General features: G+C 39.2%; 1 long non-coding RNA gene and 2 pseudogenes across 1 annotated transcript; 1 reads left to right on the top strand and 2 right to left on the bottom strand.

Moving 5' to 3' along the window:
- The window catches only part of LOC138837108 (histone-lysine N-methyltransferase PRDM7-like), a 2,901-nt pseudogene extending 2,483 nt beyond the window's left edge, over positions 1–418 (top strand).
- A 48,771-nt stretch (positions 419–49,189) lies between these two features.
- On the bottom strand, positions 49,190–49,289 carry LOC138837120 (U6 spliceosomal RNA; annotated as a pseudogene).
- Positions 49,290–51,689: 2,400 nt separating this feature from the next.
- On the bottom strand, positions 51,690–63,017 carry LOC138837112 (uncharacterized). The gene is made up of 3 exons (XR_011375184.1): positions 62,749–63,017; positions 56,693–56,743; positions 51,690–51,868 (listed from the first exon to the last, which is right to left on the bottom strand). It is a non-coding gene; the product is annotated as an uncharacterized lncRNA (long non-coding RNA).
- Between the last annotated feature and the right edge of the window lie 9,072 nt (positions 63,018–72,089).

Genomic DNA, 72,089 nt, shown 5'->3' with positions numbered 1-72,089 from the left:
TTTGAAAACAGTGCACTTAGAGTTCTAGAGTGGATGAGTATTAGGAGTAGATCCAAAGGGAGCAGAAACTTACCCTCTTATGTTTCCTTCCTGTGCCTGCTTCAACTTTAGGTATATGAACTGTGGCAGGTGTGCTGAGAATCAGAATCCGAGGGCCTTTCAGTATCAGAGGTAGATCTTCTACCAAACCTGTCATGTCATCAAGGCAGGATGTGAGCTGCTTGTCTCGTATGGGGATGAGTATTGACAGCAACTGGGCAGTAAGTGGAAGAAAGAGCTCACAGCAGAAACAGGTGGACCTTACTATGGTTCCTTAAAAAGGAAGAAAAGAAAAAAAATAATTCTCTTTAGGAATTTTCGAATATCAACTCTTCGGTGGAACAAAAGGCAATTTAACGTGAGAAAAATTTCAAGTTAAGTACCTCTGAATTTAAAGATGCAGTTTGTATACTTTATTAGGAAAATTTCCTTATTTTTAACTATTTGTCCTGATTTTACATTTTAAGAACTTCATATGTTTGAATGCAATACAAAATACCGTGCTAAAAGGCGTAGAGACCAAACAAAGAACCTACCAGCTCTCTTTCAAAGAACCAGTTACTTCTGGCCATTGCAGTTTTTTCTTAATTCCCTCCATATTCGCAAATATTATGCATATGTCATTGTTCATTCATTACATAGTCTACATATTCTGTGAATATATTACTAGGAAGAAAATCAGTTAGAATGAGAGTTCCTATAGAGACTTGTGTCTTTGACAAAAATGAATCCATCTTTTCTCAGGGCATTTTGCTCTAGCCATGGCCCTCAATTCTTGGTTCCATGGCTGCAACTAGGCCTTACTTTTCTTCCTCACTAGAAACAACTAAAAAGTTTTTAGTAAGGATGTTCTTTCAGAAGAAAGGCCTGAGATAGAGGAGGAAACATAGCCCTGTGAATATCTCCGAGATGGCCTGTCATCGGCGTGGAGAAGTTGACTCCTGTAGTTGGATGTGTCAGTGAGAGGACAAATAGGTTGGCAGTGATTTCAGAAACTCTAAGGAAAATATCTGTTATCTGCTACTGGAAAAAGAGTGTCAGTTCATGTTCTAAGAAAATGTAACAGTAAAAATAACTAAGAAACCAGACAGCCCTGATCTGTCCAGGAATCTCAGACTGCCCTGACCGATTATCTCCCAACTCTATCAGGAAGCAATTTAGGTCGGGAAATAATCCAGGAATAGTGCCCTCAGCATTCCTGTGATTGGCCCCACCTACCCCAACTTATAATATGCTTGCTATGTATGATTTAACCTATCCTGTAACTGCTAAGCTAGAAAGTCCCTGCCCTTACTGGAAATGATCATTCCCCAACCAATAAATTTAAGACTAGATTTACTACGAACCACCGGCCTATCACAAAATCAGTGTTGTAATGATCCTTCCACCTGCTTCATACAAAATAAAAAAAACCTTGCTGACCAAGAGATTGGGACTGACAATTATTGACCTGCTGTGTCAGGGAAGATTTGTGAGTCCAGCTCGAGCTGTAATAAAAGACCCCCTGCATTTACATTGGCAAGGGCTCTCTGCTGGCCTTTGGGGGCGGTCTATGGCCTAGTACTTCAGCAGGAAGCAGGAGGACAGCGAGAGTCCAGAAGACAGGAGAGGCACAGGAGTGAATGCACCTTTCCGTGGAGACGCCTGGGCCATGCTTATGAAATTCCCAGCATGCACGTGTTGGCCTCCACGCAAGTCCCTGGAAGTCCCACTGGTCTGGGGCACACTGCCTGCTCTAGATCTACAGTCTGAACTTCCCCGTTGGCCCTGGACCTGGCTGGGCTGGAGCTGCACCCACCAGCCATGCTTCCTCCACCCTGTTGCGCATAGCTTCCCAGCCACTGCTTGGTCTTCAGCATCTATGCCAGTCTGGCTCTCTGGGGCAGGCTGAGGCTGAGGTGACCATTCCGGGTGCCCGTTCAAGTCGAGTGAGGCCAAAGCTGTGGTGGAGCCAGTCCTCACACACTTCCAGGTATGTCCAGAAAGGATTGAACTCCACTGGCCCAGTGCTGCCGTCCTCTCATCCCCAGAGTTTACCTCCATGTCCTCACCTTTGTTGTTGAAATTGTTCAGCCACTGTGATCTTAATTTTCATTGTCCTCCTTTGCAGTACTTGAGATTCCTTCCTCTTCTCACCAGGCCACCAGGCCCCATGGGATCCGCCCCAACAACCCCATCTCACAGACACTCTCCAGAACCAGGCAGCCTTTGGGCATGCTGCTTCCTGAGCCTCCGGCTTCCTGCCTCTTTCCTTGCTTCACCAGCTTCTGCCAAGGCCTCCTCTCCCCTCCACACTGCCCCAAACCTCAACCCCAGTGTGGCCTCCCATGTGGCCAAACTCATCTCCCTACCACGCCCAATCCAACCCCAGTGTGGCCACTGCACTGGAGAAGACAACTAAGGTCCAGCAGCAGCAAAGATGACACAGTGTACAGCTGGTTGAGAACTGGAGGCAGCATAGGTCTCTCTGATCATCTTTCTCTTCACTTACTCAGGTATTAATTGAATTTAGTATTTAATTTTTGGTACACAAAATCTCATAAGTATCTTCTTATTAAGCCTTTGCAGAATAGCTGGTAGAAATGCAGTCCCGGATTGTGTGTTGTTTAATTTTTTTGAGATTCAGAGATGTTTAAAGTAGTTATAATCATCATGAATTCTCACTTTCACAGTAGAGCGCTATTCAGAAAATAATTACTTATGCATCTATTATCAATTATTTACATGACTTGAAACTTAAAGTTTCAAATATTACAGGAAGATCTTTGATTCATGTTGAGTGGATGTGAGTAGGTTGAGCTGTTGCATACATTCATTGTGTGTGTGTGTGTGTGTGTGTGTGTGTGTGTGTGTGTGTGTGTGTGTGTGTGTGTGTGTAGGGGGTGTATATGTATTATTGAAATCAGGGATAAGGATGAGCACTGGTCTGAACTTGTTTCCTTTTTCTGAGAGATATGGTATTTCTGTGTTGGTGGTAAGCTCTGACTGCTTGCCTTTGCCTGATGTGCACTTTGCAGTTTTTTTGTTCAAATAAGCTTCTTATTTCTTATTGAGCAGATAGGGCTCTGATATTGCTTTGCCTTTAATCTGCCATCTAGGATCTTATTTTCCTCTTTAAAAATTAACATACAATATAAATTTTATCCCCTGTCTGATTTTCCCTTTAATTTGCATTTTGAAATAAGTAGTATAAGAAGTTTGAGCTCTGTATTCATGAAGTTTGAATTTTCTTTTTAATGTAATAACTGGACACATTTGTTAGCACAAAGATCTTAAATTTCTTTTGTAGTTTTAGTTTAAAATACCCTCCTCCATGTGTTTAGCGTGGGAAGACAAACAATTCCTAGTAAAAATGATAACAATTTATCCTTTAACTATCAGATAATTCATAATTAATGTGTAGTGGCAAATGAATACATTTCTGAATAGATTTCCTTGATAGACCCGTGCACAAAAATACCCCTCATAGGTGCTGAGAAGGTAGATTAGTGGTACACAGATTACCTTGCATGCATGAGGCCCTGGGTTTGATTCCTCCTCACCACGTAAGCAGAAAAAGGCAGAAGTGGTGCTGTGGCTCGAGTGGTAGAGCACTAGCCTTGAGCTGAAGAGCTGAGGGCAGCGACCAGGCCCAGATTTCACCACCAGCGACAAAAATAAATAAATAAACAAATAAATATATAAATGAATAAAGAAATAAAACAAACTCATACACAAGTAAATTAATTTCAAAGGTTGATTACTATTTTAGTTAGGGGCAGGGTGCCAAGATATAGCAGACCTCTGTCCCAAAGCTTCAAGAAGGATTTCAACAGTTGACAAATACTGAAAACAAAAAGTAAAAAACATAGCTCTGCCAATAACATATAGAATCTCCATTCAAACAGAAAGAAGTACTACGAATGAAATACTTTTTATAACATTTGTTAAGAGATTTTGGCTCTATATTAATTATCATATCAATTGACCTTCGAAAACTCTATAGGTGGGCCTGAGTCTCAAGGTCCTCTAACTAAAACTGGAGGAGAGAATCATCAACCTGGACTTTAAAAAATTGTTATTGTTAATGTAGTGGACATACGGGTCACCATTTTGTAATTTAGATAATGAGTTCATTTCATTTTCGAAAATCTAATCACTTCTTTGCTCTCTCTCTGTTTTTCCCTCCTTTCCCTGCCCACAAGTGGTATAGTTGATTGTCAACATAATATCTACAGAGTATCACTGCTGCATTTGTTTCCTTGTTCTCCTTGAATTTCTGTGGCTCCCTCACTGCCCAGAAATGGATAAACAAAAAAAAGAAAAATCCATCGTTTTCAATTCCTTTAATTCATTTCAATATAAACATCAGTAGTTTTATGAGATTGTCAGGCTCTGTCTGCACATCCCGAACACTTATACTTCCTATACCTAGTCATAACTCCCACCAGATTCTAAGATACACAAAATAATTCTGTTCACTTTCCACACAAGAAGAAGCTGAGATTCAGAAAGATTAAGTAACTTACTGGAAATACTGGGCTGAGCATAGTGGCTCACTCTTATATCCTTACCTACTCCAGAGAATGAGATCTGAAGATCATAATTTGAAACCAACCAAGGTTGACATATACCTTACATGTTTATCTCGTTAACCAGCAGAAGTCAAGAATTGTGTGATTCAAGTGGTACAGCTAGAATGCCACCAGACTTGAATGGGAAACCTAAAGATAGTGCCAATAGGATGATTTTTAAGAACCAATGCTGCCCCATACAAAATCTCAGACACCACACACACACCTTTAAAAAGATGTTAGTACGGAAACCCAAATAGTTTTTTTTTTAATTTTTATGTTTAGTTATTACCTTTATTGATGTATGACTTGATAGTCTTTACTGATGAGCCACAATTTAGAACTTTGTTGTAATTATATCCATGTCTGTGCCAGAGAAACATTCTCCTAGTTGTCTTCCCCCGTTTCTAGCAACGATAAGTTGTCTCGTCTTGGCCCAGTTTCAAGTTTATTGTTCTAGTAGATCACAACCATCCTAATAACAAGGGTTATAGGTGGTAACTACTGTACTGGACAATACCTGCCTTGGGAAAATTGTTCAAATTTATCCATTCAGTGGAGGTTGTTAGGATACACCCATGATCACTTTGTGCTTAGAATTGGGAACTTTTTAGGTCCAGGAATTCAGGACAAGCACTGTGTGCTACTTCATACTTGTTAACTTTAATTTCAGCTTCCTATTATCTACTTTAAGCATTGTGTGAAGAGAAAAATTGCCCCTAGGAGAGAGAAACACAGTACTAACTGTTGTTTTCAAAATACAGGAGGAGGAAAAGAAGTTCTGAAAGAGGCATATAGCCTAGACAATGAGTTCTTAGAAACTTGGGCTGCCTGTTAATCTTAACTTCAACATAGAAAGTCAGAGCCTGCAGTGGCTTGTAAGCTCCATTTATATTCCTGAGCATGCGGCTCCCTTCCCCTCAGCCCTCTGATCCTTTACATCAGGGTTTCTTAGTGTGTCTTAATGTGTTCCTGTTAGTTCAGTGCACAGGTTAAAAATTAAGCATGCCCAACTATGGGTTTCCATTGCCCTAGTAGACGTTTTGCATTTTAGGACATTCCTTCCAGGGAAGTCTCTTCTTGGGCCCTCATGTGCATATGATCACAGAAGCGAATGTCTCACAAACCATGGAACGCAGTTGTTCAATGATGATTAACTCACACAGAGGCACAGACAGGTTGGGTTAGGAGACTTTGTGAGAGGCCGTGGATGGGCACATGGCAACATTGACAGTAATTCCTCAGAGAAATACCACTGATTAGAGGGCTATGGAGAGGTAAAAGGAGAATGAATTTAACCAAGTTCTTATCTCAGAGAGAGAAATAGATTAGACAGAATGATAGGAGAGTGATTTAAAAGAAAAGAAGAAAAATGGAAATAAAAATTTAAATTTAAACAGTGAAACACTTAAAAATTATGTAAGTTTAAAGAAATGGTATTGAGAGAAGGATAGAATGAGAGGAGGTGAGGGATAGGAGACATGAAAAACTAAAAAATAAAAGTGCTTAAAATTAGTTATTAAAAATTAGGGTTGGGAAAGTGGCTCAGTGGTAGAGTGCTTGCCTTGCATGAATGAGACTCTGGGTTCGATTCCTCAGCACCACATAAGCAGAAAAAGCTGGAAGTGGTGCTGTGGCTCAAAGTGGTAGAGCACTAGTCTTGAGCTGAAGAGCTGAGGGACAGTGCCCAGGACCAGAGTTCAGGCCCCATGACTAGCAAAAAACAGACAAACAGGAAATTATATAGGTATAAAGATATAATATTGCTACTAAAGAATTTAAGCCTAAGAGCTTATGAATTGAGTAATAAATTTCTGGATTAAGTGTATATACCATAGGGTATAAGGTCTAATAATTGACGACGGGTATATATATATATGGGGATGGGCATAATATCAATTAAGTCACTCAAAAAAGAAAGAAAGAGAAAAAACAGAAAATAAAAAAGTACCAAAAGATCAGAAGATATAAAAAAGCACACACCCACATACACCTAAAATAAACATTATGAGAGGAAAATAAAAAGATTAATAGAAAACAATTAAAAAATAAAACTTAAAAAAAGCTACAAAAAGAGTTATTTTTTGGAGAGGTGATGAGAAGATCCTTTATCTCCACTGTGTCCATAACCACTCTCTTGGTGCAGTCTCAGGTCTGCTTGTGGTGTTTGGTTTTCCTGTGGCTTGATTGGATTCTTAAGTCAGTTTGTTTGAGCAGGCAGAATAATGCTCTGCTTTACCCAGGATTTTGTGATCCTCTTCCCAGGCTAGTTCAATGGGAGGGAGATCTGCTTTGAGTATCACAAAAGAGGGAGATGGCTGTTTCCTCTACTTTCAAGATGCTGTGATGAGGATAGGTTCTGGGTAGGGTTGAGGCTTTTCAGCAAACTAGCTTTTCCCTGAGGGGGTAGCTCCAGAGACACTCACAGGGCCCAGCCTGGATCCATTCTCAGGGTTTGTGTTTACTGAATTTTAGTTGATTTTCTAGGCTGCTGTAGGGAGGGGCAGCCTCTGGTTCTGTTTACACAGTGAAGAAAGTCTCTCCTGAGGTGGGAGGCGGATCTTCCTCTGTCTGGGCTGGGTGATTTTCCCCTGGGTGTAGCTGAGCCTGGCAGGTTAGCTAAGGTTCTTGTGACCTGCTAAATGACTCTTTTCTTTTCTTCCAAGGCCTGAGTTGGAGCTAGTTGCTCACAGGGGCCTTTGTCAGTATGGAAGATGGAGATCTCCGGTGGTTGGGGAGGGATGGCTTTCCCTTCTCTGCTCCCAGATAAGGAATGAGGATGTCAGCGTTCTACTCATGCCAGAGTGTTGGTTCCTGAGTTGTCTCTGGTGTGTGATCTGCAGGATGAAGATATCTGCTCTTTGTCAGTTCTTGCTGGTGATGAGTAGAATCTGCTCACCCGCTGTGTCTGGTGCTGTTTTCCTGAATTCTCTCTGCTATAGGTATGGCCACTACAGCCACTGTCACTGCCGCTGCATCCGTTGCAGCCTTGCCTACTGGCAATTGCTCAGTTTTGCCTCCTTGTGTGGATTTTCCCTCTCTGGCCAAACTCTCTGTACCTGATGGCACACTTGGAGTGATTCTGTAGTGTAGGACTGTTTACTAAATAAATTATTCCTTTAAAAAATCAAAATGGCTACAGTATGGTTTAACAGAGAGCTTGAATCCTTATCAGTTTTGCTCCTGAGCTGCTATTCTAATAGGACCCACAAAATTTACATTCAATTCTCCACTGAAGTAGAGGGTATCCATTGCATGCTCTGCAGCATCATAAATCACTTGCTGGTGAGGAAAAATACCTCTTTTTCATAGGAAATGCTCAATAAATTCTGATTATTGAATAATCATAAACCTAGGAGATGGAAAATACCACTATCCAATCACATTTTTTTGTTGTTCATTGTCGTATTTGAACTCAGGGTCTGGGTGCAGTCCATGATCCATTTTTTAGCACTCTACCACTTGAGCCACAACCCCATTTCTGTGTTGATTTTTTGCTGTTGTTGTTCAGGGGGCCTGATATCTGGGTCTGGGTGCTGTCTCTCAGCACTTCAGCTTATGGCTAGCACTCTACCAATTGAGCCTTTGCACAACTTCCAGCTTTTTCCGCTTATGTGGTGCTGAGGAATTGAACTCAGGGCCTCATGCTTGCAAAGCAAGCACTCTACCACTGAGCCAAATTCTTAGCCCCCACTTCCGGTTTTTGAGTGATTCACTGGACCTAAGTATCTCATAGGGACTTTTCTGCCCGGGTTGGGTTTAAAACATAATCTTTCCATCTCAACTTCCTGAGTAAGATTATAGGCATGAGCCATCTGTCCATGGCTCCATCCACATTTTTATACAAGTGAATAAAGCTCAGTGATAAAGTGTCTTCCTCTTTAACCAAAAGCAGGTAAATAACCAAAATTGAATTTGAAATTCAGTTGAGTCTGAGGCTATATTTTTAACAACTGGGTTGTAAGTTATTTGATCATTGCACAATTTTGTTAGTAGATACAGCAGAAATGTCATAAATTTTCTATTTCTTTTTTTTTGAACATTCTTTTTTTTGGGGGGGGGTCCGGTGGTGGGGCCTGAACTCTGGGTCTGAGCGCTGTCCCTCAGCTCTTCCGCTCAAGGCTAGTGCTCTATCACTTGAACCACAGCTCCACTTCCGGCTTTTTTCTTTTTGCTTATGTGGTGCTGAGGAATCGAACCCAGGGCTTGAGCATGCAAGGCAAGCGCTCTACCACTGAGCCACCTTCCCAGCCCCATGAATTTTCTATTTCAAATGGCCCATGACACATAGTTGGGTGTGGTATGGTAAGCCTGTAATTCCATCACTTGGCAGGCTTAAGCAGAAGCCTGGTAAGTTCAAGACCATTTTGGCAATGGAGTAAGATGCCATCTCAGAAGAGCAGAAAGTAAATGGCTCCTGAATATATAAGCCTTGGAAGTTACTTTCCCATCTTCTGGGTCTACAATGAGAAGCTTAAGACTCTCCACGGCCAAACAGAAAGCATGACCCAAAAGACTAACCCAAAACACCTGGATACAAGCTGGGTCGACTCATTCTTGGGCCAATATAGTGTCACCCAAAGGCACTATTGAATAGTTGGGTCCATGTGCCCTCTTCTTCTCTCCAGAAGGGCCATTTCAAAATCATCATTCCTAGAAATGAAAAGACAGCAGTGATAGTAGGATTTCCATTCCAGCATATTTACACGTCAGTGAGCACTTAGACATTGGCAACTATAATATTAAGAGACTAGCAAGTGGCGCGCAGTACCTGAACAAACTTATAGTTCATAACATATGTTTTGTGAATTAGAACCAATTAAGTTTGCTACCATAGCTGAGCAGGTGCAGTACCAGTTGGGGGATGGCAGCAGCATCCTTAGCTCCAGTCCCTTGACCTCTGGAGTGCATCATGAAACCCAGCCACCCTTCACAAAGGCCGAAAGAGAAGGGGGCCACCATAGAATGCTAGGCTCTTATGGTGTGTCATGAGACCCTCACCTCACTTCTGTTTCCTGGCTGGATAAGTTGGGGCTTTGTGCCTGTATCACTTCACTCCTGATTCTAGTCTGGGTCGGTAGTTGCCGTGTGCCTGTACAACCTCACTCTGGCTTCTGGTCTGGCTGCGTGGGGGCCCATGCCCATGTCACCTCACTCCTACTTCCAGTCTAGGTGAGTGTGGGGTTGTGTGCTTGTGTCACCTCACTCCTGCTTCTGGTGTGCATGTGTAGGGGAGTAGGGGTCATGGTGCCTGTGTCACCTCACTGCTGATACTGGTAGGGGTAGGTAGGAGCAATGTGCCTGCACCACCTCACGACTGCGTCCTGGCTGGATAAGTCTGGGCTAATGCCCTTTTGACCTCACTCCCGCTTCATTTCTGGATGAGTGGGGGCCATGTACCCATGTTTCCTCACTCCTGCTTCAGGTCTGGGTGAGTGGAGGTTGCATGCCTGTGTCACCATACTCCTGCTTTTGGTCTGGGTGAACAGGGGAGTAGGGGCCATGTGTCTACACCACCTCACTTGTACTTCCAGTCTGGATCGGTCCGATTGGCTCTAAGGTAATTACTCTATCCAGATGATGTTTACCAGCATGGACTGCAGCCCATGCCAGAGGTTAGACTTTTCCAGTTCTCATAACAAAGCATGACATTAAGGGATTAAGATGGAACCTTGCTGGGTTTGAGAACTATGTTATAAAATTGTGCACGCATGTGCGCATGTGCACTGGTCTTGGGCCTTGAACTCAGGGTCTGAAGTGATTCTGAGATATTTGATTAAGGTAGAGCTCTACTGCTTCAGCCACAGCTCAACATATAGCATTTCGGTGGTTAATTGGGACTAAAATTCTCCCAGATTTTCCTGTCTGGACTGGCTTTGAACACTATCCTCGGATCTCAGACTTTTCAGTAGCTAGGATTTACAGGTGTGAACTATGGGCGCCTCTATATTTGCTTGATTGCCATCCAGAGAAAACTGTGCTTGTTAAGTATTCTGGAGTAAAAAGATTTGAACTCTTTCAATGAGCAGTGGTGAAAATACTCAGGTTCTAGCCTGGCATTGGTGGATCAGGCCTCTAATTCTACCGATTCAGGAATGTGAAATCTGAGAATTGCAGTTTGAAATCAGTGTGTGGAGGACAGAGTTCTTGAGACTCTTTATCTCCAACGAACTACCACAAACCTGGGAAGTGGCACAGTAACTAAGTGGTAGAGCACCAACCTTGAACAAAAACGCTCAGGCACAGCACTTAGGCTGTGAGTTCAAGTCCAATGAGCACAAAAATGAAACAAATCAAGAAAAAAAACCTGGGTTCTTCAGTAAGAGTTTATCATTATAAATATCACTTTCCCATTATATTAAGCTTTGTCATAGGTACATGAATTTTAGGGTATTAAGAAACTTACTAAAAATATAGGAAGCATTTTGTGTGTGTGTGTGTGTGTGTGTTTGTGTGTGTGTGTGTGTGTTTGTGTGTGTGTGTGTGTGTGTGTGTGTGTGTGTGTGTGTGTGTGTTTGCCAGTCCTGAGGCTTGAACCTGGGGCCTTAATCTCTTGATTGGATTTTTTCCATTAAAGTTGGTACTATGCCAATTGGTCCACAGCTCTACTCCCAGATCTTTTTAATTTTTATTTGGAGATAACAGTTTTAAACACTTTTCTACCTGTGGAGGCCGATTCTGGAATATGATTCTTTGAATCCTGCTATAAAATATGTGTGTGCAGATAGCTCTACTATAAGGCTGACTTACATTTCTTCAGGTGTATATGTAGGATTAAAAGGCATTCTGCTTAGGCAGACATGAAACCTCAACATAGATATGATTTGCATTGCCTTGATTATTAAAGATGTTGTATATTTTCATGTATTTCTTAGACACCTATATCTGTTTTGGGGAATGATGTAGTCAATTCACTTGCCTATTTATTGATAAGATTGTTCTTAGGTTGTTTCATTTTTTTGAGTCTATACATCTAGATATTAGGATTTCTTCTGTTACTCAAAAGGCAGGAGTTTAGGCTTATTTTACTTAATCTTAGCAAAAGATGACTTGTGAGCTTCAAATTATTTAATTGATGATCGATTAAAAATGATCTGAAGAATGTGGCTCACACAGGAGAGTGCCTGCCAACAAGTACAAGTTCTGAACTCAAACTTCAGTGTCTACAAAAAAAGAGATATATTTAAGTATTTTAAAACAATAAAATTTAATCAGTTATATACTCTCAAAATATGTAATTCTAAATATTTCACTATTATTCATGGTAAAGCTATTGGAAATTTTAGCATAAGCTAACAATTTTAGTTTCTATTTTTTCCTTGGTAATCATTCAAGCCAACAAAACTGATAAAATACAGCTACTGCCAGGTGCTGGTAGCTCATGTCTGTATTTCTAGCTACTCAGGAGGCTGACATCTGAGGATTGCAGTTCAAAGTCAGCCTGAGCAGCAAACTCTGTGAGGCTCATCTCTAAATAACCACCAGAAAAATAGAGGTAGTGCTGTGGCTCAAGTGGTAGAGTGTTTTCCTTGATCTGAATAGCTGAGGGACTGCCCCAAGGCCCCAAGATAAAGCCCCATGACCAACAAAAAACAAAACAAAACAAAACAAAAATCCAACTTTATATAAAGAGGAAGAATCTCCAAGTTTTTATTCAAGATTTTTAATGCTTGTGGCAAATGATTTATCTGGTAAAAAGTGGACAGCTTATATCTGTCATTGTGATAAACTTGCTACTATGTGGTTGATTTTCTCCCATTTATAATTTCATTCATCTAACATTGTTGAAGATGAAAAATCCATCAAGGACATGACACACTATTTGGCAAAACTGGTAAGTTAAAATGACTATTTTTTTTTCAAGTTTGGAAAAGAAACTGGGTTTTCCATCCCTCCCCAGGATTTGAACAATGAAAAAAATTTTCCCAAATGTGAGGAAGACAGCTCATATTCAAATAATTAGAAGATAATGAAAAGAATGTTTAAGACACATAATATATTTAATTTTGAACCTTCCTCTCAAGAAACTTCCGAGAAACTTAGCAAAAATTGGTTATAGATATTTATATCAAAGAGCTCACTGCTGTTGCCTCATACCTATAATTTGTTACTCAGAAGGCTGAGATCTGGGATTGAGACTGGAGCCAGCATGGCAAAGCAATAATTGCATGGATGATATCCCTTGCTGTTAGATCATATGTGCCTTCCTCCCATCCTCAATGTGAAGCTGTCTCCCCACATTACCAGCCTTCTGAAATATTGACATTATCATTGTATTTTCTGGTTTTCTCCTTCAGCATGAAAGGTTCATGGAGCAGGCCACTTGCAGCTGTATTCACATCTGTTTCTCCAGTTGCCTACAACATTGCCTGGTCCTTAGTTCTTAGTAGCCTTGTGTAGATGAAACTGCCCTGCTCATGTAATCTCAGAATTCAGTCAGGAAAGCTCATCAAGCTGTGATCTTTTGGTTAATAGTTAATTCTTCTAATTATTTTTTGCTCTTTGTGTATCTAAAGTCCACGTAAGGGTGAAATAAGTGACTGACACCTATCTGTTGTAATGGCAACGTTGACTGTGACATCATAGAAGTTTATTGTGAAGCTGCATGAAGACTCTTCCACCAAAGCACTGCAAATCGTAGCCTCTCACATCCAGGAATAGATTTAACAGCTCTGCAATCAAACCATCATTCACTCTCTGCTGGATTCGGACAGAGTTTCCCTTTCCTATTTAAAATAAAGAAAACTTCAAGACATGCTTTTTAATGTAATTGACTTATGGAAATGTCCCTCCAAACAAAAAAAATAAGAATGCCTTTAGTGGAATGTAATTACAAGGCAAGGAATAAAACAAGCATAAAATTTCCTAGGGAAAACATCAATAGTTGCATCTGCTACAAATGTTGGTCCTTAAAACTAGGACTTGATTCTGACATCAGTAATCCTAATATAATATAAGGTAAAGAAAGTTTTATTTTTGTGCCAGTCCAGCGGTTTGAACTTGCACTCAGAGCTCTTAGTGCTCTTGCTCAAGTCCAAAAATTTACTACTTGAGTCACAGCTCCACTTCTTGTATATTTGGTATTGTAGTTGTAATAAGAATTTCCCAGACTTTTCTGCCTGTGCTTGCTTCAAACTGTGATCCTCGATGTCAGCCTCCTGAGGAGGATTACAGGCATGAGCCACCAGTACCAAGCTAAAAGTTACTTTTTTGAGATATAAAAATAAGGTATATAAAGCAACATAAACAAATGAAACATTAGAACAACAAAACTGAAACAAGTTATATAAAAGATATATAAAGATAAAAATGAAGGCCCCGAGTTCAAGCTTCAGGAACAGCACAAAAGAAATAAAGAAGTGTAGAAGAAGCGAAGAAATAGTGAAAGGGTTTTAAATTAATAAATCACAAAATTTTGGCAAAGTAGCAGGGTATAAAATTAAACCTCAAAAATCAATGGGTTTTCTGTATGCAAACAATGAGAAAAGCGTGGTTGAAATTAGGAAAGCAACTCCATTTGTAATAGACCCACAAAAAATAAAATACTTAATGCAAGAAGAAAAGGACCTCTATGATCAAAACTTTAAAAACTTGAAAAAGCACATAATAACAGAAGTTAGAAAATGGCAAAACCTCCCATGGTCCTGGATTGGAAAGATTAACATCGTGAAAATGGCAATACTTTCCAAGGCTATCTATAAATTCAGCGCAAGACCTATCAAAATTCCAACCTCTTTCTTCAAGGAAATAGAAGAGGCAATCCAAAAATTCATATGGAACAATAAAAGACCCAGAATAGCAAAAACACTCCTCAACGGGAAGAACACTGCTGGAGGAATATCAACAACAAATTTCAAACTCTACTCTTAAAGCCATGGTAATCAAAACAGCTTGGTACTGGCATAAGAACAGACCTAAGGACCAAAGGAATAGAAATGAAAACCCTGAAATGAACCTACAGACCTATAGCCAACTAATCGTCGATAAGGGAGCTAAAACAATAGAATGGAAGAAAGACAGCCTCTTCAATAAATGGTGCTGGCAAAATTGGTTAACTACTTGTAGAAAACTAAAGCTAGATCCTTATATATCACCCTGCACCAGAATCAACTCCAAATGGATCAAAGACCTCGAAGTCAAAGCAGACACTCTGAAAACATTACTGGATGGAATAAAAGAAACCCTAGGTCTCCTTGGCTCAGGCCGAAATTTTCTGAATAGAGACCGGAAAACACAACAAATCAAAGAAAGGTTGGACAAATGGGATTGTATAAAGTTGCAGAGCTTCTGCATGGCAAAGGAAATAGCTAGCAATATCAATAGAAATCCTGTGGATTGGGAGAAGATCTTCACTAGCCATACAACGGACAAGTTTCTCATATCTAAAACATACCTGGAACTCAAAAAATTAAATCCCCCAACAACAAATCCTCAAAGAAACAACTGCCCGATAAATAAGTGGGCTTAAGATTTAAAGAGAAACTTCTCTGAAGAAGAAAGAACAATGGCCAATAGACACATGAAGAAATGCTCAACATTCCTATCAAAACAACATTGAGATACCACCTCACTCCAGTTAGAATGGCAAAAATCAAGAACTCTAACAACAATAGATGCTGTAGGGGATGTGGACAGAAAGGAACCTTACTTCACTGTTGGAGGGAATGTAAACTTGTTCAACCACTTTGGAAAGCAGTATGGAGGTTCCTCAAAAAACTTCACATAGAGCTCCCCTATGACCCAGCAATCCCACTTTTGGGCATTTACCCAAATGTTTACAAACAAGACCACAGTAAAGCTACCAACACAACTATGTTTATTGCAGCATTATTTACCCTAGCTAAGATATGGAACCAACCTAGATGCCCCTCAGTAGATGAATGGATCAAGAAAATGTGGTATATATACACAATGGAATTCTATGCCTCCATCAGAAAGAATGACATCGTCCCATTTGTTTGGAAATGGAAAAACTTGGAAAAAATTATGTTAAGTGAAGTAAGCCAGGCTCAAAGAAACATAGGTCCCATGGTTTCCCTTATTTCCAATATCTAGTATATGTTTGAGTCAAGCAGAAAAGTTCAGATAATGTGATGTTAGGAAAATGAACCCTTAGATATGTATTTTAATGTTTTTTTCCTTCATGCATGTGTTTCTAACGCATTTATAAGATTATTTCTTTGTATGTCCCTCCCCCACAGTATAACCCCTGCTTTCACTATATTTTATATCGGTATAACTTGTGGAGGAGATTGGGAAAAACAAGTCGTTTAAGGATACAGGTGGACTTGTTGCAACAATGAGAAGTACAAGTTGTCATGTTGAAAATGAGCTTTACATCATCAGTGCGGGGGGGGGATGATTGGGTGGGGTGTGGGGGGAGGCTGGGAAGGGATGTGAAGGGTAAACAAAGGAGGAGGCGGCAATGCTTGGTAAGAAATGTATGCATTATCCTGCCCATGTAATTGTAACCCCTCTGTACAGTATGTTCACAAATAAAATAAAATTAAATTAAAATAAAAAAGAAAGAAAAGAAGAAAAATGGAAATAAAAATTTGACTTTAAACAATGAAACACAAAAATTATGTAAGTTTAAAGAAATGATATTGAGAGAAGGATACAATGAAAGGAGGGAAGGGATAGGAGACATGAAAAACTAAAAAATAAAAGTGCTTAAAATTAGTTATTAAAAGATTAGGGCTAAGAAAGTGGCTCAGTGGTAGAGTGCTTGCCTTGCATGCTGAGACCCTGGGTTCGATTCATCAGCACCACATAAGCAGAAGAACCTGTAAGTGGAGCTGTGGCTCAAAGTGGTAGAGCACTAACCTTGAGCTAAAGAGATGAAGGACAGTGCCCAGGCCCCATGAGCACCAAAAAAAAAAAAAATACACATAAACAGGAAATTATATAGGTATAAATATATAATATTGCTACTAAAGAATTTAAGCCTAAGAGCTTATGAATTGAGTAATAAATTTCTGGATTAAGTGTGTATACCATGGGGTATAAGGTCTAATAATTGATGACGGGTATATATATGGGGACGAGCAGAATAGCAATTAAGTCACACAAAAAAGAAAGAAAGAGAAAAAAGAAAATAAAAAATACCAAAATATTAGAAGAGATAAAAGAAAAGCACACACACACATATACACCTAAAATAAAAATTATGAGAGGAAAAAAAGATTAATAGAAAGCAATTAGAAAATAAAATTTAAAAAGATACAAACACAGTTCTATTTTTGGAGGGGGGATTGGAAGGTCATTTATCTCCACTGTGTCCATAACCAGTCTCTTGGTGGAGTCTCTGGTCTGCTTGTGGTGTTTGGTTTTCCTGTGGCTTGATTGGATTCTTCAGTCAGTTTGTTTGAGCAGGCAGAATAATGCTCTGCTTTACCCAGGATTTTGTGATCCTCTTCCCAGGCTAGTTCAATGGGAGGGAGATCTGCTTTGTATCACAAAAGAGGGAGATGTCTATTTCCTCTAGTTTGGAGATGCTGTGATGAGGCTAGGTTCTGGGTAGGGTTGAAGCCTTTCAGCAAACTAGCTTTGCCCTGATGGGCTAGCTCCAGAGACACTCACAGGGCCCAGCCTGGATCCATTCTCAGGGTTTGTGTTTACTGAATTTTAGTTGATTTTCTAAGCTGCTGTAGGGAGGGGCAGCCTCTGGTTGTGTTTACACAGTAAAGAAAGTCTCTCCTGAGGTGGGAGACAGATCTTCCTCTATCTGGACTGTGTGATTTCCCCTGGGTGTAGCTGAGCCTGGCAGGTTAGGTAAGGTTCTTGTGACCTGCTAAATGACTCTTTTCTTTTCTTCCAAGGCCTGAGTTGGAGCTAGTTGTTCAGCGGGGCCTTTGTCAGTATGGAAAATGGAGATCTCTGGTGGTTTGGAAGGGATGGCTTTCCCTCCTCTTCTCCCTGAGAATGAGTGAGGATGTCAGGGTTCTACTCATTCTAGAGTGTTGGTTCCTGAGTCGTCTCTGGTGTGCGATCTGCAGGATGAAGATATCTGCTCCTTGGCAGTTCTTGCTGGTAATGAGTAGAATCTGCTCACCCCCTGTGTCTGGTGCTGCTTTCCAGAACTCTCTCTGTTATAGCTATGGCCGCTATGGCCAGTGTCACTACTGCCGCATCTGTTGCAGCCTTGGCTACTAGCAAGTGCTCAGTTCTGCCTCCTTGCCTGCATTTTCCCTCTCGGGCCAAACTCTCTGTACTGTGATGTCACCCTTGGGGTGATTCTGTAGCCTAGGACTTTTCACTAAACAGTGTTTAGGAACACTAAAACTGCTTTCTATGCTGGAGCTTGTTTAGCCTATAGCTTCTACTCTGCCGTCTGCTTCTGAACCTCTCTAATGAGATTCTTATCTCCAATTAGCAATCAGAAAACCATAAGTGGACTCTGGTGGAGTGCTTCAGTTCAGCTGAAGAGCTCAGGGACAGCACCAAGAGTTCAAGTCCCATGACTGATAAAAAATAGAAAGAAAGAAAACAAGTGAGTGCTCAGAGCCAGTGGTTCATACCTGTAAATCTAGCTAGTCAGAAGGCTGAGTTCTAAGGATCAAGGTTCAACACCAGCTTGGTCAGGAAAATCTATGAGATTCTTATTTTCATTTAACCACTGAAACCCATAAGTGACCATGTAACTCAAAGTGGTAGAGCACTAGCTTTGAGCACAAAAGCTCAGGGGCAGGATCCAGGACCTGAGTTCAAGCTCCACAACAGACAGAAAAAAAAAGAAAAAGGAATGAGAAGCCACCTTAATGAAATAACTAGGCAAGTACAATATACAGAATAATTCCTCCCTTCCTTCTTTTCTTCCTTCCATATGTTCACATCCTTCCCTCGTTTTTGTCCTAGAACTTAAACCCAGGGCCTCATGCACTTTAGGTAGGTGCTCTACCAGTTGAGCCATACATCTGCTTTTTTTGCATTAGTCATTTTTGTTTTTGTTGGTCATGTGTTTTAAACTCTGTGCCTGGGCACTGTCCCTGAGCTCTTCAGCTCAAGGCGAATGCTTTACTGCTTGAGCCACAGCACCACTACTGGTTTTCTAATGGTTTATTGGAGATGAGTCTCATGGACTTTCCTGCCCGGGATGGCTTTGAACTGTGATCTACAGATCTCAGCCTCCTGAGTAGCTAAGACTACAGGCATGAATCACCTGCATCCAGCTCTGCTTGAGACATTTTTTGTGTTAAGGTTTTATGTTTATGACCAGGCCATCATGGACCACAATCCTTCTTTTTAACCTTTCTGTGTAGATGAAATAAAAAGCACAATGCATTGGTTTCAGATATTGATTGAGATCCAATATTGTGAATGTTTTGCCTGGGCTAGCATCAAATCATAGTCCTCTCTGCATTAGTCAAGTCCCATCAGGTAGCATTACAAGTGTGAGTTCCCATGCTTGGCTCAAATTTCTGACGACTAAAACATATGAAGAAAGTTTTAATAATTTTAAATGATGAATTTAGGGACAATGGGTGCTCTTACTTGCCTAGTTTCAAATTTCAGCAAAAGTCCCAAATATTAACTTTTGATTTCCTTGAGTAAATTAAATAAGGAGATAATTTTTTCAAAGCAATTAACTGAAGTAAAAAGTTAAACAGAAAACATCCTTACCATTGCAACTTTGGATTCAACACGTTGTCAAGCATTGCTTATATCATAGTTGTTTTTTCTGGGCAGTATATTCCATACAGGTATCATGCCATTACCAAGTCAAGAGCTAAACAGCCTATAGGCTATAGACAAAAATACCAAGGGAAGGCATGGTCTAGCAGCATTGTAGGTGGGAATGTCCCAACATAGGAATTGAAGGGTTAGGGCAGCTTAAATAGAGCTTTTTCCTTAGGAATAATACTCTATTAAGCCATGCCTCTTTTTCTGGGTTTATCACTGATTAATTGGAGACAAGTCTCATGGACTTTCCTGCTTGGGCTGGTCTGAAATCATGCTCCTCAGATCTCAGCCTCCTAAGCTGTGAGAATTAAAGGCATGATCTACCAATGTCTAAATAAATTATTCCTTTAAAAAATCATAATGGCTACAGTATGGTTTAACAGAGATCTTGAATCCTTATCAGTTTTGCTCCTGAGCTGCTATTCTAATAGGACCCACAAAATTTACATTCAATTCTCCACTGAAGTAGAGGGTATCCATTGCATGCTCTGCAGCATCATAAATCACTTGCTGGTGAGGAAAAATACCTCTTTTCCATAGGAAATGCTCAGTAAATTCTGATTATTGAATAATCATAAACCTAGGAGATGGAAAATACCACTATCGAATCACATTTTTTTTTGTACTTTGTGGTACTTGAACTCAGGGTCTGGGTGCAGTCCCTGATCCAATTTCTAGCACTCTACCACTTGAGCTAAAGCCCCACTTCTGTGTTGGTTTTATTTTGTTGTTGTTGTTGTTCATGGGGCCTGATATCTGGGTCTGGGCGCTGTTTCTCAGCTCTTCAGCTTATGGCTAGCACTCTACCACTTGAACCTTAGCACCACTTCCAGCTTTTTCTGCTCATGTGGTGCTGAGGAATCGAACCAATATCCTCATGCTTGCAAAGCAAGCACTTTACCACTGAGCCAATTTCTTAGCCCCCCACTTCCGGTTTCTGAGTGATTCACTGGACCTAAGTATCTCATAGGGACTTTTCTGCCCGAGTTGGGTTTGAAACATAATCTTTCCATCTCAACCACCTGAGTAAGATTATAGGCATGAGCCGTCTGTCCATGGATCCATCCACATTTTTATTCAAGTGAATAAAGCACAGTGATATAGTCTCTTCCTCTTTAACCAAAAGCAGGTAAATAACCAAAATTGAATTTGAAATTCAGTTGAATCTGAGTCTATATTCTTAACAACTGGGTTGTAAGTTATTTGATCTTTGCAAAAGTGTGTTAGTAGATACAGCACACATGTCATGAATTTTCTATTTCAAATGGCCCATGACACATAGTTGGGTGTGGTATGGTAAGCCTGTAATTCCATCATTTGGCAGGCTTAAGCAGAAGCCTGGTAGGTTAAAGGCCATTTTGGATAGGTAGTAAGATGCCATCTCAGAAGGGCAGAAAGTAAATGGCTCCTGTATGTATAAGCCTTTGGCAGTTTCTTTCCCATCTTCTGTGTCTACAATGAGAAGCCTAAGACTCTCCAAGGCCAAACAGAAAGCATGACCCAAAAGACTAACCCAAAACACCGGGATACCAGTTGTGTCGACTCATTCTTGGGCCAATATAGTGTCACCCAAATGCGCTATTGAATAGTTGGGTCCATGTCCCCTCTTCTCTTCACAAGGGCCATTTCAAATCATCATTTCTAGAAATGAAAAGACAGCAGTGATAGTAGGATTTCCATTCCAGCATATTTACAAGTCAGTGAGCACTTAGACATTGGCAACTATAATATTAATTGACTAGCAAGTGGCTGGCAGTACCTGAAGAAACTCATAGATCATAGTATATGTTCGGTGAATTAGAACTAATTAAGTTTGCTACCATAGCTGCAGCAGGTGCAGTTCCAGTTGGGGGAGGGTGGCAGCATCCTTAGCTCCAGACCCTTGACATCTGGAGTGCATCATGAAACCCAGCCACCCTTCACAAAGGCCGAAAGAGAAGGGGGCCACCATAGAATGCTAGGCTCTTCTGGTGTGGCGGCATAAGACCATCACCTCACTCCTGTTTCCTGGCTGGATAAGTTGGGGCTGCGTGCCTGTGTCACTTCACTCCTGATTCTGGTCTGGGTCGGTAGGTGCCGTGTGCCTGTACAATCTCACTCTCGCTTCTGGTCTGGCTGCGTGGGGGCCACGTGCCCGTATCACCTCACTCCTACTTCCAGTCTAGGTGGGTGGGGGGTCATGTGCCTGTGTCACCTCACTCCTGCTTCTGGTGTGTGTGAGTAGGGGAGTAGGGGCTATGGTGCCTGTGTCACCTCACTGCTGATTCTGGTAGGGTTTGGTAGGAGCCATGTGCCTGCACCACCTCACTACGGCTTCCTGGCTGGATAAGTGGAAGCTAATCCCCTTTTCACCTCACTCACGCTTCATTTCTGGGTGAGTGGGGGCCATGTACCTATGTTTCCTCACTCCTGCTTCAGGTCTGGGTGAGTGGGGGTTGCGTGTCTGTGTCACCATACTCCTGCTTTTGGTCTAGGTGAATAGTGGAGTAGGGCCCTGTTCCTGTACCACCTCACTCATACTTCTAGTCTGGGTCGTTCCGACTGGCTCTGAGGTAATTACTCTCTCCAGATGATGTTTACCAGCATGGACTGCAGCCCATGCCAGAGGTTAGACTTTTCCAATTCTCATAGTAAAGCATGACCTTAAGGGATTAATATGGCACCTTGCTGGGTTTGAGAACTATGTTATAAAATTGTGCACGCGTGTGCGCATGTGCACTGGTCTAGGGCTTTGAACTCAGGGTCTGAGGTGTCTCTGAGATAATTGATTAAGGTAGAGCTCTACTGCTACAGCCATAGCTTAACATATGGCACTTTTCTGTTTAATTGGGACTAAATTTCTCCCAGATTTTCCTGTCTGGACTGCCGTTGAAAACTATTCTCGGATCTCAGACTTTTCAGTAGCTAGGATTTACAGGTGTGAACAATGGGCGCCTCTGTATTTGCTTAATTACCATTCAGAGAGAATTGTGCTTGGTAAGTATTCTGGAGTAAAAAGATTTGAACTCTTTCAATGAGCAGTGGTGAAAATACTCAGGTTCTAGCCTGGCATTGGTGGATCAGGCCTCTAATTCTACCGATTCAGGAATGTGAAATCTGAGAATTGCAGTTTGAAATCAGTGTGGAGGACAGAGTTCTTGAGACTCTTTATCTCCAACGAACTACCACAAACCTGGGAAGTGGCACAGTAACTAAGTGGTAGAGCACCAACCTTGAACAAAAACGCTCAGGCACAGCACTTAGGCTGTGAGTTCAAGTCCAATGAGCACAAAAATGAAACAAATCAAGAAAAAAACCTGGGTTCTTCAGTAAGAGTTTATCATTATAAATATCACTTTCCCATTATATTAAGCTTTGTCATAGGTACATGAATTTTAGGGTATTAAGAAACTTACTAAAAATATAGGAAGCATTTTGTGTGTGTGTGTTTGTGTGTGTGTGTGTGTGTGTGTGTTTGTGTGTGTGTGTGTGTGTGTGTGTGTGTGTGTGTGTGTGTGTGTTTGCCAGTCCTGAGGCTTGAACCAGGGGCCTTATTCTCTTGATTGGATTTTTTCCATTAAAGCTGGTACTCTGCCACTTGGTCTACAGCTCTACTCACAGATCTTTTTAATTCTTATTTGGCGATAACAGTTTTACACACTTTTCTGCCTGTGGAGGCCGATTCTGGAATGTGATCATTTGAATCCTACTATAAAATATGTGTGTGCAGATAGCTCTACTATAAGGCTGACTTACACTTCTTCATGTGTATATGTAGGATTTCTTGGGTGGAACTTCCACACTAGTTTCTGTTGCTGCACTGATTCATTTAATTGCCAACTTTGTGTAGGGTATCTTTCCCTACTTCCTTATGAGTATTTTTGTTTTCTTTTTTAATAAGGATTCTGCTTAGGTAGACATGAAACTTCAATACAGATTTGATTTGCATTTCCTTGAATATTAAAGATGTTGAATATTTTCATGTATTCCTTAGAAACCTACATCTGTTTTGGGAATGATCTAGTCATTCTAATCTAATCTTCTAGCCTATTTATTGATAAGATTGTTCTTAGGGTATTTCATTTTTTGAGTCTATACATCTAGATATTAGGATTTCTTATGTTACTCAAAAGGCAGGAGTTTAGGCTTATTTTACTAAATCTTAGCAAAAGATGACTTGTGAGCTTCAAATTAATTAATAGATAATTGATTAAAAATGATCAGAAGGATGTGGCTCATACAGGAGAGTGCCTGCCAACAAGTATAAGTTCTGAACTCAGACTTCAGTGTCTACAAAAAAAGAGAAATATTTTATTATTTTACAACAAAAGATTTAATCAGTTATATACTCTCAAAATATGTAATTCTAAATATTTCACTATTCTTCATGGTAAAACTATTGCAAATTTTAACATAAACTAACAATTTTAGTTTCTATTTTTTCCTTGATATTCATTCAAGCCAGCAAAACTGATAAATTACAACTTTGGCCAGGTTCTGGTGGCTCATGTCTGTATTTCTAGCTATTCAGGAGGCTCAGATCTGTGGATTGCAGTTCAAAGTCAGCCTGAGCAGCAAACTCTGTGAGGCTCATCTCTAAATAACCACCAGAAAAATAGAAGTCGTGCTGTGGCTCAAGTGGTAGAGTGCTTTCCTTGATCTAATAGCTGAGGGACTGTCCCAGGCCCTGAGATCAAGCCCCACGTCGAACCAAAAACAAAACAAAACAAAACAAAACAAAAATCCAACTTTATATAAAGAGAAAGAATCTCCAAGTTTTTATTCAAGATTTTTAATGCTTGTGGCAAATGATTTATTCAGTAGAAAGTGGAGAGCTTATATCTGTCATTGTGATAAACTTGCAACTATGTGGTTGATTTTCTCCCATTTATAATTTCACTCATCTAACATTGTTGAAGATGAGAAATCCATCAAGGACATGACATATATTTGGAAAAACTGGTAAGTTGAATTCACAATTTTTTTTCTAGTTTGGCAAAGAAACTGTGGTTTTCCTTCCCTCACCAGGATTTGAACAATGAAAAAAAAAATGCCTTGATTTTTCACAAAAGTGAGGAAGATAGCTCATATTCAAATAATTAGAAGATAATGAAAAGAAAGTTTAAAACACATAATATATTTAATTTTGAACCTTCCTCTCAAGAAACTTCCAAGAAATTTAGCAAAAATTGGTTATAGATATTTATATAAAATAGCTCACTGCAGGTGCCTCATACCTATAATTTGCTACTCAGAAGGCTGAGATCTGGGATTGAGACTGGAGCCAGCATGGAAAAGCAATAATTGCATGGATGATGTCCCTTGCTGTTAGATCATATGTACCTTCCACCCAACCTCAATGTGAAGCTGTTTCCCCACATTACCAGCCTTCTGAAATATTGACATTATCATTGTATTTTCTGGTTTTCTCCTTCAGCATGAAAGGTTCATGGAGCAGGCCACTTGCAGCTGTATTCACATCTGTTTCTCCAGTTGCCTACAACATTGCCTGGTCCTTAGTTCTTAGTAGCCTTGTGTAGATGAAACTGCCCTGCTCATGTAATCTCAGAATTCAGTCAGGAAAGCTCATCAAGCTGTGATCTTGTGGTTAATAGTACATTCTTCTAATTATTTTTTTCCTACTTTGTGTATCTAAAGTCCATGTAAGGGTGAGATAAGTGGCTGACACCTATCTGTTGTAATGGCAACGTTGACTGTGACATCATAGAAGATTATTGTGAAGCTGCCTGAAAACTCATCCACCAAAGCACTGCAAATCGCAGCCTCCCACATCCAGGAATAGATTTAACAGCTCTGCAATCAAACCATCATTCACTCTCTGCTGGATTCAGAATCAGCGTTTCCCTTTCCTATTTAAAATAAAGAAAAATTCAAGACATGCTTTTTTATATGTCATTGAATTTTGGAAATGTCCCTCCAAACAAAAAATAAGAATGTCATTAGTGGAATGCAAATATAAGGCAAGGAAAAAACAAGCATAAAATTTCCTAGGGAAAAAATCAAAAGTAGCACCTGCTACAAAAGTTGGTCCTTAAAACTACGACTTGATTCTGACATCAGTAATCCTAATATAATATAAGGTAATGAAAGTTTTATTTTTGTGCCAGTCCAGGGTTGGAACTTGCACTCAGAGCTCTGAGTTCTCTTGCTCAAGGGCAACAATTGACTACTTGAGTCATAGCTCCACTTCTTGTATATTTGGTAGTGTAGTGGAAATAAGAATTTCCCAGACTTTTCTGCCTGTGCTGGCTTCAAACTGTGATCCTCGATGTCAGCCTCCTGAGGAGGATTACAGGCATGAACCACCAGTACCAAGCTAAAAGTTACTTTTGTGAGATGTAAAAGTAAGTTATATAAAGCAACATAAACAAACGTAACATTAGAACAACAAAACTGAAACAAGTTATATAAAACATATAAAAAGACAAGCACGAAGGCCCCGAGTTCGAGCTTCAAGAACAGCACAAAAGAAATAAAAAGTGTAGAAGAAGAGAAGAAATAGTGAGTGACAGAGTTTTAAATTAATCAATCATTGGTGGCCTTCACATGTTGTATTAATTACATAGGAGGATAAAGTCAGAAAATAACATTTAAAGGTAAGCCCCAGCAGGAAATTCCATTGGCCATTTTTCTGTGTGTGCTAGTCATGTGGGTTGAATTTGTTCTACTTTACTCTAGGCTGGAGTTTTATCAATCTCATTAGTGGAATCACTGCCAGCTAATTGGAGATAAAGAGTATCATGGAATTTACTATGCAGGCTGGCTTCAAACTTAGATCATCAGAGTTCAGCTCCCTGAATCATTCTGTTATTTCCATTCGACTGTTATCTCCAATGAACCCCCCAAAAGAAGAAAAAAACCCAGCTGGAGCGTGACGTGTGGCACCAATGGCAGAAATGAGACAATGATTTCTGGGACATTACCGACACCTTTAGATCAATCTCCAGGAACAGTGTACACAAGAATAAAATAAATAAAAGAAAAGAAAGGTGGAAGAAGAAAAAGGAGAGCCAATTTCAGAGCTTAAAATGAGCAAAACTGAAATAGGTTACACTTGTTCTTGTAGTTACTCAAGGGTCTCACATCTGAGGATCAGTGTTCAAGGCCAGCCAATGCAGGGGAGTCCGTGGACTCAACTCTAATTAGGCAAATACAGTTTAAAAACAAAGCCACAAATTGTGCTATTACTCACATATTAGAGGTCTAGCATTAAAAATATAGTGGGACTGAACTGGGGAACTGACTCAGTGGTCGAGCGCTTGCCTTGCATGCATCATGCCCTGGGTTCAATTCCTCAGCAACACATAAGCAGAAAAAGCCGGAAGTGGCACTGTAGCACAAATGGTAGGGCTCTAGCCTCAAGCTGAAGAGCTGAAGGACAGTGCCCAGGACCAGAGTTCAGGCCCCATGATGGGCAAAAAAAATAGTGATACAGGTGGAGCCATTGCAACAATGAGATATACAAGATGTTATGTTGAAAAACAAATTTACAACTTTGGTGCAGGGGGGTGGTTTTCAGGGCGATGGAGGTGTGGTGGGGAGATGGCTAGGGATGGGAAGGGGAAACAAAGGAGGAGGCAACAATGCTTGATAAGAAATGTACTCATTACCTTGCTCATGTAATTGTAAGCCCTCTATACGGCATTTTCACAATAAAAAGAAAAATAAATAAATAAAAAAGATAGACGAGAAAAAAATTACTGGGACAATACATAGGCTCTGATTTATAACCCCAAGCCCAGTATACATGTGGAAATAGAAAAGATAGAAATTAAAATATGTGTTGGAAAATCGAACTAAATTTTCAAAATGAGCATGAATTTTTGTTTCATTTGTGTAATCCTAGATACAAAGATAGATGAAATCTGAGGGTTATGGTGTCTCATCATCAAATCACCAGCAAAACAAACAAAGAAGAAAACAGAAGTGAAGCTGTGATTGGAGTTGTAAAGCACCAGTCTTGAGTGAGAAAGCTATGAAACAGTACCCTGGCACAGAGATCCAGCCTCAGGATCATAAAAATAGTTATAAGAAGAGAACCTGGTGCTGGTGACTCATGCCTGTAATTCTAAAACCTCAGGAGGCAGAAATATGGGAATCCAGTATAAAGGCCAATCCAAGCAGGAAAGTCCAGAAGACAGTTGTTTGTGGGCCATCCTGGGGCTAGTACTGTACTACTCCCAGGTTTTTGGAAGTTAATTGGGGGTAAGGATCTTAGACTTTCTTGCTCAACATGGCTTTGAACCATGAAGGTCAGACCACAGCCTCCTGAAACAGACAAGGAATTGCATGAGTTCCTGCTCCAGGAGCAGCACACCCAAAACAATGAAATTATTAAATGTAAAGAAGGGTAGAAGAAGAGAAGAACCAATAACCGAGGCTTCAGTGAGCCAATCAGCCAATCATTGATGGCTCATAACTCTAATTCTAGTTACAAAGGAAGCTAAAATCTGAGGATAATAAAGGCCAGACCATGTAGGAAAGTTCATAAGATGTGTGTGTGTGTGTGTGTGTGTGTCTGTGTCTGTGTGTGAGACCTGTTGCTTGAACTTGTACTGTTTTGCTTAAGGTTCTACTATTCTCAGCTTTTTAGTGGTTATAATTGGAGATATCATGGACTTTCCTGCCCATGCTGGTAGAAAATTTGATCCTCAGATTGAATCCTCATGAATTAGGTCTGGCTCTACATGATAATCATTTCTAATTAATCATCAAAACAGAAAAAAACCTGGAATTGAGCTGTGGTTCTCCTGGCGAAACTGATAAAATGTTTCCGGGACAGCACCCAGACCCTGAGTTCAAGTCACAGGACACACACAGAAGAAATAAAAGGAGAACAGAAGTATAAAAGGAAGAGTCAGTGACAGTAGTTGTGAATCAAACATTTGTTGTTCACACATGTTATACGAGGTAGTCAGGAGGATGAAATCTAAGGATCACAGGTTCATGACCAGCCCAGGCAGGAGAGTCCATGAGACTCATATATCTAATTTGCACCAAAAATAAGTTACAAGCTGTGCTTTGGTTCATGCGGTTGAGTCGTAGTCTTAAACAGAAAGCTTGGAACAGCACCTAAGCCCTAAGTTGAAAATCTAGACACACATTAAAAAAACAAAAAAAAACAAAAAAGCAGAAACTAAAAATGATGGGTAAAGAGAAACATAAAGTTTCAAAATGAGTATGGGTTTTGGTTCATGTTTATTCCTAGTTATTCACTTACAAAAAGGCACTTACCAAAAGAAAGAAAAAAGACCACAAATTATAAAATATGGGAGAAAGCAAAAATTATAATTTCAAAATGAGCCTTTGGTTTATGTGTGTATTCCTAGCTACTAAGAATGTTGAAATATGAGGATCATAGCTCAAAGCCAGCCTGGGTAGGGCAGTGACTGAAATTTTTATCTCTAAGTATCCAGCAAAAGCTTAATGAAGGTGTGATAGTAGTGGTAAAGTACTGAAATTCCGTGAAAAACCTGGGAAACAATTCCCAATTCAGCCCTAAGTCAACCAAAAACAAAACTGAAAGAAGAGAAGAAATTACCATTTGAAATTTAAGCCTGGGACTGGTGGTTCTTGCTTATTATTTTAGCTATTCAGGAGGCTGAAGTCTGAAGATATCAGTTCAAAGCCAGTCCAAACAGGAAAGTCTATGGGGCTTTTTATCTGTGTGTGTCAACCTTGTGCTTGAATTCATGTAGGAGCACTACCACTCCCAGCGTCTTGGTAGTTAGTTGATGAAAATAGTCTCATGGATTTTCCTGCCAAGGGTGGCTTCAACTACAATCCTCAGATTTCAGCCTCCTATGTCTTTCTGGGCTTTACATGAGATTCTCATCTCCAATTAACCACCAAAAAGAAGAAAAATAAAACCTGGTGATTGAACTGTGGCTCCAATGGCAGAAATGAGAAAATCTTTTCTGGGACAGCATCCAGACCTTGATATACACCAACACACACACAAAGTATAAAATAAATAAGTGTAGAGAAGGTAGGATAAGAAACAGACAATTTCAGAGATGAAAATGAGCTAAGCATAAGTGGCACACACCTCTGATGGTAGCCACTTGGGAGATTCAAATATGAGGATCACATTTGAAAGCCAGCCCTGGTAGGAGAATTCATGGACTCAAATCTAAGTAGCTACTTACAACAAAGCAAAAAGTAATAGCCACAAGTTATGCAGTGGTTCATGTCTTAGTGTTCTAATCTTGAATAAAAACTTCTGGGACTGCACTTGATTTTTCGACCCAGGACCAGCATACACAAGGAAATAAAAATACAAATAAAAAGGCCTAAGAATGGCAGGGAATGTGGATTAGTAACAGAGTGCTTGCCTACCATGTTTGAATCCCTAGGTTTGTTTCCTCAGTACCTCATGAATAGAAAAGACTGAAAGTGGCACTGTGGCCCAAGTAGTAGAGTTCTCACCTTGAGTAACAGAAGTTCAGGGACAGTGCTCAAGCCCTGAGTTCAAGCCTCAGGATTATGAAAAAGAATAAAAATGTTGTGAGAAAATCCAGTTAATGTTTCAAAATGAGCAATACATGAAATTTTGGTCAATTTGTGTAATCCTAGTGTCACAAGGCTGAAATCTGAAGGTTGTTGTTCATAGCCAGCCTGTACAGGGAAGTGCATAAGTCTGCAACTAACCAGCAAAAAATCCAGAAATAAAACTGAGGTTGTAGTTGTAAAGCAACAGCCTTGAATGAAAAACCAATTGAAACAATGCCCTGACTCAGAGATCCAGCCTCAGCATCACAATAAGAAAATTAAATGGTTGGAAGTAGAGAACCCAGGACTGTTTGTTCATGTCTGTAATTCTAGAAATGCAGGAGGCTGAAATATAAGATCTTATGTAAAGGCAAACCCAATCAAGAAATTCCAGGAGACTGTTTTGTTTGTGGTGGCCACTCTGGGGATAGGTTTTTGTTGATTGATTGGAGATAAGAATTTCATTGATTTTCCTGCCCAGGCTCCTTTCAAACCATGATGGCCAAATTTCAGTCTCCTGAGTCAGGCCAATACTTGCATGAGTTCGAGCTCCAGGACTAACACAAACAAAAACAATGAAGTAAATGAAAAAAGTGTAGAGGAAGACAAGAAAGACCAAGTAACAGAAGTTGCATTGGGAACTCATATTTGTAATTCTAGCTCCTTAGGCTAAAATTTGAGGATACTGTTTAAAGCTCAGCTCAAGTATAGGTGTTCATAAGACATGTGTGTGTGTGTGTGTGTGTGTGTGTGTGTGTGTGTGTGTGTGTGTGTGTGTGTGTGTGTGTGTGTGTGCCAATCCTGGTGCTTGAACTTGCACTATTTTGCTCAATAATCTACAACTCTCAGATTTTAGTGGTTCATTGGAGAAAAGAGTGTCATGGACTCTCCTCAATTTTTAGCCTCCTGAATCTGGCTTAGCTATACATGATTCTTTTCTCTCCAATTAACCTCCCCACAAAAGCCAAATGTTATGGTTGGTCCCATATATGCCCTTAGACAACATCTGAGCTTCAATTTCCACTCCCAGAACAAGTAAAAAAGAAAAAAAAAAGAAAAACAGGTGGAGGCAAGCACATATTAATGTTTTAAAATGACCCAAATGTTGATGGTTATATGTGTAATCCTTTTTACACAAGAGGCTGACAACTGACAATTGCAGAGTCAAGTTAGTCTAGGAAAGAACATGCTTGAGATTCTTATCCCCAGCTACACAGCACAAAGACTTGAGCTATGGCTGAGGTGGTAAAGCACCAATCTTGAGTGGAAAAGCTAAGATATAGGCCCCAGAGTCAGAGGTCAAGCCACAGGACCCATAAAATTTTCAAAGGAGAGAGGATGAAGACAGGCTGAAATCTGAGAATCATTGTTGAAAGCTACCCCATGCAAGAAAGTCCATGAGGCTTTCTCTGTGTGTGCATCTGTGTGTTATGTTTGGCTTGAATTTATGCTGTTTTGTTCAAGGATAGAGCTTTACCACTCCCAGTTTTTCAGTGATTAATTGGAGCTAAGAGTCTCATGGGATTTCCTGCCATGGTTGGCTTTGAACCGTGATCCTCAGATTTCAGCCAACTGATTCATGCTGGGCTTTGCATAAGAATCATCTCCTATTAACTACCAAGAGTTAAAAAAAACCTGGAGTTGAGCTGTGGCCCAAGATGCAAACTGGGCAGTCACATTCTAGTATAGCACCCAAGGCTTTAGTTCAAGCACAAAGACAAAAAAAGTATTGACACAAGCTATACTTTGGCTTATGTGCAAAGCCACTAGTATTGAAGAAAAAACGCTCTGGCATTGTATCCAGGCCCTGATATATAGTCCCAGGACTAGAACATATACAAAAGTTAAAAATAACAAGGAGGGCTGGGAAGGTGGCTCAGTGGTAGAGCGCTTGCCTTGCATGCATGAGGCCCTGGGTTCGATTCCTCAGCACCACATAAGCAAAAAGAAAAAAGCCGGAAGTGGCACTGTGGCTCAAATGGTAGAGTGCTAGCCTTGAGCTGAAGAGCTGAGGGACAGCGCCCAGGCCCAGAGTTCAGGCCCACGACTGGACCCAAAAAAAAAAAATAACAAGGAAAATTTTAACAAGATAACGTGGAAAAAACATATTAATATTTTTAAATGACCAGTGGGTTTGTGGTTCATGTGTGTAATCGGAGCACCTCAGGAAGCTGAAACCTGAGGATCACGGTTTGAAGCTAGACTACCCAGAAAAGTACATTAGAAACTTATGTCATATAAACAAAAAAAAGCTAGAAGTGAAGCTGTGGTTGAATTTGTAAAACATCGTCCTTGAGTCAAAAAGCTAAGAAACAGAAGGGCACTGCTGGCTCTACACTGTAATCTCAGGAGGCTGAGATATAAAGACCATGGTTCAAATCCAGCCTGGTCAGGAAAGCTCATGAGACTCTTGTACTCCAATTAACCACCAGATAACCTGACTGTAGAGCATTTGCCTTAAGTTGAAGAACACAAAGACAGTGTGTTCAACTCCTACCCCCTTTCAAAATAACTAAGCAACAGCAATGTAGCCCAAAGATCAGGTCTACTGGACAAAATAAAAAAGTACTGAGTTTGAAGGCAAGAAAGAGCTGGTTAAAAATATTAAAATAAGATGGGCACCAGTGGCTCATGCCTGTAATCCTAGCTACTCAGGAGGCTGAGATCTGAGGATCACAGTTCTAAGCCAGCCCAGGCAGGAAATTCTGTGAGACTCTTATCTCTAATAAAGCACCAGAAAACTGTAAGTGGTTCTATGGCTCATGTGGTAGACTGTTTGCCTTGAGCTGAAGAGCACAGAGACAGCACCTAACCCAGAATTTAAGACCCACGAATGACCAAAAAAAAAAAAAATTAAAATGTCTGCGGTTCATTGCTCATGCCTTTAAATCCTAACTATCCAGGAGGCTGAAATCTAAGGGTTGTAGTTCAAATCCAACCCACGCAAGAAAGTCCATGAGACTTGTTAATGTAATTACAATACTAGGGCTTGAATTTGCCCTGTTTTACACGAGGCTAGATAGAGCTCTACTACCCACAGCTTTTTGGTGATTAATTGGAGATAAGAATTTCAGACTTTGCTGCTCAGACTGGCTTCAGACCAAGATCAGATTTCAGCCTCCTTAGTTGTGCTGGGCTTCGCATGAGACTTGTCAAAAGAATGAAGCTGGAAGTTTATCTGTGGCTCAATTGGCAGAACTGAGAAAAATCTCTGAGACAGTGGCCAGTCCTTACATGCAGAAAAAAACATAAAAATTTTCATTTTTTAAAATTTTTATTTTTTATTGTGAACAAACTGTACAGAGTGGTTACAATTACATGGGCAAGATAATGAGTATATTTCTTATCAAGCATTGTAGTCTCCTCTTTTGCTTCCCCTTCCCATTCCTTCCAATCCTCCCCCACTCCCCCACCCAATCCTCCCCGTTACCCCCCTTCCCCTGCACCAAAGTTGTAAAATTCCTTTTTCGACATAACGACTTGTACATCTCATTGTTTCAATAGTTCCAACTGTATCCCTATTTAAACGATTTGTTTTTCCCCTTCCCCTCCACAAATTATACCGATATCAAATACAGTGAAAGCAGGAGTTATACTGTGGGGGAGGGACATACAAAGCAACAACGAAATCATCTTATAAATGTGTTAGAAACAAACGCATGAAAAAAAAAAAAACATTTGAATACATATCTTCGGGTTCATTTCCCTAACATTTTCAAAAGTAAATAATAGTAGTTGTATAATATAGAAAAAAATCAAAAACTATGTTTAATATGATACAAAGGAAAACTATGTTTCTTTTTAAACGTAGCAAATGAGAACATAGTATAAAGTTTCAAAATGACATGCTGAGAGTAAGGGAAAAGGGAAAAATTTAAAAATTCATGTAAATATTAAATACAAGCTGACATGACCAAAATATAATGTGATCAGAAACTTATCTCTCACTTATCTATCACTTGCAATTACTTACAAATAATTGTCCCTCCAGTTTCAGCAGCTACCATGGAAATTTAGACATGACCTCTCTATGCAGCCTAGACTGTGTAAGAGTCTTCCTGTTTTAGCCTCTTGAGTTAGATCTCCAGGCATTGCCCTCATTTTAATAATGAGGTTTCCTTAAAAATTCAAATTTAATATTAAAATAATGGATTATCTGTAAAGCATGACTAAACATCAGAGATCCACCAGAGATCTTCTGAGGAATACAATCAAAACATTAGAAAAGCACCTAACACTCAAGGTAGGTAACAGAAAGAAGATTTAGCATTTTTTGGATGTGCTGGGGATGAATGCAGGGCTTCATGCTTACTAGGCACGTATAAAATTCAGTGACATTAATTATATCCACACCATTACCTCTATATGAGAACTATCTTTTTGATACTGATGAAATCCACACAATCATTAAGTAATAATCACCCCAATGACCTGCCCCAGAAATTTTAATCTTCCATTTTCTCTTATAAAATGGTTTAGTCAATGTTTCCCATAAATAGTAGATTAATTTTTGTGTCCATCCGTGACAGACATATATTAATTGCAGCATTTTTGTGGATGTCATAATCCATTAATGCATACCTCATATTTTGTAAACCTGTTTATCTGATAGACTCTCCATGAAATTCCAGCTTCTGACTATTATGAACTTTGCTGCTATTATTGGCATATGAGCTATTAGTTTTTTTCTTTTCAGTTCCTTTGGTTATGCAATGAGCAATGGAATTGCTGGGTAATGTGGTAATGCTATGTTATGTTAGAAGAATGTGTCATATTGTACCATAATTGCTATATCACTTTTCATCAGCACAGAAATGTACAAATGGTCAATAAAATGTATTTCAAATCTTCCACAGATGTGCCCAAAAGAATCTTTTTTTTTTTTTTTTTTTTTTTTTTTTTTACTTTTTACTTGTTTTGATTTAGGCCACGCAGGCCTGGATCTATGTAGCATTTTCTAGAACTGAAGTGAGAACAATACTAAATGCCACTGACCTAGCCTCCAAAAACATTTAATCTAGTAGCCATTTTTTCTAGAGATAAAATTTAGTGATTATATGCATTTTTACTCTTCTAAAATAAGGTTTTGAATTTTAAAATGACTTATATAAATGTAACACCTCTGTGTACCTTCTTTTTATTAAGAAGGAAAATTATATTTACAAAAAATAAAAAAGGACAAAAAAGCTTCTCAGCAGGAAAATACATTACAATCATAGTCTGATTCTGACCAAAGCACATACAATACAATACAAAAAATAATACAATAAGAGCTAATCTAAAGTAAAATGAAGAGTAAGGCCAGGGGCAGGGGTCAAGGGGTAGAGCACTAGGTTGCACAGCACCAGCCTCTGAATCAAAACCGCAGTACTGCCAAGGGATAAAATAAAGTATTGAAAGTTAAGTAAGCATGCAGATAAAATATGATGGACAACAAAGAGGGACACACCTGTAATCACAACACTTGGGAGACTAAGCAGTAGAATTATGAAGTTAAGATCAGATTTGGCTACATAATGAGACTGCATCTTAAATAACATAGAATAAATAAATCAAACAAAAATTTTAATGACTAGGTTGTAGTTTAAGTGTAATCAAAGTAGTTTTTGTATGCACAAAAATTACATACTTTGATAACCACAACATTCAGTTTACACTGCAGTACAAGGTGCCCCGTGGCTGGAATTCCTCCTGAGGAAATCTAAGGCAGTTGTTGCACTTGTATTCTTGGCTGGACTGAGGATTTTGCTAGGCAAACAGTGTTTTGATCTCAATTCGTGGATCCCACTTACAACTCTTTTTTTTAGTACACCACCTACAAATCTTTCCCATCTCAATAACAGGGCCTTCTGGCTTTCAAGTGAAATTATCTTTGATATCTCTTAGGGTTCTTCTCCCCTTTGTCTGGAACTGCTCTGTTCCTGGGCCCACATTCAGCAGCTTATTCTGAGAAGATTTGTAACTATTTGCTAGCCAGCTCTATCCACTGCCATCTCCACCTCAAATTAGTCTTTAGTATCAGTATGATTCTGGTCAGATGATAGAGCCAGCCTGGGCTGGCTTTGAACCCTGATCCTCAGACCTCAGCCTCTTGGATAGCTAGGATCATAGGAGTGAGCCACTGGCACCCGGCCATCATTTCTTTCCTCCAGGAAAATTTAGGGGGGTGGAATAGCACAGCAGCACATACATTTGATAGCAACTGCCCCAGGGTGAACCAGATGCTCAGATAAAACCACTGACTTTGATATTGCCTTTGGTATCCAACAGAGTATTGTTGGAATTAAGGTCTCAGTGTGTGATTCTGTTCTGGTGTGGGTAGTGAACAGCACTTACAATTTGTGTGAAGAGCCTCTTGGTTTCATCCTCATATAGGCGGCAGGATTTTGAGATCCACCCCAGAAGGTATCCCCTACTGGCCAGTTCCATTGATGAGATATACATACTCTTCCTTCTCCATCACCTGGTACAACCTGATGGTGTGTTTGTGCCATACCTTCTTAAAAATGTCCACCTCATTCTTTAACTGATGACTGGAGGACTCTCGCTGTTAGGCCATGGTCGCAGGATCCCACCCCCCACGCCCCTCAAGAAGACTACCGAGAGTCAGACTCTACAGCTGTTTTATTTAAATGGGCTACAGCTTGGGCCTAGTCCTACACTTTGACACAGCTGAGCCTAGGAGGAGACCCCCGAGCTAAGGATTTGCAGGTCTTATAAAGGCACACAATCAATCAGGTGTTTGGATTACCACCATGTGTTGCTTTGCTAGACAGAAACATGCAACAAGTGGTCACTGTCTCAAACTTTAACCTTTCATTTCCCCCCTACCCCTTGATTTATGGTCCTGAGCCACAATCTTGTGGCTCTGGCCCAAAACTAAACTTCAACAGCACTTGATCTTGAATGAGTATACCAATAACAATCAGCCCATTTTTATTTTCTTGAGGCGTATGCAGAGGGATTGGGTAGGATGCTTGGAGACTTCCCATGTTTCCCCATGGTCATCCAGGGAAAAGGGGTCAGCTGGTCTGGCATGGGAGCAGTGGATCCAAACAGCAATGCCATCCCCCTTAAGGGCAGTGGGTGTAGCCAGTAGCACCATGTAAGGTCCCTTCAATCGTGGCTCCTGAGATCGCAAGTTGTGCATTCGAACAAACACCTAGTCCCCTGGTTTAAACAAATGTGGGGTAGGAATAGAAGCAGAATCATATAATGCTCTAAGCTGGGGCCACATACTCTTATGCACCAGCTGTAAATAGTCAAGCTTACACAGAAATTTAGTATCATCCAAATTAGCAAGCAATTAAAGACAAGCCGATAGGGTGAATTTCTTATTCTAAACAAGGCAAAAGGAAGGAGAGACACCCAGTCTGCACCAGTCTCCAAGGCCAATTTAGTTAAGGTCTCTTTTAGAGTCTGATTCATTCCTGCCCTGAACTCTGGGGTCTATAAGAACAGTGCAATTTCCAATCCGTCCCCAATGCCACAGCTATTTGCTGACTTACTTTTGAGACAAAGGCCGGTCCATTGTCTGATCCATTGGGGGATGGGAAGCCATACCTGGGTAGAGTTTCTTCCAGGATCTTCTTAGCCACGACGTTTGTGGTCTCATGCTTTGTTGGGTAGGCTTCAACCCATACTGAAAAAGGTGTCTACAAAAACTAGCAAATTTTTATATCCAAATTTTCCAGTTTTAATTTCTGTGAAGTCTACTTCCCAATACACACCTGGCCTATCTCCAAGGAGGCAAGCTCCTTTTGTAACCGGCTGATTGGGGACATTGGTGAGCTGACAGGCTTTACAATTTTTAACAATGTCCTCAATGAGTTGGTTCCCTTGACTAATTTTTACTTCTGAGTGTCGGAGCAAGTCCTGCATTCTTCAGGTTCCCATGTGAGAGACCCGATGGATTCTCTTAAGAATCCCCTTGCCCAATCTTTTTGGCAAGGTAAGTTTCCCCTCACCAGTTTTCCACCAGTCTTTGTTTCCTTCTCTGCCCGGGGGTTTATAGGCCTTGGGAATTTTCTTTATCCACTCCAATTCTTCTCGGGAATACTGAGGCTCAGGAGGCAAAGCTTGTGGCCCTAGTTCTACTAGTGTCACTACTTCTGCTCTGGGCTGGAGGGATGCCTCCTTAGCTGCCTGATCAGCCAAGTTATTTCCTTTGGTTATTGAATCAGTTCCCTTTTGATAGTGAGGGCAGTGCATAATGGCAATATTTGCTGTTTCCCCTAAGGCCCAGATGAGGCTTAAAATTTCTTGTTTGTTTTTAATAGTCTTTCCCTCAGCTGTCAGCAGTCCCCTCTCTTGGTAAATGGCTCCATGGACATGCATGGTGGCAAAAGCATACCGACTGTCTGTGTAAATGTTTAGTCTCTTCCCTTTTCCCATTTGTAGGGCTTTTGTTAGTGCCACTAGCTCTGCTCTTTGGGCAGATGTTCCCTGGTGCAGTGCTTCTACCCACACTATTACAGTGTCCGTGGTGACTTTTGGGCCTGCGTACCTTTTTCCATCTCGAATGAAACTGCTGCCATCTGTGAACCTGGTATGCACAGCATGTGATAGTGGCGAGTCCAACAAATCTGTCATATTTTCCTTGGCCCAGTTTCTCTTTTCATGCTCCATTTTACGTTCTCTGTCCTTCCTTTCCTGACTTTGCTCCTCTGTTTCTCTTATTGTAAACCTTTTCTGCTGTGGCTACTAGATCCCTAATAGACTTTTCACCAAGGCTGTCTAGAGCCTGCAACTTTATGTCTGGTGCAGCTTGATCTATATAGGCAAACATAATCATCTGTGTCGACTCCTGGTCTCAAGTTCATATGGGGTATATTGACTAAAAGCTTCCATGAGACGCTCAAGATATGCTGCTGGACTTTCACTTACTCCCTGTCTTACATCATAAACCTTGGCCATATTAGTAGGTTGGCAAGCCGCTGCTTTGAGACCTGCCAACAGAGCTTGGTGGTAGATGAGGAGTCACTCCCTACCTTCAACTATATTGTAGTCCCATGTTGGTTGGATCTCAGGAAAATAGGCAGCGATCAGGGCAGGATATCCTGGATGGGCTCTCCTGTGGGGCCACGGATATGTTTCTGGGCCGCCTCTCAGATACGTTCTCTCTCTTCAGTGGTAAAAAGAACCTGTAAAAGCTGACTGCAATCATCCCAAGTGGGTTGATGAGTAAAGTGAATAGTTTCAAGCAAACGAATTAAATCCTGGTGTTTCTCAGTAAAGGGGGCATTTTGGATGCACCAATTTTATAGATCACTGGTAGAAAATGGACACTATTGGGTTGCTGTTGACCATTCACATCCACAGTACCTATGGCATGTAAGGAAAAATCAGCTGCATTGGATGGGGGGTGATCCCACTGCAGCGTTGAGTGACTGGCCCCTCAAAAACTTTAAGGGCAGGTGCCAAGTGTTCTATAGCTCCCTCCTCCTCATGATAATTCTCAGGTTCTGCAAAAGGAACCTGGGAAGGGGAGCATGGGTGAGGAAACATTTCTTCTTCCAAGTTATCTCCCTGAAAAACCAGGGGGTACACTTTCTTTTCCTCTTTCTTAGTTTCTTTTTGTAAGTCTAGGAGGCTAGATGGAGTGTTGCCCATGGTTTCCAGTCCTGTCAGTCATAAAGTCCAAAAAACAATAAACAGCAAAAACAAAACACATGCAGGCCTGACAGTTACAAAAAAAAAAAAGCTTACAAAGTGGAGATCTCCCAAATTGGTCTGCTGACTCCTGTCATGGCGGGGTTCCATACCCATGCCCCACAGCAGAAGAAGCAGTCCCATGGTGGGCGAGTTGGGCCTCTGTTAGGAGGCTCTCTTGGTCAGTTCCGGCCCAACACCAAACCAATCCTCACCCCACAATTCACATGCCAAGGTTCCAAGGACCCCCCCGCCCCACAGCGGGGTTCCAAGGACCCCGCCCCACACAGTGGGCTTCCAAGGACCCCTGCTCCACACAGCAGGGTTACCCCCTCCCCAGAAGAGGATCTGGGATGTCTCCCAGTTCCTCCAGGGTTGTCGTGCAAGTGGGTCCACTTTGACAAACCTTTACAAATTTGAGGGGATATCCTCACAAGGGAAAATGAAAGTAAAACAGACAAATGAGAGGACAAGACAAATTAACAAAGACAGCCCTGTTTTACCTTTGGAGTCTGAGGTCTCGGGGGTCTTTGGGGGTTATCCGAGATGAACCCCACTAATATGTTATGCCATGGTTGCAGGACACTCCCAGCAAAAAAACCACCGAGAGTCAGACTCTACAGCTTTTTTTATTTAAATGGGCTGCAGCTTGGGCCTTGTCCTACACTGCTACACAGTGGAGCCTAGGAGGAGAGCCCCTAGCTAGGGATTTGCAGGTCTTATAAAGGCACACAATCAACCAGATGTTTGGATTACCACCACGTGTTGCTTTGCTAGACAGGAACAAGCAACAAGTGGTCACCTTTCATCCCTTCAGGAGTATTTTAACTGCCACTTCCATGTGTGTGAGGTGTGGATGGCCAGCTTCACTTGTCTATTGGTATCATGGTCGATGACCTCTTTCATCTGGTATTGATTGATGATCTCTTCATTCAAGAATATGGAGGATGATTCTTTGTATTCTTCCATTCTTCTGCTATGATGGTGGGTAGCAAGTCTACCTAAAATCAACTAAATAAAATAATGGAAACCCAGAAAAAAAAAAGAAATAGCAAAACCAAACGACAACTCATCCCCCCAAAATCAGAAAAATAATGAATTTTGTTTGAATCAGTCCAGCGTTTCACCAATCAAGAGCTCCTAGATGTGTTAACTGACATAGGTTGGAGCACAGTGGCTTCCTATATACCCTGCATGACCTCTCAAAACGGAGCTATCACAGCCCATCATAGTGACATCATAGAAGAAATGGACCAATCAGAGTCTGGGCCAGTGAAGTCAGAGAAAATGGAGCAATCATAGCTTGCCAGCATTGATACTCTAGCCCATAAGCTTCAAAGACTGTTGCTAAGGACTCCATGTGGGCTTGAGGTTGCTCTGGTCATTGTTATGCCATTCCTGAAACTACTAGGACAGTGGTCAAAGTCCTCTGATCTTGTAGAGGACTCCTGAATCTCATAAATTGCTTCTGTGGAGACACTGTCCAATAGCCTCCATTCTTGATGGCCACCTTATCCTATATTTGTTCCAGCAATGACATGGCAAGAAGATCTCCGTCCTTCTCAAGGACAGCTCTCCTACAACTTGCTCCTGAGGGGACAAGGTCCAGGCTGTCTTTTTAAAAAAATTTTTTTTTGGTCGTGGGGCTTGAACTCTGGGCCTGGGCGCTGTCCCTCAGCTCTTCAGCTCAAGGCGAGCGCTCTACCACTTGAGCTACAGCGCCATTTCCGGTTTTCTGGTGGCTTATTGGAGATAGGAGTCTCACGGTCTCTCCTGCCCTGGCTGGCTTTGAACCGCGATCCTCAGATCTCAGCCTCCTGAGTAGCTAGGATTACAGGCGTGAGCCACCAGCACCCAGCCCAGGCTGTCTTTGAGCCACAATCCTCACAATTCACTTTCCGGAGTAGGTAAGGTTATATGCCTGAGCTATCGTTAGTTACTTAGCTCATTTCTCACATTTGGGGGAAGTATATATATTTGTTAGAAAGGTTGGTATTAGATATGTCCTTTTAACACCTTAAATTTGTTGCTCTTGATGTCTAATTGTTAATCTAGTGTCTGATTAGTAATTTGTCATAATATGATTGAAGATCCTTTGTGTGATGAGTTGTGTCTCTGTGCTTTGGGAGGTTTCCTGTCTTTTACTGTTTAATTAGAATGTGTCTTAGTGTGGACCTGTGTAATTATGTTAATTGTCTTCTTTAAGCTGCTAGATTCCTGCATAGAAGGGTTCATGCTTTCAATCAAATTTGGGAAGGTTTTGGTCATTATTCCTTCAAATACTATGTATTTCTTTTTTTTTAATCACTGTATGTTATACATTGTACATAAAATACATATTCACATTGTATATTTGAATATACATATATATGCCTACATATTTATATTATATATACATTTATATACATATATTTTTTCACATAACTTCCACTTTTGTGATTGTTTATGGTAGGAAGTCTAGATTGATCTCAGCTACTCCATCAGAGTTAGACTTAGGAGTTTTTATTTCTTGGTGAAAATATGCATTTCTCGGCAAGGATATCGAAACCAGTACAAATCAGAGGTAGCCTTGAGTTCTATCTCTCTCTCTCTCTCCATCTCTCTCTCTCTCTCTCTCTCCCTCTTTCTGATTTCCTGCCTCTGTCAGCTCTCTGAGCACAGGACCATTGCTTACCAAGTTGTTTTAGTGTGTGCTGTGATCTACTAGTGTGTGCACTGCCATGTTCTGCTTCAAATGTCACCATGCTACACCTGGAAGAGGAGCTTCTCCAAAGTCAGCGTGCATGGGTGTGCCTGCCTCTTTCTTCAGGTCGGAGTCTCCATAGCTACTAGGGTGGCCTTAGTAGATGCCCATGTGCCAGGACTGCTGACTGCTGACTGTGGGCTACTCAAGCACAGCCTCTTTATTTACCCAAGTCAGAAGTCTGTGTTGGATCCTTGGGACACTGGCCTATTGATGACTATACTAGGAGCAAGGCTGTGGGTTGCAGGAGCCTCAATGTGGCCTGACATCTGGGGAAGAGAAAGAATAGGTCAACTCTAAAGGGAAAAAGAATGAAGATGGAAAAGAAGCAGTAAATCCTTTATCAATTAAAAACACAAGAGTTTGGAACTGGAAAAGCAGTGGAAATATTCTAAATAATAAAAATTGCTAACATGGATAGAAGATGGATCACATTTTGTCATATATAATTTTGAAAAAAAACTTACTAGGAATGAAAATTTAAAAGTCAAAATTAAAACACTATTTGGATTATAACTAGACAGTATAGCTCAGTGGTAAAACATTGGCCAAGCATTTGTGAAGCAACGGTGTGATCTCCTAAGCATTACAAAGTACACACAAAGCACACACACAAAAACCACATGAACACACACACACACACACACACACACACACACACACACACACCACATACACACATTTGGAATATTGATATTATCATATTAAACAGAGGAAATTATCACAAATAGAAAATGTAGGTTAATATATGAAATAAGAATATTTCTCGTACTATCTAAATGTTTAGTAGAAATAAAATAATCACAATACACTTGGATTCTTATAGATTAAGTAAACTGAAAATTAAGCAATAGAAGACATGAGAACCTTTTCAAATAAGTTTTAAATAATAAACATTTTGAAACATGTATGCTTTTATTTTGACAAAAAATTGATGTTAGTGGTGTTTTAACTCAAGATTTAGAATATTATAACCAGGTGCTCTATATCTCGCTAGGGGTGGCTATATCTCTAATCATTTCACTCTGAATATTTTTATAATAAGGTATTATAGTTGCTCTGTCTCTCCCGAATTACAAACCCTATTTACACTTCCCACCGTAGCTAGAAAATAGCAGCCACAAATCTCCATGCCCAGCTCAAACTTTTTTTTTTAATTTAAGTACAAATATTTCCAAAAAGTCACCAGGTAACGTAACTTTTCTTAATAAAGTATGTGCTTCTTGAAAATACAGCATTTGTTACCTGGACAAATATGTTTATAACTATAAGAAATAAATTTATTTAAATTTACCAACCGTATAAAAATTCAAAAAATAATTTTAAATATTCACATCATAAATATTTTAAAAGCAAAATATATGTGTCTGAATAATTTACATGTGAAAAAACAAAGAAATTATATTAACTAAACCTACAACTCTGAAAAAAGAATTACCCTAAAGAAACAAAAGAAAATATTTAAGTTCAAAATTTGAAATTTAGAAAATAAAATGAAGTGTACTCTTTAGATGACTTAAGTAACTGTAAACCCTCTGCATATAAATTTTCTTATAAAAATGCATGAACAAAGAAAGAAAAAGTACCAATTGATTAATAGCAACAGCAAAAGAATCAGTAGTTCTTTTTTTGAGCATACAAAAAATCGATGGAAGAGATAACAATGTTCCTTCTATAAGAAATGTACTTATTTATGTAACTGTAACCCCTCTGTACATTACCTTTACAATAAAATTAAATTGAAATTAAAAATAAACCAAACAATATACGAATTAAGGATTCATATAAACCATTGGTTAAAAACTTTGTAAAAAACTGCACTAAGTACCCAAGGAATATATTTTGATGATGCTACTTTAATAATTAAACTTCAGTAGAGAAGCAAAAAGTGTAAAAACTGTTACAAAGTAATAAATCAGAATATGTTACTATTCATAATAATCATAAGCTGAATTTATAGTGATAGTCAAATATGTAAGAAATGAGACAATTTGCCATACATTTGCACTTAATAAGTGAGAAAGAATTTTCTAGGTCTTTTAAAATATATCTTAAGTTTAATAAAGAACCTATTCTGTCACATTATATGATAATCAGATAAAGCTGATATTAGAGCAAAGAACAGATTCTACTAAGTTTTTGTATGTTAATGTATATACTTATTTTGGTTGTGGGAAATTGTGGGGATTTCGACTTGAGTTATTGCTCTTGCTAGGCAGGCGTCATATCAGTGGTTAATTTTAGGATAGGGGTTCCCTTTCCACAAGAACATGCACCTGATCTGTCATTTTAGCCTTCCCATCATCAATGGCATCAGAGTTGCATACCAACTTGTCTAGCTTCCTACCTTGGCTGGCCTGGATTCCGCAGTTCTTCCATTCTTAGCCTGTAGATAGTGCAGTGTGGTGGAAATGATCCAATGCACCCAGCTATAGATTGAGAAGGAGGTCCACTAAACTTTTGGCCTGGTTCTATTCTCAAGCCTCCTCAGTAGTTAAAAGTAGAGGTGGAAGCCCCTGGTGCCAAGCAGTAAGAGTATTTTTTAAAGTAACTAGACATATACATGACTTACGCTTGTGATTACCTCAGGAAAAGAATAAAAGAGCAGTGAAGCATAGAGGACAGACAGAATTTTAACTAGCTACTCAGAGGCTGAATCAGCTTAGGTAGCTACTCAAGAGGCTGAGATCTGAAGGCCACTGTTCAAAGCTAGTCAAATCATGAAAATACATGCGATTATCTCTAAAAAACCAAAAGTGGAACAGTGGCTCAAGTGGTAGAACACTACCTTTGGGCACAGAAGGTTAAGAATAATGCCTACTCAGTATCAAGCCTCAAGAATAATGAATGTATGCATGAGCACACACACACACACACACACACACACACACACACACAAATGAGTATTTCAATGTGAAGTTCTTTAATTTTAACCTTGCTGTACTTTATTTCCCTGTATTAGTTCACAAATTAACAAAATCAGCTAAGCACCTATTTACATACAACTCATGTTTCTCTAAAGTCTACCCTCTCTTTGGAAGTCTGCTTTTATTTGACCCAAAAGTAAATTATTCAGGAAGTCAATTCATCTCTCTCAAGTCTGTTGTATTAGATGATTTTTAGGTTCCTCCTAGGAAAATGATTTTGTGTAATCCTGCATCAAGCAGCATATTTCTTTCACGAGAAGGGAAGACCCTGTCAAACAATTAATAATAGGTTTTTCTCCACCTGGCGAGCATCTGTAGTTTACTAACTTCATAAAATTCATGATCTGTCTGTGTATGCCAAAGACTGCTGTGCAAATAAAAAGATCCTTCTCAGAACTTAGCATTTGTATACTATTCACAGGTATGAGGTGTTTAAATATTACTGAAATTTCTTTGGAATAAATAATATTCATCTTGACTATCTTGAGAAAGAAGAATTGGTTTCTCAGCACTTTAGGTAAGAACATGAGTGAAAGAAACAAAAGGAAAAGTGAAGAACAATAATCCATATATTCAAATCAAACAAAACAACCCAAGAAAACACAAATTAATTCAGTACTCAAGAACCTGCAGAAAATGCAAATAAAAAAAAAACTATGACAAGCTTATGAATATCCTGACTACATGGGAGTGAACTGTTGTAAGGATAGTGCTTAAAACCCAGACTGGACAGAAAGATCTGTACACAATGCCATGCACCTGTTATTTTAAATTCCAGGAAGAATAACATAAAGTGTACTGAGCCCAAAATCAGATACAAGTAGGAAGCCAGATTCTATCTGAAAAATAATCAGGATAATTTAAGTCTGAGGACATGACAAAGTGTTAAGAACAACCATTTTGGGGGCACAAGACACTCAATTCAAACTTTAATATTATGGGTATTAAAGAAAAAACTATGATTTTAAATAATTGGAATAAATGTAAGATTTGAGTATTTGAGTGGAGAAAAATCCATGAGAGAGATAGAATGAACCCACATTGCAATACTTTCTACTTAAGTGATAATGTTTTGTGGTACTTCAGACAAAACAGTTACCTTGCAAATGGGTATGGATGTGCACTTGGGTGACGGAAATACTCTACTTACACAGGGGTAAATTAAATAGATTTTTTGGGATAGATTGCACTTCTTGAACTAAGAGCCTAGGTGATGTCCCTGAGCTTTTTCTCTCAAGGCTACCACGCTACCACTTTCAGCCACAGTTCCAATTCTGATTTTCTGTCGGTTGTTTGGAGATAAGAGGCTCATGGACTTTCCTGCCCAAGATGGCTTCAAACCACAATCGTCAGATCTCAGCCTCCTGAGTAACCAGGATTCCAGCCATGAGCCATCAATGATTTTAATAATTTAGTAAATTGTGCAGTTCCAGAAGTTATATATTATCTTTATAACCTGTGTAATATATGTGTGTATGTATATATCAATGCATACGGATAGAAATATTTAACATATTTTTGTATCTACAATAGATTTGTGAAATAATCCTTCATTATAAAATAAAATGGTAGCCGGGCGCCGGTGGCTCATGCCTGTAACCCTAGCTACTCAGGAGGCTGAGATCTGAGATCTGAGGATTGCAAGTTAAAGCAGACAGGAAAGGAAAGTCCGAGAGATTCCTTTTTTTTTTTTTTTTTTTTTTTTTTGAGTCCGGTCGTGGGGCCTGAACTCTGGGCCTGGGCGCTGTCCCTCAGCTCTTCAGCTCAAGGCTAGCGCTCTACCACTTGAGCCACAGTGCCACTTCCGGCTTTTTTCTGTTTGCTTATGTGGTGCTGAGGAATCAAACCCAGGGCCTTGAGAATGCAAGGCAAGCGCTCTACCACTGAGCCACCTTCCCAGCCCAGTCCGAGAGATTCTTATCTCCAATAAACCACTCAAAAACCGGAAGTGGCACTGTGGCCCAAGTGGTGGAGTGCTCGCCTTGAGCTGAAGAGCTGAGGGAGAGCACCCAGGCCCAAGTTCAAGCCCCACGACAGACGAAAAATAAATAAATAAAAATAAAATTAAATGGAAACAAAAGTTAATAAGGAGCAAAACACAGGGAATTGTCACACGTTTCTTGTTGTTCAATATAATATGAATTGTGAGAATCAGTTTGGCAAAATCATCTCTACTTTAACAAAATGGATAATAACTATTAAATCCAATTCATCTATTTGCCCTTGTTGTGCATCTTCACACATGAGTGTCAAAATCAAACCACAGTTTCTGCCTTCGCATTTAACTCACTTGTTATAAGTTAGAGGATAGATGAAGTAATCAAATAAAGATTAAAATAATAGTAAGTGAGGCTATGAGTTAGAGCTGAAAATGATTTTAAATATGATAATAGCTAATTAAATTGCATATTTCTTACCTTTACACTATTGTCATGTCCCTCATTCCCACATTAGAAAAGTTCATAGAAAGTTCTCACTAAACGCATTATCCTGCCCATGTAATTGTAACTCCTCTGTACAGTATGTTCACAAATAAAATTAAATTAAATTAAAATAAATAAATAAAATATAAATAACCAAAAAAAAGAAAGTTCTCACTAAATAATATGTACAATTATGAAAAACACTATTGAAAAAATATGGGCACCATGTGGTTTTAGCTTATTGTGACCTGTAGGGGGTAGTGTGTTTTTGAGGATTTGCAATACGTTCTAATGGAGATGAAGAGAGGGATGTGCTTATTCTGGAAAACTGCCTAGAAGATTGTTCCCAGAAAGATAGTGATGAATTCTTCCAAAAGGTTACAGTAAAATCACTTTCACAACCATGTTCACTGCTGCACTATTCACTGTAGAAAACTTATGGAAAAAGCCCAGATGCCCTTTGGCAGAGGGATGGTTAGAGAAAGTGTGGCACATATACACAATTGTATTGCACCCATCCATTATGAAGACTGTTACATTATTTGCAAAGAAATGGATAGATCTAAAAATATGTTAAGTAAACTAAGTCAGAGACACACACACACAAAGGACCCATGTTCTGTCTTATATTTGGAAGATAGAACTTTATACAAGTTTTCACAACAATATCAACCAAAGCAATCTATTTGCAGAGAATTTAAAAGGTGTATTTTCTTATAAAATTGAATTTTTAATCCAACAAAATGAATACCAGGAAACTATCACTTAAGATATGAGGGGAATTCAAAGGGAAGGATTAAAAAGAGTTATGGAGGAAAAGAGTGAAGGCATAATATTCAATACAGATAGTATGACAGTAGAAAAAATTAAAGTGGGGTGATATTTGGAAGGGTGTGGTGAAGTTATGTAAAGATCCATTGTACTTAAAAACTGATTTGTTGAATGGAAATTCCCTTGTACAATTATTTAAGATAATAAAAATATAATTAAAAACAATGGAGACACTTTATCTTAAACTGTGTTCTCTTAAGCCATGAGTCAATATAATAGTTTCCTCCTTAGAAATGTTCTTTGCAGGTATTTTCCTCACAGTAACAGAAAAGTGATCAACACAATGCATATCAATACATTACATTGCACATCATAAAGAGACACACTATAAATTCTATTTCCATCTCTTTTAAAAATAAAATTGTTTGCTCTATAAATTGATCAGAGGCATGGATTTTGTGGCTAGTTAGTTCATTGCACATGTCTCTCTTCCTCTCTCTCTTTCATGGTTCTCATAGATAATATGATTGCTCCATAATTATCCTAAATTATTTTGCTTTTATATTTTTGGTTGCATCATTTCACTTTCTGCTCTGCCATTTCCCAAATCATTTACATAGAAGGTATTATTTCCTATTTTCTCATTCCTAGAATAAGCTGTACATGAAGACACCATTGGTCCTCATTTTCAGTCTGTACCTTTTAATACACAGGAAAATCTTTCCTCTGCTTTCTATCAGTTCTCTACTCTCCAGTTAGAATAATTTAGAATAGTAAAAATGGAAAAGAGAAAATAAATCATTGTGAAAAAACTAACTTTTAATTATATGAATTGCATGTGTTGTTACACTTGTATTTTTGTAATCAACTTTTTAATAACTGTTTTTCATTTCTTGCATCTGAAGGATGAAAAATATGGAATACTTCGCATATTTTCATATCATCCCGGTCCAAGTGGCATGTTAATCTCTATATTGTTGTAATTTATGTATACGTGCTGCCGAAGCATGTAGTATCCTGTAAATTTAAGTAGTTAATGATGTAATCTTTATACAGGCATATATCCTTGGTTGCCTATTTGTAACAAGGAAACCTTATTGTTACTAACAATGCTATTTATCTTATTTCTCTGAAATTCTGTGTATAGTGGAAAAAACATATTGTTCGGTAGATTGCTCACACTTGCAATTATTTGCCAATGACTATTTTAAGTCTTTTTCATTTTAAATTTCATCATATTTTGTAGCCTTTATAGCTTGGTTCAAAGATATGGCTTTTCAAGTACTTATTTATCAACTGAGTTAACTTTGTGGAGCTAATGGATTCAAAATAAGCCTTGCTGAAGAGCTACTTCTAAACTTTTGCAGCTTAAAATTTCCCAAATGAGGTCTTTCTGGCACAAATGTCTACTGACCCTTTACCCTTCTTCCATGTAGTAACAGACCAACCAGAATATCTTACCCTGACAGCAAAGATTATCTTAATGGAAAAAAAAAACTAATCTTAGTTACAAGGGATCAGAGAGAAATAAACAGTTCTGACTAGAAAGTATTTTATCAAAATATAATTGTTTATTATACCTACCATTTCAAAAGTAGCTAAAGCCAAGAAGGTGAAAAAAAATTGTTCTTATGCATGATTACCTAATGTCCTGACTTGTCTACCATCCAACCAGGCAGGAACTTACACTACTGAATTTCTATCGCCAAATATTTCCATAGCTCCAGGAGAAGTCCATATTTTTCCTTGATATTAGGCCTTAAATTGGTAATGTTTTAATCACAGTGTTTCCTCTTGCCTCTAGGCTGTAAATCTACAAATGGTAAAGCTTTAGGTCTAACTCTACCAAACTCTGAGGTAGAGATAATGGAATAATACTGTAAAACAGAGTTGCCTTTGATACCCTAACCACAACAGAACAATGAAAAACATTTCCTTAGATTACATACAGTTATATATTTTATATTTATATGTGCTAATTTTATGTTTCACACAATGAAACTTGCTAGAATTAATCGATAATTTGACAAATAATTTGATATTTATTACAATAAATAGATAGGAATATAAATAATTAGGTTTAGAATATTTATTAGAATATAAGAAGTATCATTGCAATGTCTTCGATATAAACTTGTGATACCTTCTAAGTGTTCTTAGTCTCCTGAATTCACATGGTAAAAAAAAAAATGTTGTTTTCCTTTAATCTGTAAGGGATTTTACTCTGCTGCTCTGTATATTGTTTTAACTCGCTGGACTCAGAATGGTTTTCCCCATATTTCTGATCATACCCAAATTTTGCTGATATGATGTCCAAAAGGTATTATTCTTCTACAGGATCCACGCTTCCTAGGATCCTAGGTCCTAGTTATCTGTATCATCAGATAAGAAGGGCAAGTATTCACACCTAGGCCCATGCCACATGCCAACAGAAAGTAATTGAAGACTCATCTCAACTCCTCATTTCCTATAATAATTCAGGGCCCCAATTACACAGGATTTAGCAGTAAGCAATTGTGAAATGCAAGGCAACTTAAAATGAAAGATGAGATCACAAAATCTGAGAGAAACTACTGTAATTCACACTTTCAATTTACAGATGACCAGCCCATATTAGTGAACAAGATCACAAATGTCACAAGAATATTTTTAATACCCCTCTCCTAATGATTAATGAAAGATTTCAGTCCAGTATAAATAGGCCAAAAAATAGTTCCTGGAAGGATAGATCCATAATTTTTCTACCAAGGATAGGAAAACTTGATTAGAAGTCAAATATAATTCAGAAAAACATGCATGCCAGCAAGTGCTTTACCACTGAGTCACCTTCCCAGCCCCTCAAATAAACTTTTTAAAGGCACATTCGCCAAAATGACATTTGACGATTAGATACTTAGTAACATTACAAGTTTTTCAAGTGGAAGGAACAAGTTACAATAGAGTTGATTTATTATCCTGCACTAATACCAAACAGGTTCAACCATTCCTTAAATTATAGAAATAGTAGCCCCGACCATTTGTGTTGTTCAGTAGATGCCTTCCAGAAATGTGTTACCTAGATCAGCCTCCCATATTTCAAGCCTAAACATTAGCTAATAAAGTAAATTTCATCAAATAATAAAGTACATTTTAAAAGATCACGAATAGGTGCCTTATCATGTTGTTTGATGTTTTCCTTAAGAAATTTGACTTTAAGTCTTGAATATGGGTACTCATGAGAGATGTGACAAACATAAAATCTGTCTTCTATTTCTATCATATTCCTCCACAGTAATAAATTTTAGTTTTCTTCTTTTCCCAAAAGTTATACGTAGTAGAGAATATTATCCCATGTAAAGTAAAATAATCACAAACCATTGTACAAAGCCATTTATAAAAACTGGTAGTTAGGAAAACATTCTAAGCCGTTTTTAAACTTTCTTGTTGAATAAAGATTAATCTTCCAAATGGATGAGAATAAAATCATGTCTAGGTGCTTCACGTCTCCAGTCTTGCAAATTGTTATTGCAGATGGATTAATTATGGAAATATAAGCTGATATCAGTTCAAGTATATGCAGGATTGAAATGCCATAGAATGTATATAAACCTGTCAAAGTATGAACAGACAATTTAACAGAATGACTATCAAGAAGTTGAAACCAGAGAAGAATATTAGTAAAAACAGAATGAATGAAAAATGAAAAAGTGGCAAGCACAACTAGAATACTCAATGTACACATGTGATAAAGGAAGTGGTAAATCTGAAATAAATCTTGGAGAAGGAGTTGGTTGAGAATGATAAAAGGAGTGACTCTGATCCAGGAGCATTGGACAATTACATGGACATATTTAATTGTAACACAATTGCACAACCTTTTGAAATTTAGTTAAAAGCACAACAAAAATCAAACACATAAAAATCACAACCAAACAGCAAACTCTACAGAGTATGAATATGACCTCTCAAAATATTAAATAGTTAATCAAGGGCAGTATGGGAAAAGCAAACCAACTGTTCAAAGAGGGCAGTTTGGGGTAGGGGAGAATTTTGAACAGATTTAAATAGATTGTCTAAGGTTATAAATCACCTACATCTGCAGCAAATATTTTCTAATGGGAGATCTCTTTGTCTGAACTGGATATTCCAGTCCTGAGATACATTTGATAGCTGGTGAATATAGAATGGAAGAAACAAGATCAAAACCCATTACTCTGTTGGAGAGAAAACAGTCCTCTAGGTTTTCTCTCATCTCTCTTTACTACTCTTTTTCATACTTTTCAGTCAAGTGATTTTGAATTATATCTTTCCTTCTTTGTTCTGGCAAAATAATCGGTCAAAGTAATTCACTAAAGATTATTTGCCATTTTTTCTATTATGCTGTTTATTTGTCCAAGCGAGTTCATTAAACTTCCCTCTTGCATTTGGTTGCCACGAAAACCCAACATCTATGATAATGAGGACAAACTCTCAGGTAAAACCTTTTCTCCAAAAAAACAGTCCAAGAAGCTGTGATCACAAATATTTAGCTATACTGTTTTTTCTTTTACCTTGAAAGTATTCTTATGTCTAAAGTGCCCACAAAAATAAGTACTCCACCACTTTTTGGTTCAATTACTTCTAACCTCAAAGATATAATTTGCTAACAAGATGCTTAGAGGAAACCGAAGAATACTCCACTTTTATCTTCTCACTTAAGACTCTCGTTAGATACCATATCAGGAACAGTGAAGTTATTCTTTTCAAAATTACTTCAATAGATTATTTTTCTCTTGGTCTTGCATTTGCTTAACAAGATGTATGGAGAAGAATAGAGTTAAATCACCGATACCTTGGATGACAGTGTCTGTTACAAAGGACAATACTTCGATGACCTATTTCTATGTCCTCCTCTTAGCTCTTACCTGATTTCCAATTAATCACAGCTTCTTGGGTTAAAGTCTAGTGAAGTGGAATGACTATAAGACCTCCCCCACTGCTACGTCTTCATGGTTTCTCTTTTAAAACTATTTTATTTGGATGTGGAACTTATTTTTATGTCTTCATTCGATCTAGTGTGCATTGAAGTGAGACAAATAGGCTCTGTAAAACCACTTTATGTAGGTAAAATATTAAGACAATCTATTTTAAAAAGTTTTGGCCTCCCTCCATTGCTGAAGCTAATACGCTTATCTAGGGCTTCGAAGAATACTGTTTTCTTACTTTTTCCATTTGCTCTTCTTTTCTGATCCCAAAACTTTTTGGCTTATGTAATAAGAGAAGTCTTCACAGTCTCATGTTAATAATGATATTATATTTTTGAGCCACTTAGAAATGTGAAATCATTCGTTTGAAGTATCCAATCAGATTTTTTTTCTGTGTTTCAGTGCTTTATATGCAAAGACATTGTGGAAAGTATTATAAACAGAAAAGTGTAAACCCAATATCTTCTTTCATTGTGGAGGGCACTTTCCCCTAAATAGTTTGAACACAATTATCTTTTTCAGAGAATTACTGTTTAGTAAGTAAAGGTCAAATCACAATTTCGATGTCTTTTTTTTTTTTTTTTTTTTTTTTTTGTCGGTCGTGGGGCTTGAACTCTGGGCCTGGGCGCTGTCCCTCAGCTCTTCAGCTCAAGGCGAGCTCTCTACCACTTGAGCTACAGCGCCACTTCCGGTTTTCTGGTGGTTTATTGGAGATAGGAGTCTCACGGTCTCTCCTGCCCGGGCTGGCTTTGAACCGCGATCCTCAGATCTCAGCCTCCTGTGTAGCTAGGATTACAGGCGTGAGCCACCAGCGCCCGGCTTTGATGTCTTTTTTTAAAGAACTTTGAATTTAAATTCCACTACAACCTTGTTTCACACAGTAAGAGTATATTTTTTGGGTAAGGAAAATTCTCAAGGTAACCTACAGGAATTACAGCAAGGTTTGTGAGGTTTGTCTGTTTAGTGTGAAAAAGAGCCATCTTCACCCACATCACTCCCTCTCAGCTAAGTCTCCATGGATTTCTTTGCATGAAAGGCTATTCTCCCAGGCAATTTTATTTTTTTAATAGGCTAAATTGTTAAAAAGTTTGAACAATTAAAATTTACCTGTCATAACTTTAAAACTCTTTTGAAATTCCTTTAACAGAATCGCGAATTCACCAATCCTAATTCCATCTTTACCATATTAAACAGTTAAAATGTTGTTTTCATGATATCATGTCCATGCAACTATTATTTTCCAGGGACTTTGTTATGTTATATATATGACCATATATGCTGATGCTAAGCAAAATAAAATCCAAGATATGGAAACAGAGATTTTTATTTGCGGTTGTTGTTTTTAATGTATTATGTGACTTCTATTTTCTTTTGACATTTTTCCCTATGGTTTATTCCCTGCTGTATTTGATTTGGATACCCTGTGTACTGGTATACATTTACCTTAATTACGGAAAGGAATAGGAACAACAAAATGTTGAGAAATACGACAAAGGGCAAACCAATGCAATAGCAATGCTCTCAAGACAATATGATGAAAATGTACATTACAACTTGTGAGGGGTATTGTGGTGACGTAAAACTGAGAAAAATGAGAAAGGGGATAACAAGTTTGAAACGTTATGTATTCACTACCTTACAATTACTGTAACTCCACTGTACATAACTTTGACAAGAAAATTAAATTAAATAAATAAGCGACATGAAATAAAATTTCACTGTATTGGTATAGTAAATATTATTATTTTTAGTAACTTTTAAAAATCAATACTATTTGGCATTAAATTTGAATTAATTACACCTTTTTAATCAGAGGGCCATCAACTTGAATGTTATCCAACTAGACAATATTTTCACAATATACTTGCCAATATTTTGAAAAAAGAATAAATTTAAACTTTCTCATACAAAAACAGTAAACAGTTTCATTCAATGGAAACCCATAACTTTTAAAAGTAAATAAGTTGTTAAGAGGACAGAATATATGTGTTTTTCAAAATTCCTATGACTAATATCTACTCATTTTCAAATTCTGAACATTCCTACCTGAGAGATTCAAAAGAATACCTGTTTGCATGTTATGTAATTCTGCAATAGATTCATATTCCAATGGGTTGCTACAGATTGAGGAATAAACAGAAAAATAGCCACATTCTGGTAAAGGATAAAACTATGAAGCATCTGTAATAATTAATTTTTCAAGAGTAAGCAATTGTTTATCAGGGTAAGCTATTATTTATGTGACCATCAATCCGAAGACTTATGCCATAAAGTCATCATATCCCAACAGTTTCCAAGGTGTAGGGTGCACCTCAAAGGTTCCCTTAATTTACAACACTAATAGCTTATCTTTATTGTGAAAAATACTACACCTCTGCTAATGTGATGCCCTCCATGTTCTGGAAAGAACACCACAATAAACTGGGTTGCATCATTTTCCCACCCCTAGTATTCTTGAGATCAGACCATTTGCAAATATTATTTATATTTATACTTTTTTAATTACCATAGATATTCAGGATGCTAAGAGCGCAATGTTACAGTTCAAAGCAAACCCAGGCAGGAAGGTTCCTTAGATGCTTATCTCCAATAAACTTCTCAGCAAAAGCCAGACACAAGTGGCACTGAGATTGAAATGGTAGGGCACAAGCCTTGAGCATGAACAGGCTCAGAGACAGTGTCCAGGACCAGAGTTCAAGCACTAGGACAAACCAATAAAACAAAAAAATGAAAACAAACCCCCAATCTAGCATTTTTCTCATTGTATACAGAGGCACATAATTAAGGGAATTGCTTCCTGTGTTACATAGGTAGAAGAAAAAGATGTCACACAATTATTCTCCTCATACTATGTTATACCAAAGCTTCAAAAAATTGCTTTTGATAAATTTATAAATTAATATCATGCATTTCTTGGCAACTCTGTCTACATTATTCACATTATCATTTTATACATGAATTGTTGGAATTATCTATTAACTAATTTCTAATTTTATCTCTCTTGAAAGAATATTCTAGGCAAGTAGACTGCAAGAATCATTTGTGAATTTGTCAATTAAACCCTCTATTTAAAAATAATTTTGGGGCTGGGAAGGTGGCTCAGTGGTAGACTGCTTGCCTTACAGGCATGAGGCCCTGGGTTCGATTCCTCCACACCACATAAGCGAAAAAACTCGGAAGTGGTGCTGTGGCTCAAGTGGTAGAGTACTAGCTTTGAGCTGAAGAGCTGAGGGACAGTGTGCAGCCCCAGAGTTCAGGCCACACAACTGACAAAAAAAGAAAATAATTTTGAAATATCTAATAGAATATGAAATTACAAACAAAACCAAAATATTTATTTTAAATCTCAATTCTAATTTAGCAACATTTACAAAGTCCTACATTAGATAAACTTTGCTATTTCTCCAGGCTTAAGCCTTTGTAATCCTTTATCATTTCTTTGGAATCCAACAGAATGATGATTACTTACTTTCTCAAATTTTGGAAGGTAATCATGAGTCATTTTGCATCTAGGAATGTTCTGTAATGGAGAGAGAATTTAAAACACAAGTGAGGATTATATATGAGTTGCATTTCAATAGGAAACTTGACTTCGCAAAAAATGACAAAATTAGCCCAGCATTCCAACTGTGTATTCCTTTCTTGTTTGGTTTGTTTTATTAAGACAAAATTATACTACCTGGTCCAGGGAAGGTATCACTATGTAATTCCACTCTCCAATCTTCTGTTTTAGTCTGAGTGCTAGAATTCTAGGCTTATATCACATTGCCCTGCCATAGTTTCTTGTTTTATTTAATCTAAATACAGATTACCAATTCTGAATTTCTCCAGTGATATTACCCACTACACTGCTCAGACTGTTCCTGTACTATTTTCAAATATTTTCTAACATTTGACACAGGATATGAACATTTTCAGATGCACCTGCGGGGTCTCTGATTCATTCCTCAATGGATCCGATACCTTTAATAATGATTACTTGACTCTCTTACTATCTCTGGTCCATACCTATGTAATATTCTCAAACACTTTTGAAAAAAGTAACTTGAGGACTTTCTAATATTAAAAATTATCACATAATTCTAGTCTTACTCAGGACATATTTTCTATTGTTTTGTAATTTTCTACATATTATGAGAGTCATTTCATTTGTGCATTTGTGTGTGCACATATAAGTGCCTCTGTGTGTATGTGTATGTTTGTATATATGTACACAAAAGCCTCAAGCTCTTATTCATAAATCTTGCTCATGACTGGTATTCCATCACCTGAGCCATTCTTCCAATACAGCTTTTGGCTCCTCAATTATAGGTACTGTTGCAAAGACTGTTCCAGCCTAGCTGGTTGCAAACTGAACTTCCCAGACTCCATTACATTCTTAGGTTTTATTTCTCCAGAAGTATCAACTTTTAAGCTATAAACATTTTTGTGAGTGTAAAGTCTATGCTGTAGCCGAGGTTTTTAACTCAAGAATTCAAATAAAGATAGATTAATATACCCATTACATATCCTGAGTGTACACTGTTAGAAATGTGATCGTAAGCTGAGTGGTGGTGAGATCTGAGGATTGGGGTTCAAAGCCACCCCGGGTAAGAAAGTACCGGAGACACTTTTCTGCAATTAACTACAAGAAAACTGGAAGTTGCACTGTGGATCAAGTGGTAGAGCATTAGCCTTGAGCTGAATAGCAGAGGAACAGTGCCCAGGCCCAGAGTTCAAGTGCCAAGACCACCACCAACAACAATAAATATATAAGGAAAGAAAAAGAAATATCATCTTAGCCAGCAGTTCATTGCTAGTATAAGCCCTGTTCTCTCAAGATGGATTTTTTTTCCATTTAAGTCCATGCTTTTATATCTGACTTGCATTGGAACCAGAATTATACTTCCATTCTACTTTCTACAGAGTTGTGTGATTAACAAGTGTGATTTAGAAAGGGAGTGGCTTCATACTTCGTGTTCCACCTAGGAGTAATGCTTTCTCTACATCACTCCCATAAATCTACATACTGGACTTGGCTTTATTGTTTCAATGTTGTCTTATTTGTAGAGTCTTCTATAGTGTATTGAACCCATATTCTTTAACACAGAACTTCTCTTTCTCCTATTATTGCTATAGTTTCCCTTACTGTTAATGCATATACACGGGAAATAATGTGCTGTACATACACTCACAAAAGGAATGATCTGAGAACCTTCTTCCCATTTACAATTGACTTTAACTTACAGAGACCTTAAAAAGTTTGAACTCAATATACTCATGGATAATATATTTATAAGCAATATAATTTTCATATTTTCTCTTTACTAAGTTTTGTCTGAAACACGTGTTACCTCATGTCCAAAGGTGTCCTTGTGTTATTTCAGTGAAGCCAGTAAACATTTATTATACCTCAAGCAGCACCATCAATTGTTACTGGAAGTAATGGTAACTGGATGTGGAAACTGATCCCAGGAGAGGAATGGAACATAGAGGAATGACAAAGTTCAAGTTAACTTGTGCTTTCCTTTTTACTGTACAAGAAAAGAATCCCAAGGCTTGAAGGAAACTCTGTTCTTGACTTTTTCGAATATGTTCTTTACTCATATAAAACTTTTCTGTAAAGTTCTAGTTGAGAGTATTACAAAAATAATGTGCCATTTGAAAGCCATCATAGAACAAAAGGAAATAACGTTGTTTAAAAAGTGTTCTACTGCAAAGAAACAAAGACATGGAGGTTTAAAATGCCTTATGGATGGATATTTCACCCCTGAGAGGAATCTCTATTTGCAGGAGTCAGTTATCAATTTCTTTAGTCTGGTCCTGAGTTCTCCAGAGCAATAAGGATTCCAGAAAAGCAGGATCCAGTGAGTATGATCACCAAAAGGAGCCTCTTATCAATTGAGTACTCCTTTAAGGAGGGTCCCAAAGAAATATCTGGGTTTTTTTGTTTGCTTGTTTGGTTCGTTTGTGCTGGTTCTGGGGCTTGTACCCAGAAGCTGGACCCTGTCCCTGAACAATTTTCTTTCCTGCCCACCTGCCCCCAAAGCTAGTACTCAACTGCTTGAGCCAAAACTCTACTTGTGCTTTTTTGGTGTTTAATTAAAAATGAATTTGAGAGACTATCCTGCCTGGGTTAGCTTTGAACTAAGATAGTAAGAAAGCTAAGTGACATCAACTGAATAGACTTCTCTTTTGAAATAACTAATATTTGATGAATTTTTTTGTAAAGCTAATATTTGACTATTTTTAAAAGTAGAGAATATGTCCAGCAAAGAAGCCATAAAGTAAGTAATTCAGCAAAAGTAGGTGCATTGAATCATTTTGGAATTTATTTTTCTGCTTGGGAAAATTATTAATTTTGTCGTTCCTTTGGGGGAAACAAAGTCATCTTTCACTTTATTTGTTGGTCATGGGGCTTGAACTCTGATCCTGGGCGCTGTCCATCAGCTCTTCAGGTCAAGTTGAGTGCTCTACTACTTTTGCTACAGAACCACTTCCGGGTTTCCTGTGCTTAATTGAAGATAAGGGTCTCATGGGCTTTCCTGACCAGGCTGTCTTTCAACCACAATCCTCTGGTCTCAACATTCTGAGTAGCTAGTATTACAGGCGTGAACCACCAGCACCTGGCTCATATTTGCATTTATGTGCACTGAATGACACTATGTAGACAAACAATGGAAATTTGAACCAAATGATGCCATTGCAGCTTTTCAGAAAATTTGAGGTAGCAATAATATGTCCTCCTTTTCCATTCTGTTACATTAATGACTCATTAGCTATGGGATCCCTCCATTAACATCCTCTACCATCTGTATTGGTGTATTTAGTATCAGGAAATGTTCATAGAGAAATATAGAAAGACAGATTTTTAGAAAGCAAAGGATATCGAGTATGAAAGAACAGCATAGAAAGAGATACATTTATCACACAGAGATTAATAACTAGCCTAAGAGATTTAGAATGCTAAAGGCAATGAGGAATAAGCCTAGTTGAAAACTAGTTCTTCAATAACCAAAATTGTTTTCAAGAACAATTTCTGATATACCTTAGTTACTATCATTTATTCCTTCCATCTGGAGTTATTTTTTCTCTTGTGTCACAACTGTTAATTAGCCTCTGCCTTTTTTTGCAGTCACTGACCAAAAAGGTTTCCAAATGTCACTTAGATTACACTTCTCTTTGTGATTAGCAGTGACCACACAAAATCCTGGAATCTTTGAATTTCCAGAATTAATCTTCACCTGAAATCTAAGCACATTACTGGCATTAATTGCTGTGACCTAATGACCAAAACTTTTTTTATCAAAACATTATTATAAGTAAAATTCATGAATTAGGGACTACTGTCAGGTTTCAGTTTGGAAGGAGCAATTATATATTCAAAGTAGGGATTCTTTATTTTGCATTTACTAGTTTTTTCTTTTATATTGTGAAAATACTGTAGAGAAGGGTTACAATTACAGGGGCAAGATGAGTACATTTCTTATCAAGCATTGTATCCTCCTCCTTTGGTTCCCCTTCTGACCCCCTCCCATCCTCCACCTGCCCCCAGACCCAATCCTCCTTCCCATCCCCCCCACCAAAGTTGTAAAGTTCGTTTTTGACATAACGACTTGCATATCTCATTGTTGCAATGGGTCCACCTGTATCCCTATTTAAATGACGTGTTTTTTCCCTTCCGCTCCACAAATTATATCATTATCAAGTACAGTGAAAGCAAGGGTTATACTCTGGGTGAGGGAAATACAAAACAACCAAGAAATAATTTTGTAAATGTGTTAGAAAAAATCACATGAAAGAAAAAAACATTTAAATACATATCTTAGGGTTCATTTCCCTAACAGCAACTTATCTGATCATTTCTGCTTGACTCAGACATACACTAGTTATTGCAAATAAGGGAAACCCAGGGCTTTCTTTTTTCCTTCCTTCCTTCCTTCCTTCCTTCCTTCCTTCCTTCCTTCCTTCCTTCCTTCCTTCCTTCCTTCCTTTCTTTCTTTCTTTCTTTCTTTCTTTCTTTCTTTCTTTCTTTCTTTCTTTCTTTCATTCTTTCTTTCTCTATTTTCCTTTCTTTCTGTCTTTCTGTCTTTCTTTTTTTGCTCAAGGCTAGCCTTCTACCACTTGAGGCACAGCACCACTTCCAGTTTTTTTTGTTTATGTGGTAATGGGGAATTGAACCCAGGGTTTCATGCATGTTAGGCAATCAATGTACCATGAAGCCACATTCACAAAGCCCTAAATGACTTTCTTAAGATGGCATTACATTTTCATTCCATAACTATATCATAATTTTGGCCAGGTGCTAGAAAATGATGTAAAAAACAATACAATACAATAAGTCCAGGAAGGTTGGATGGAAAATGAATAACCATCATGGTCTAGCCAGGGCACAGAGGGGCTTACGTCATGGAGCTGTTTCAACAGTCTGAGCTAGACAGCTCCTGACCCACAGCCCACTTCCTGAATGAGAGGGCTACCTTGGGTTCCAGGCACATAGGGACACTGGGCCACCTCATCCAGAAAACATTCAACCAGTTACTATGTGAGAGACGAAGAAAGAAAATCAGAATTATGCTTAAGTTGGGTGCCAGTGGTTCAGAACTCTAATCCTAGCTACACAGGAGGCTGAGATATGATGATCATGGTTCATAGCCAGTCCGGGCAGAAACGTCTGTGGGACTCTTATCTTCAAACAACCACCAGAAAACCGGAAGTGCGCTCAAGTGGTAGAGCACTAGCCTTGATCTGAAGAGCTTGGGAACGGCGCCCAGGCCTAGAGTTCAAGACCCACAACTGACAAGAAGTGATTCCCACCACATCAAGTGGACTGAATAGCACCCATTGTCCCAAGGAGCATGGTAGAGAAGTCAGGCTGAGCTTCCTGTGACCTTGAGGTCATAAGTAGGTCACCCAGCTTCTCCGTGCATCTGTTTCCTCAGCTGCAAAACTCAACAGAGTGAAGGATCCCCTTCCTCATGGGGATAGGGTAATGATGAGAGCCATGTTTTGTTTCATAATCCCACACCTGTTGCACAATTAATAACAGACCCCACCTGAGCCTTTTCCGGGTATCTTCCTGTCATATGCTCACAGAATTGCCGAGAACCTTATCTGAAGGATGCTCCCTCTGTGCCTAGCCATGCTCCACAGAACCCTCTGTATAAATCCCTTGTTTCCTCACAACTGTCCTCTGAGGAGACTGAAGTCTGATGGTTTCGGCACTATCCAGAACTTCATCTGTGGTCAAGAATCTGCTGGCATGGACTAAAAGTTTGGGATAATCTATCTAAACCAATAACTGAGCATGGCGCTACATGTCTACCATCCCAACTACAGAGGACCATGCTTGGTGGAGCATACCTGTCACAGATAGGAGTACCCTGATCCAGCACAGCCTGAGTCTCTATTGAGTCTCTTTCTCAGAAATGCCCAAGACAGAAAGGTGGCTCCTCAGAGCCAGGGAGAGGAAACAAGCAGGGGGTCAGGGGGACCCCAGTGGAGTGTCTGACCAGCGGCAGGGGTAGTGTTGGGGCAGCCACTCACCTGTGCTGCTCAGAGAAGCTGTTGGCAGCTGTGCCAGGTGGGAAGAGCAGTGATGGAGGTGGCATTGTGGATACATGGGCCCAGAGCAGAAGACCAGGGGCAGGGACCTGGTTGGGGCCTTATGACTGCTGGCAGTGCTCCATTGCCTGAGGTTTGAAACCCAGCACCGCAAGAAGTGGGGAGGGAGGTGGGGTGCTGGTGGGAGCATCAATTTCCTACTATACTCCAAACTCTCCTCAAGTCTCTTGCTGATCACTCAACCACCTCTACCTTCCTCAACTTCTGGTAGTGTTGTAAACAAACAGAGGGAATCCTGGTGCTCCCCCGCATCATGGAATGCGGGCGTGGTCACCATTCTTGTATCTCATTGGTCAGAAAGGAATATGAAAGAATGGGGGTGTGGCTGTAATCCTGTGATGCAAGCAGTATGGGCAGAGCAAGATGACAGCGGCTCGCCTAGCCTTTTTTCCCAGGGAACTCTGTCCAATGCAGTTGGGGACAAAAGAGTAACCTGCTTTAGCTGGATGGCTGCACAGATTGTTGTGTATGTCTGTTTGTTGCCAATCCTGGTCCTTAAACTCAAGATCTGGACACAGTCTGTGAGCTGCTTTTGCTCAAGGCTGGCCCTCCACACTTGATATGTTGGCACTGAAGTTGGAAAGGAGTCTCAAGAACTTTCTTGGCTTGGGTGACTTTGACCATGATCCTCCTTTCACAGCCTTGTAAGTATTAAGGAGGACTGCTGAGATCCACTGGTGCCTGCCTAATCATTGGTCTTGCTGATGTTCTTGGACAGACTGGTGAGTACCCTATTCTCGCAGTGAAATGGTGGGAGCTGGGGCCCACAGTTCGAATCGTGATCCTGCCACCTCCAAATGGCAGGAGATCCTAAGAAACTTGTTCCTATCTATATGATACCCAATGGAATATTATGTATGTCATGATTGAATGGGCAGCCCTTGAATGATTCTATGATAAAATTATGCACAATTATATTATAGGACACTAATCAATTTTAGTTAATACTTTATTAAGCATTTAAACAATCAAATTCATAAAATGGAGGCATAATGAAATACCTAAGAATTGGGCCAATCATACTATAAAGGTTCCATTATTTTTCTGCCAGGACTGGGATTTGAACTCATGGTCTGGTACCTATGTTGCACTGTGTGGGAAGTGGAAGCTTGCCTCCTTCTTGTCAAGAAATTCAAGTCTGTTCCTTAGGCCTGATATCGATCCTCAGCACTAGAAAACATCCTATTCATGTACAATTTACATATATGATTTATATTTACATACATATGTTGATTATATTGCATTCAGTGTAGTTATTTTATATTTTTGTTTTGTTCATATAATGACCATTTATTTTATTGACTATTATGGCACATAGAACATTGATTACATAAGGATATAGGTCTGCATATATATTCCACTTCATACCTGACACCCAGGACATTCACAGAAAAGGAAAACATGTGTTACCCTCAGCTTCTTACTCAACGATTCAATGTTTGGGAATGCAGGCATCTGAACTCATGGCCTACAAGGCCAAATTCATGAATGGGTGAGTGTCAGCATGCCCTCCTGGGGCAAATTGAGCTTACAGACTATTCCCAGGACCTGAGATTGAGCCCAGGAGTTAACAAAATAAGAACAGATTGACGTGCAGATGGCAGTAAGCTAATAAATATATGTCTTTACAGAGTGCCAGAGATGTCTATACATTATTTAGTTATATAGACTACATTCCTACCAATTCTTGGGTATTTATTATGTGTCCATGTAAGTAATGTAATTGTTTTCTTTCTTAAAAGAAATCAGTGTCCTGAAATTATTGTGTTTCTGTAAGTAATAATAATCTTTTAATGCTTCATATATATTAAATAAAATCAATCAGCCTCCTGAAATCATGCTGTCTAATTTTATAGGAGCATTATTCACGAACAACTCATTCTGTGACACTGACAACATTCCATTTTTTTCCTATGGTTGGAAACCTGTTTCTTAGTATCTCCTGCCATTGGTTGTTCAGGGCCTATATTGCCACGTGGGCCTATGGCTTCCCCAATAGTCTGCCAGCCTTCAGCAATGCAAAGTGAAGTACTCTTTGCAACAGTGTAATTCAGACTCAGGAGGGTCATGTGCAAAGGAAGAAAACCTAAAAAGGCCACAGTTTTTCTGTACATTGTTTTCCCTTTAAGGCCTGGGGGTCGAGGATCCTAGGAACAGCTGTGAGTCCAGTGGCTGCACCCCAGCCTAGGGTGATCGAAGCTGAGGCAGAGTTACCACGACCTGAGTTCAAGCCCCGTGCTGAGAAAAAGTTTTTAAAAAATTAGCTCCCTGGCTTGCAATTCCAGCTATTTATTCTGCCAGGTGTTGGATTTGAACTAAGGATCAGGGTAAATCTGCAGCAATGTGGATGAAGGGGAAGATCACCGTACTTGAAGATAAGAATGTCAAGCCTGTTCACTAGTCCTGAATTCAAGCCCCATCCCTGGAAAACATACTATTTACATGCATTGTAAAGATAGGATTTATACTTACCTATAGATGTTCAGTCCATACATGTTTGGTGTGGTTGTTGCTTGTATTTTTTGTTTTATTCATTTATTTACCATTGATTTTACTATATGAAACCCATTTCATTTATTACATTGATGACATCCTATCACAGAGCACTAGGTTTGTAGAAATGTACTCCATCATGCTTGACACCTAGAATTCTCAGAGGAAAGGAAAACAAGTTTCACATTCAGCTTCTTACTCGACGATCCACGTGTTAATGTTACTGGGATCTCAACTCAGGGCCTAGAAGGAACAATTGGCCAATAAATTAAGGTGAACACACCAACCTGTGAGCAACCAAGGAGCTAGGTCATTCCCCGGATCTGACATTGACCCCCAGGGTGGTCCAATATAAGTTCATAATTTCATAAGTTCATAATTTAAACATACGATCTAAATTGACATACATGTGTGGACAGCATCTTGTGTTTGGTGCACTTCTCCTTATTTTATCTCTAATTCATGGAGGTATTGTTTATTTTACTAAGTATGGTGACAGGTATAACTGTGCTGACATGGACGACGACCTGTTCCCATGGTTATAGGGTTGCCTATGCATTTTCCATCCTCTTCTTTCACAGGATAGGAAAACGTGTGCAACAACTGGCTTCTGACATCAGAATGAATCTTTTGTCAGTGCTGGGATTTGAACTCAGGTCTGGGTAGCTCTGTTGCACTGTGGGAGAATTGAAGCTTGCCATCCTTGAAGACTAGAATGTCAGGCATGGTCCAGGGCCTGATTTGAAGGCCCAGCACTGGACAAAATAATAAGCCCACCTTTTTTAAACATAAGATCTCTCTTTACTTACAGGAGTGGTATGCATTTTGAGTTCATTGTAGTTATACTTTTTAATTTGTGTCTTATTCATGGATGTATTGTGTATTTTATTGAGTATGGTGACAGATATAACTGTGCTGACATGGATGACAACCTATTTCCATGGCTATAGAGTTGCCTCTATAGCATTCTCCATCTGCACTGAGACCCAGGACTTTCGCAGGACAGGAAAAAAGGTGGATCAATTGGATTCTTACATCAGGTTGAATATTTTGGCAGTGCTGGGTTTTGAACTCAAGGTCCAGCAGGCCCAATCAGTGAAAGGGACATGTTGAGAACACCAACGTGTGAGCCACTAAGGAGCTAAGCCATTCCCAGGACCTGAGATCCAGCCCAGGTGGGGGCCAATATAGCCATGAATTCATAATTAAACAGAGGATTTATATTTCTAAACATTGGTGAGCAGCATCTTGTGTTCGGTGTAGTCATTCTCTTTATTTTGTGTCTTATTCATTGATGTATTGTGTATTTTCTTGAGTATAGAATGACAGATATAACTCTGGTGAACTGGATGACAACCTATTCCCATGAGTATAGACTTGCCTATACATTCTCCTTCCTATGTGAGACACAGAACTTGCACAGCCTAGGAAAACAGATGCAACAACTGGCCTCTCACATCAGGGTGAACTTTTGGCAGTGCTGGGATTCGAACTCAGAGCCTAGGAGGCCCAACTGCCCAATGGGATCATGTGATCATACCAGACTGTGAGCCACTAAGGAGCTGGGTCATTCCCTGGAACTGAGTTTGAGCCCCAGGGAGGCCTCAATTGTCCTCAATGCATCATTGAAACAAGGTATGTATATTCACATCCGTGTGTGGACTTCATCATGCATTGAGTGTAGTTATTCTCTTTATTTTGTATGCTATTCATGGATATATTGTGTATTTTCTTGAGTATATAATGACAAGTATACCTTGACTGACATGGATAACAACTTATTCCCATAGCCACAGGGTGGCCCATTTATTCTCCATCCTAGCTGAGACCCATGACTTGCACAGGAAAGAAAAACAGGTGCAATGCTTGGCTTTTGACATCAAGCTGAATCTTTTGGCAGGCCTGGGATCTGAACCTGGGACCTAGCAGGCCCAATTGGTGAATGGGTCCACATGAGCACACCAGCCTGTGAGCCATGAAGGACCTAGGCCATTCAAAGACCTGAGATTGAGGCCCCCGGCAGGGGGAAACTGGGGAGGATAATAGTCACCCACTCATAAGCTGAAGGTAGTATGCAAATAAGTACATATTTGTGTAGAGTAGGAGAGATGGTGACTTGTAATAGAATTCATTCTGTGTGACTACTGTTTCTTGGATCTTTCTGGATGCCTCCATTTCATGACTGTGATGATAATTATCATGCTTCATCAACTCTTCTCTACAAATAATCAATACTCCATGAGTCTTGCCTATCATTTCCTACTCGCATCATGCATGAACTACTCATTCAGGGATGAGATCGATCGCTTTCCATGACTCCTCATAGGTTCACAAACGAGTATCTCAGGGTCCCCCGCAATTCCCTCCTTGTATGGGGGGCTGATTTGAAGCCTCAGACCTGGAAAAGTTCATCTTACATACGTTTTAAAGTTAGGATTTGTAATTCCGTACAGATGTTCAGTCCATATTGTGTTTGCTGTGGTTATTCATTTTATTTCTTGTTTTATTCATTTATTTACCATTTATTTTATTGACTCTGATGATACATATACAATTTATTACATAGTTTACATCCCATCACAAAGTATCTAGATTTTAGATGTGTTCTCCATCAAGCCTGGCAGTGCTAGGATCTGAACTCAGTGCCTAGCAGGCTCAATTCAAGAATGAGTGAGTTTGAGCATGGCAGCCTCTAGCCAATGAGGCTGTCAGATGGTTCCCAGATCGACCCCTAGGTTTGGCCAAAACAGTGATACATAGATAGGCAGATGGTGGTATACAAATAAATATACATTGGTAAAGAGTGCCAGGGCTGTCTATCTATGATTAAATGACACCTATAACTTTCCTACCAAATCGATTATTGCATCCAATTTTAGACTAGACCGGTGCATGAACTACACTTTCAATCAGTATTCCTATGAATAGGAATGAGTCTCTTGTGATCTCCTGCCATTGGTGTCAGGACTGGGATTTGAATCCAGGGCCATGTTGACAGGTTGGCCTATGGCTTCACTGATATCCCACCAGCCATCAGCAATGACAGGTCAAGTCGACTTTGCATCCATATCATTCAGACCTAGGATGGTCAACATGCAAAGAAAAAAACAAGTAAAACCCCAGCACTCTGCACCTCACCACTTTTTGTGCTTTCCAGCTTTTATTCTTCCTAAAATCCCTCTGGGCCTAGGATATCAGGATCGGCTATGGGTCTGGAGACTGCACCCCAGCCTAGGGAGATCCAAGCTGAGGCAGAGTTTACACGACCTGACTTCAAGCCCCATGTTTGGCCAAAAATTAATTAATTAATTAATCATTTATCTAAATTTAAAAAAATAAAGCTCCCTGGTTTGGAATTTCTGCCGGTTTTCTTTCCTAGCCTGGGATTTAGAATCAGGGTCTTGGTAAATCTTTAGCAATGTGAGGGAAGAGTTGCCACTACATGAGTTCAAAGCCTGTGCAAACCAAAATTGGAAAACTAAGTCACTGACCTTGGCAGGGGGAGGTAGTTGTGGAGATGGGAGGGAAAGGATAGTAGGGGGAAAACAAAGGAGGAGTCAACGATGCTTAATAGAATATGTACTCATTACCTTGCTCCTGTAACTGTAACCAATCTGTACAACATTTTTACAATAAAAACGTATTTAAAAAAGGAAATAATGTATTTCTCAGAGAAGCAATCAGGGAAGGATGTCTGAATAGCTGTATAAAATTCTACACTGCTTTTTTTAAATGTTCAGTATGGAACTGAAAAAACATAACTGCTTCCATTAATAAAAATTAAGTCACTGTCTTGGAACTGGGGCCAGTATTTCTGCCATTGCTAGGATTTGAGCTCACCATCCAGGTAACTCTTTTGCAGCATGGGTGAAGGCAGAGCTCACTGTCCTTGAGGAAAAGAAATTCAGGCTAGAATTCCCATGTCCTGAATGAAGGTCCTGCAAGAGAAAAAATATTTCTATACTTATGTAATATATGATATATATTTACATATGTATGTTAATTTCATATTATGATTTTTATTATTGATTTTGCATTTTATTTTTCTTTGATTTATTTAATGATTATTGTATTTAGTATTATTATACACAATGTTTTTTACTTTTTGCACACATATTATAATATTAAACACAATAATTTAGGATATTGACTCATTTTTCATTATTATTTTATTAAGTGTTGAAACACAGTACATAATTAAATGGAAGCATTTGAAACAGTCTTCACATGTTTAGAGTCTGCCCCAAGTATGAGCTTTGTCTTATCTTTGGACATCTTCCCATTGGGATTTCTTTTTATAGTCAGTTTATAGTCAGAAACCTTTTTTTGAGGATAGGCAGGTGAGGGATAAAATTGGAAAGGTGGCTTAGAAATGTAGCTTAGTGGTAAAGAGCTTGCTCAACATGCATGAATGACTGGGTTTGAATCCTTAGTGCCACATACTCAGAAAAAGCCAGAAGCTGTGGAGTGGCTAAAGTGGCTAGACTTGAGAAAAAGAAGCTCAGGGACAGTACCCAGGCCCTATGATAAAGCCCCAGAAGTGTCAAAAACAATAGGCGAGATGACAGTGGCTCACACCTGGAACCCTAGTTTGTCAGTAGACTGAGAGCTGAAGACCAAAGTTCAAAGACAACCTAGGCAAGGAAAAGCCTGTTAGACTCTTATCTCCAGTGAACCACCAAAAGACCCATGTGGTGCTGTGGCTAAAGTGGTAGAGTGTTAGCCTTGAGCTGAAGGGACCAGGGACAGTGCCCAGGCTTGAGTTCGAGACACACACCTGGAAAAAAAGTGAGGGTTTATCAAAGTACTTTTCCTATTTACTAATTAGGAGAACATTCTCTGGAAAATGAACACTGATGTACACCAGAATTGGAGGTAGAGCTCCAGGTTCAAGTGTAGCAGATCCATATACCCAGCCTCTCAGACTCCAGCATTGTAACCTTGTGTCCTACAGGGTTCTGAACGGTCCATTGTTGAAAGGCTTAATATGTTCCCCAAACACTTTGCGATAAGCATTTGACTTGTATTGTCAATGTCATTACAGTTCTGAACCTACCAGAGCACCAGTAGCTCACGCCCATCACCCTAGCTCTGGAGCGTGAGGTCTCAGGAACACAGGGTGAAGCCAATCAAGGCAGGGAAGTCTATGACAATCTGACTTCCACTTCTGAAAGGTCAGATGTTCAAAGAGGTTCTTGTGTTTCCCTTGGTGATGACAATTTACTGGCACTTTAAATGTTCTTAGAGTTCCTGAGTTATCAAAGGAGGAAAGAAATATCAATGACCCATCCGAGGTTCAAATGAATTTCTCAGGATCCAAGCTCTAGCCCTGTTAGCAGGATGAACTCCAGTGTAACACTGCATTTGAAGGACAGAAAACAGTTGCAAAAGCCAGGCTAGGTGCAGAGACCTAGGCCTGCAGGATTAGGAGGCAGAATGTACACACTAAACAGGGAAGTGAGCTGCAAAACCACTTCATTCATTCCAGGAACAACCAGCAATGAAGGGAAACCTGAAATATTTGTTAGTTACACCAGGCTCAGGCTTTTCTCAGCCTCTTCAAACAATGACTAATTAACCTTCCTCCTTCAGTGAAGGGAGCCTCAGGCTATCTTTAGGTTACCAATAGAGAGCCAGTTTAGTGGGGGAGAGGGGAGGAACAGAGTAGAAAAATCCTGCTCTCTCGTCTTAGGCAGTGGGTTTTTGACTCTCCATCTGTCAGATTTGAAGCCCTTCTTCTACCTCTGCCAGTCCATCCTCCTTCCTTCATTCTCCACTTAATTAATGCAAATCCCCAGACCAACTAGAGGCATGGCTGTTTCTCTTCTGTCTCCAAGCCCCTGAATTAGAACCTAGCTCTGCCCTCATGGCTCTGGGGCCTTTGGCTACCTTAGAAGTGGGAAAGAGACAGTCTTCCTGCTCTGTAATTGTGTGAAGGTGATGCTGGTGGCATAGCACACTGCAGAAGGCCTCATGAATGGGAAGTGTTCCCTTCTTTCCTCCTGACATCCAAGACCAGATTTATCTATCAACTTTCTTTCTTTCTATCTATCTATCTATCTATCTATCTATCTATCTATCTATCTATCTATCTATCTATCTATCTATCTATCTATCTATCTATCTATCTATCTATCTATCTATCTATCTATCTATCTATCTATCTATCTATCTATCTATCTATCTATCTATCTATCTATCTATCTATCTAATCTACCTACCTACCTACTTAGGTATCTCTTTGCCAGTTTTTGGGTTGAACTCAAGGTCTGGGCACTGTCTGTAGCACTCTACTTCTTAAGCCACAGCACTAATTCTGGCTTTTTCTCTGTATGTGATACCGAGGAATCATACCCAGGATTCTTGCATGCTAGGCAAGCACTCTCTCTCTAATCCACATTCCCAGCCCCTTCATATTTTCCTTAATGGTAGTTTTTAAACATAAGTATGCTACCATTTTAAGTCCCTTAGGTTAATTTTCTGAATACTGGTTACTTCTACAAAACCTGATATTCTTTTCCCCTGCCTGATTTGTGACTGGTCCTGCATTGGCCTCATAATTAATGTAAATAAAGGCTGCTGAGATCTGCTGTGTGCATCATATAATGACACAGGACTGGAAACCTGGAATAGAAAAGCCATGGGTCTGAAATGAAGAAAATGGTGCAGTATGCACTAGGAGCATATTTGAAAAAATGAACGAGTAAATAAAAGAAAAAGTATTGCATACAGTCTGTTTGCACTCATGGAGGTAATATACACACATAAGT

The sequence above is a fragment of the Dipodomys merriami genome, unplaced genomic scaffold, assembly GCF_024711535.1.
Source record: "Dipodomys merriami isolate MVZ:Mamm:240054 unplaced genomic scaffold, mDipMer1.0.p SCAF_262, whole genome shotgun sequence".
Taxonomy (NCBI): Eukaryota; Metazoa; Chordata; class Mammalia; order Rodentia; family Heteromyidae; genus Dipodomys; species Dipodomys merriami.
This window is presented reverse-complemented; position numbering and strand designations above follow the sequence as displayed.